At 37.6% G+C, this 72,089-nt stretch overlaps 4 protein-coding genes across 6 annotated transcripts in view; 3 read left to right on the top strand and 1 right to left on the bottom strand.

The window, feature by feature from the left end:
• The window catches only part of LOC145769312 (solute carrier family 28 member 3-like), a 17,010-nt gene extending 6,378 nt beyond the window's left edge, over positions 1-10,632 (top strand). For both annotated transcript variants that reach the window (XM_082580906.1, XM_082580907.1), the window contains 9 exons: positions 296-437; positions 749-894; positions 1,059-1,189; positions 1,783-1,951; positions 2,732-2,800; positions 4,180-4,399; positions 6,102-6,200; positions 6,613-6,727; positions 7,067-10,632. In XM_082580906.1, the coding sequence (XP_082437032.1) occupies positions 296-437; positions 749-894; positions 1,059-1,189; positions 1,783-1,951; positions 2,732-2,800; positions 4,180-4,399; positions 6,102-6,200; positions 6,613-6,727; positions 7,067-7,151 (1,176 nt within the window). In that variant the 3' untranslated portion in view covers positions 7,152-10,632. The remainder of the gene's footprint in view (positions 1-295; positions 438-748; positions 895-1,058; positions 1,190-1,782; positions 1,952-2,731; positions 2,801-4,179; positions 4,400-6,101; positions 6,201-6,612; positions 6,728-7,066) is intronic.
• A 21,389-nt stretch (positions 10,633-32,021) lies between these two features.
• On the bottom strand, positions 32,022-36,971 carry LOC145769187 (uncharacterized). Its single transcript, XM_082580777.1, has 2 exons — positions 33,506-36,971; positions 32,022-33,244 (listed from the first exon to the last, which is right to left on the bottom strand). The coding sequence occupies exons 1-2, from the start codon at positions 36,969-36,971 to the stop codon at positions 32,022-32,024; spliced, it is 4,689 nt and encodes a 1,562-aa protein (XP_082436903.1).
• A 4,432-nt stretch (positions 36,972-41,403) lies between these two features.
• On the top strand, positions 41,404-52,744 carry LOC145769186 (collagen alpha-1(XII) chain-like). The gene is made up of 11 exons (XM_082580776.1): positions 41,404-41,502; positions 42,523-42,618; positions 43,014-43,086; positions 43,514-43,675; positions 44,670-44,765; positions 45,454-45,636; positions 46,318-46,420; positions 50,848-50,999; positions 51,678-51,847; positions 52,062-52,233; positions 52,386-52,744. Exons 1-11 carry the CDS (start codon positions 41,404-41,406, stop codon positions 52,397-52,399), a joined length of 1,320 nt encoding a protein of 439 aa, XP_082436902.1. The 3' UTR covers positions 52,400-52,744.
• Positions 52,745-61,484: 8,740 nt separating this feature from the next.
• Positions 61,485-66,221, top strand: LOC145769659 (matrilin-1-like). 2 transcript variants are annotated; one of them, XM_082581327.1, is made up of 7 exons: positions 61,485-61,570; positions 62,063-62,242; positions 62,960-63,038; positions 64,099-64,250; positions 64,855-65,024; positions 65,235-65,406; positions 65,854-66,221. In XM_082581327.1, the coding sequence occupies exons 1-7, from the start codon at positions 61,516-61,518 to the stop codon at positions 65,865-65,867; spliced, it is 822 nt and encodes a 273-aa protein (XP_082437453.1). In that variant the 5' UTR covers positions 61,485-61,515; the 3' UTR covers positions 65,868-66,221. The 2 variants fall into 2 exon arrangements, with proteins under 2 accessions (XP_082437453.1, XP_082437452.1); XM_082581326.1 differs by having other exon boundaries at positions 62,936-63,038.
• Positions 66,222-72,089: the final 5,868 nt, after the last annotated feature.

Below are 72,089 nucleotides of genomic sequence, written 5' to 3'. Positions count from 1 at the left end.
CGCCCTACCATACTCCAGCTCAACATGTACCATTTTCAAGCCACAAGCCACCTATTTTAGCCTGGTGCAGCGAGTTCGCTGTGCGCAGCGCTTTGCACTAGGTTACGGAACGCAGTTCCCTACTCATGTGCTATGACGAGAAAACAGTGTTCCGAAAGTTAGTGCAAATCGCTATTGTAGAAGCGAACTCGCAGCATCAGGCTAAAACAGGTGGTTAATATCTACATTGTGAAGTAAGCAACGATCATGCTGCTAAAAGCGAAACTTAATCTATTACATTTTCTTTCTACTTTAGGTCTTACCAAGTGTAATATATTTTGGTTCATTCATTTCGATTATGTATTTCCTTGGCGTCATACAGTGGCTGATACTCAAAATGTCCTGGCTCATGCAATGCTCTTTGAACACGTCAGCAACAGAATCCATGGTGGCGGCCGGTAAGGTATTTTACACTGAGCGAAAATTGACTTAATGCTGTAACAAAAAACAAATAGCATTAAGCGTTCCTGTAGGCTATGGGCTAAAATTGGATGCTATGTTTTATGTTCCGGTATCTGATTTTTTTTCTAACCCAAATCATCTTTGCCATAAATTCATTCAACACTTTGAAGGTGGGTTATGCTTTGGCTTGACAAACAAGTAAGTTTACGTTTCGATAAATTGGATATATATATATCAGATGTCTAGCCTACTATTACTTGATAATTTACCTAACAGATGCAATCATGCAATTGTCTTTCCTAAACAGGAAACATATTTCTCGGATTAGCTGAAGCTCCGCTTTTAATTCGACCTTATATTCATGACTTGACCACTTCTGAACTTCATGTTGTGATGACTGCAGGGTTTGGTACCATTGCTGCAAGCGTTTTGGGTGCTTACTTGGGCTTTGGGGTATGTTCCAAGTTGTATTACGTGTATCAACGTTAGCACTTTGTCCTGTAGCCTATGGTTAAGCAACTTAAAATTATTATGAGTGATTTTACCACTGATTTATTTGAGGAATCGAAACGTTGTTGGACTAATATTTAAGCAATTTTAACTTTTCGTTGTGGCAGATTCAAGCTGTTTACTTGATAACAGCTTCTGTAATGGCTGCACCTTGTGCCTTGGCTGTTTCAAAGTTGGTTTATCCAGAAACAAAAAAGTCAAAGTTTGCAACATCTGAAGGTCTTGTGTTAGAGAAAACGTGAGTATCCGATGATTGAATGTCAATGCTCTAAAGGTTTGACATTACGCCAGAAAAGAGAGAATGTTTCCTGTGTTTAAACTAGTCAATAATTTTCAAACTTTTTTTTATTGCCTCACAATGTAGATATTAACGACCTGTTTTATTCTCTTGATCGACAGTACATAGCTACAATATTGATCTCAAAGTGGTTTTCCTTCTTTTGGAATTAGAAAAATATTTTCTATTGCTAGAAAAATCTTATAATTTTAATTTTACTATCTTAACTGCAGCGACGTTGCAGCTAGTAACTTCCTCAATAATTTGACTACCATCAAATAAATATTTGAATGAACTCGGTTGTCAGGAAAATGTGCTTTGATTCGTTCGGCTTGACTTTTTTTGATATTGAGCATTCTTTTTATCGTGTAAATTATACTTATTGTAAAACGTCGTTTTGATATTTTTCATTAAAATGTGGCAAACGATTTTGTAGCTTGATCTGCATCCAGTGTGAGTTGTTGAAAGAGTAATTTGATTTACTTATATTATTAAGCCAAAGCCAAGCAGACGTAATTTCTGTCTCCAAGCGAGTAATGTGCTTTAAATTATAGAGACCACAGAAACATTATCGAAGCTGCATTTGTTGGTGCCTCTCAGGCTATTCCTATGGTTGTGAACATCGCAGGAAATGTTATAGCTTTTCTGTCACTTCTAGCAGCAGTGAATGGTTTGCTTAGCTGGTTTGGTGGCCTTCTTGACTTTCCTGAACTATCGTTTGAGGTATGTATCGTGCAGTGCGCAATTTTTCAATCACGTCTGCCCATTAAATCAAGCACGACGTCCGCAATGTTAGTTATTTTGTTTTGGGTCAACTCATCTAAGGCCTAACGAGATACCGCTCCGTCAAGGTCAGTTTCTGATGATGATTGTATATGATCCAACTGTCTAAGCAACTTCAAACATTTTCAAATATTTAGCAAATAATAGAAGTTTTTATTTGTTGGCTGCGTGGACGAGTGGTGTAAACGTCTGCGCGACGTTCGAAAGGACGTGGGTTCGACACTGCTCCAGAGCACGCGGCTGTGTCTCGGCAACGATACTTATTGACACGTCAAAGTAAGAGGAGCAGCTGACTCGAAGACTATATGTCACTTCGCTGCTTCCTGTTATCGTATTTCATCTGTAATTGCAGTGTACTTTATGTTGTCGCAATGGGCTCAAAGTGAAACCTGCTTACGGTATTATTGTTTCAAAAACTCAGTTGTTTTGTTTATGTTAATTTTCAGCTATGATAAGTGAGTGTGTAAAATAGATCGATAGGTGTCGCCGTTGGTACTATAGCACGACATCGAATGAAGCTAATTAATGCTTGTTTTCAATTCTCGATAGCATTCCATCGATAAAGTCGCGTTTCGGTTATTTGTGCAAAAAAGTCATTTCTTGAGAATCCTACTTTGATGAACTGTTGAATGACGATTGTGCTCTTAGACCTGTGTGTTTAACTTACAACTTTATCTGTTTTATTTTGAAAAATAATCTAATATACTTGTTTTTATTTAGGTGATTTCTTCCTATGTGTTTATGCCTATCACATTGCTAATGGGAATAGATTGGAAGGATTGTTTTAAAGTAAGACGATTGCATGCAATGCATTTAACAATGTATGCTACCAAAGATTGGTCATGGTATAAAAATAAAGCTGGGGCAATGTGTTTTACGACTCAAATTCACTTTCTCCATACCTTCAAATCACCCTGCTGCGCTGGGCGTTGATCACCCGCCCACCATCACCCACCTTTTTAATCACCCACCCACCATCACCCACCTTTTTGATCACCCACCCACCATCACCCACATTTTTGATCACTCACTCACCATCACCCACATTTTTGATCACCCACCCACCATCACCCACCTTTTTGATCACCTACCCACCATCACCCACCTTTTTGATCACCCACCCACCATCACCCACCTTTTTGATCACCCACCCACCATCACCCACATTTTTGATCACCCACCCACCATCACCCACCTTTTTGATCACGTACCCACCATCACCCACCTTTTTGATCACTCACTCACCATCACCCACATTTTTGATCACCCACCCACCATCACCCACCTTTTTGATCACCTACCCACCATCACCCACCTTTTTGATCACCCACCCACCATCACCCACCTTTTTGATCACCCACCCACCATCACCCACATTTTTGATCACCCACCCACCATCATCCACCTTTTTGATCACCCACCCACCATCACCCACCTTTACACACCCAACCCGGATGACAATTTAAGGCGACTTTGCAAATTGATTGCATGAGTCAAACTAAATATATGTATACGCTGTAGGGTAGGCTAAGTTTTGTAATCTTTTAATCGGCAGTACTTTTTTGTAACTTTAAGGAATGATTCAAATAAAGTTTCCTTTGGCCACGTGACCTTGTTGTTGACGTTGTGCTTTGGCCAGATATCTGCCGGACATTATGTTGTTGTCCATGTCGTTTTGAATTGTAAACATCCCTATTTGTGATAAATATTTATTTGCATCAGAAAAGAATGTCCATATTCAAATACTGTAAATAAAAAAATACACAAAAATCAGGCATGTAGTTGTACACAAACAGTAGCGGCGCAAAAGTAGCCAGAAAACATTTCAGCACAATCACAAATCGATTCAGCACAAACACATTGCGATCCGCTCATGGGCTCAGTGAAACTTCACAGACTCTTCTTATACGTAGGCTACTGTATTAGAACTTAGAAAGAAGGAAACTAATGAATGAAGCACAAACAATTCGAAGCAATCTATTTTAATAAAATCTACATCTTTCAAAATGAAGTGTCTGTTTGTGTTGTTCTTTTATCATGTAAACGTTTGTTGGCTGAGCAACAACAATGATGACATATGGAGTTCTTTTCGTCAGATGCGAATGCACATACGTGCAAATCAGCAAATACTTCAGTGAACTTCATCATACGTTGTTAATTCCTTTCAGGCTGCCGAGCTGCTTGGGATTAAGATATTTCTGAACGAATTTATTGCTTACGAAGAACTCGGCAAATTGATAAAGCTACGGGACAATGGGACAATTCCACATACTGACCCTAGCACGGGCGCTGTTAATTGGATCGATGAAAGATCGGAAACTATTATCACATACGCTTTGTGCGGCTTTGCAAACTTCGGTTCTGTGGGCATAATGCTTGGCGCATTGGGTAATGTTTGGTTGCATAATTTGTGTTAAATCAACCATGACGAGACTAGATGTAGCCTAACATTACGAAAATTGTTAAGGAAGCTTCTAGTCGCTTTGACGACAGGTTTTGGAAAAAATGTTGCCACTCAAAACTTTTTGCAATTATTCAACCCTGTTTAACGTGTACATCAAAAGTTTTGAATTGATGTCATAGGCTAATCTTTACATACCGTACTCAAAGCATTTTGTTCATTTTCGAATTCTTCTTAACAGTTTTATGTAAAAAAACAAAAACTAGGCTGACATTTCGTTATTCTGTTCGAGATATGGGCCTTGAAAAGTCATGGTATGATCGAAAACTGCTGTTTTTTTGGATATAGAATGACCCGATCACAAAAGTTAGCATCAACTGAAAAACTTGCAGTTGCCTTCTCTAGCAAATTAGACACATCCGCGTTCTCACAGAACTACCATCTTGACATCTATCCCGTTCGCCCCGTTAGCTTAGTGGTTACGCTCCCGGCTCAAGATCACATGGCGCTGGTTCGATTCTTGGGGTGTGCGCTTGAGTAACGCATTCAGGACTGCTCTCCATTCAGCGGCACCTAGAGAATGAAATAATTCCCCAGCAGCAACACTTCAACAATCGCGAAACTTCACTCTGTCAATCTTGGTAACCGGCCCTGTGTCAAGAGCCTCTACGAGTATGCAAAACTACCAGGAATCCCCTATCAAGGCTTTATCAGTCCGAGGATAAAGATTTAAAACCAACCAACATCGAAGTCACATTTCATCAAGATTCACAATTATTGCATACCTATTCAAAATAAAAGTAATCCCAGCAGTGTAAAAATTTGCTTTTGAAGTGTAATTGATTAATTGCATTGTTTGAATTAACTTTTGCGAATCCCTGAAAACGCTTTACGAACTCCAAAGGTCTCTTTGAGAACACTGTTTTAAATTTGGGTTGTCATATTCTCCTACATGACCTAGTTTTTAACGTACCGTAGTGTAATGGCCTTTGCTGTTACTTCTATGTATTTTCGTTTTTTTTTTTTTTTACTGTACCGGTATATTTTCCCATTTGAGAATGTGTAGCTAAGGAGAAATTTTCTTCTCCTAGGAGAAGTGTTTGCTGCTTTCTGCTTTCTGATTGGTCAATTTCGCCTTATGGTGCCGCCCAACAGTAGGTTTTACAAATACGCGGTACGGTACCGTACTTGAAACATCAATCAACATCATTGCTCGAATGTGACGAGCTTCGCTTCGCATATCTCTGTTTTGTCTTGAGGATATGGTACTGACCGGAGAGACCACGAGAAGGTGCTTGTTCTTCCCTCCCATCAATAAAGCAAAGAGACGATTTAGCATAGCGCAGGAAATCCTATAATCATGTTATAAAAATTGGTTTGGTTCAGTCCACTCTAAAATTAACTCTACATCTTGTTCAAGTTAAGTAGGTATCTTGACTGTCTCAAAAAGCACGCTACTGCTTAGTAAATCCATGGATATGAAATCTAGTTTGCATTGAAACGAAATTTTTATTATGTAAGATTTTTATATATGGTATGTACCGCTTATTAAGTCCGGGATGGTTTAGCATCGAGGTGGATTTATTAAGCGGATCCCACTGCAATTGTACTGTACTGTATAGCAACAATAACCACCAGACATTACCAGATATCGGGTTCTCACACCAACGTAGGCCATTGCATTTTCAGGTACGTTGGCACCGAATCGTCAAAGTGAATTGGTGATGATTGTTCTGAGCGGTTTGATATGTGGAGCTTTTGTAAGCATTCTGAACGCTTGTGTGGCTGGTGAGAGTTAGTTTTTAAATCAGACTTTTCGTAAATCTTAAAGTTATAAAGTCATTTTTGTAAAGCTTCATTGGATGATATAGCTTTGGTAGAGAGATAATTCTTGAAATCCATAAACAGATAATTGATAGCAACTTGATAGGATTGAATTGCCTACTTCAAAAACAATACATGGAATAAAAAGATAACTACATCAATTCGAACGTTTTCGGCAAAACTTTGACTTCATTGGATGATAGACAGATATGATTCTGCCGTAAGTTTAATCACACACAACTTGATGGAGCATTGTTAAATCCTCAAAACGTTTTTTATTATCCGACTAACTTAGTAAATAAACAATAATCGAATTTTGTGTTTTGTCATTATACCGTGTGGTCATAGAGAGCATAAAATTAACTTTTGTCATCAGGTTTTTTGTATGTTCCTCGACCGATCGTATGCACCAACATGCTTGCTGACACCAACTGGACGTACACTGACCCTTCCCGGCTATTTGAGTGCTGTTCTACTGCATTGCTGACTACGTGAGTTGCCACAGAATGCATTAGCTGTCCGCAGATTCGGTTAGATAGTTCCTGTTTTTCACACTGTGGTATTGGCTTACCTGTTCAAGGTCCAACGAGAATTTCGTGACACAGTTGAAATCTTAATGACAATGACAGTGCAACAATCTTAATGACAGTGTTTGCAAACTAGCTTGCAATATTTTCCACGTCATCGTCATAGACACGTCCTTTCCAACTTTTCCGTAACCTCATGAAAAGTAGCTTGTTTGGGCTTTTGAGCTTGGCTCTTTCCTTTTGAGGCATTTTGAAGATTTAATTCTTATAATATCAGTTAAGCTTCGGGTTTTTCTTGATTAGATTACCGAATACAACAGAAGTACAGTCATGCTGTGCCTACAACTGGAACCTGACAAGTCTGCGGCTCGACTGCTCCAGCTTGTGATGACAAAGGAAAAAGATTTGGTTGAGATCACGCCAAGTTGCCGTCTTTAAGTAGGATTTTTTCCTGAAGAAATTTCATACCATTCTTAATCAATTAAGCAATTGATTGAGTTTCGCTTTTAGCAGCATGATCGTAGCTTACTTCACAAGGTAGATTTAAACGATCTGTCTTAGCCTGATGCTGCGAGTTTGCTGTGGCAATAGTTAGTTGCGCAAGCTTTCGGAACACAGTTCCCTAGTCATGGGAACTGTAAACATGGGTACATGACTAGGGAACATGGGAACTGACTAGGGAACTGTGTTCCGAAAGCTTGCGCAACTTACTATTGCCACAGCAAACTCGCAGCATCAGGCTAAGACAGATCGTTTAAATCTACCTTGTGAAGTTAATCAAATAAGCTTATCGCAAATCTCAATCATGTTTATGTATAATCAGATGCGCTCATATAAGTTTGTCTTCGCATCAGCTTGTTTTACATTGTAAAAGAGGTTGCTGCACGTTTGCACGAGACTAAACATAAACATGGCAGTTTCAAGAACAAAAGGCAGAGATAAAAGATGGTGATATTAATTTTGAAAATTTATTGACTGAAAACTTGCAGAACCACAGCTTTGAAGTTCTGAACGGTAATTCATATAATTTTCGTATCAAAATGTTTGAATTTGTGTTGAATTTGACGCTTGGTGCACTAATTAAAGTGTAATTTGCAAGTGTATAACTGTATAGTGTATATAAAAGACAAAAGCGACGCTTTGACATTTATTTAGTTTGTTTCCATCTTTGGCATTTTTTGAATTTTCTTCAAGTGAATGTTTTGTTATCACAATGTGACTAACTGGTGCTTTTAGCTGTTCTTGGCATGAGCATGGTGCTCATCAACCTACAATTTTTGCTATACCTGTGTCTGATTAGACAGAAACTTTTGACCGTACACAACTGCTCACATATTTCTTGGAAAAGAGTTCAATTATATTTACAGTCAAAGTATTTGAAACGACAGCATGAACATTTTGTAAGATTTGTACATTTTGTAGGTTTTGTACACTTGTGTAAAGTTAATAAGCGGTTTTTCAGCTTAACAACGTTAAAATTTCTCGTTATTCCGATTACTACTTGTGTTAGCCTAATTAATCCTGATGTCAATTTGTGACTGTTCATTTTATGTTGCTTGTGCTTTTTCTGATAGTAAACATTCTGTTCTTTAAAATCATCGCTAGTATTAATTTGTCTTTGAAATGCAATTGAAATGTTTATGCAAACATGCCGCAGCCTGTATCTTCAAGTATTGCAGTAACGATATGCTATTGTTTCATACGTTGACGTTTTGTTTTCACTTCATCTAACTTTGCTAAGGAACATGGGCGCCGATCGCTCTCTAAGATTGGTGGAGACATTTACTAGGAAAGAAAGGGCAGACGAGCGAAGCGAGCTGAAAGATTGAGGTCTGTTCAACAAACAAACAAATAGGCCTACAGTAGATAGGCTACAAGTCTAATGCGATGTATTTTAATTGTCAGTGTCAGCATTGGACAGCAGAAGTCCAAACACTGCAACTCGGCAACGAGTCTCCGGCGAATTAAAAACGAAGTCCTTGGTTGATCCTTGGCTTGTAATGAAGGTTGATCGAATTCAAAACTTTATTGTGCACATAGCAGACCATTGCATGATTTGGCCGTTTCTGTGTCATGGTAGATCGTAACAAAGTTTTGATACGTCGCAAAGTTGAAAATGAGCGTTCAGCTGAACACGAGCGGGCTGGTGATATGAGCAAAAGTTCCACTTGCGGAAACATTTGCCGAACAGCGGATGGTATCTTCTTGAATATCATTCGAAAATCTTGTGCAAGGGACTCTGTGTCAAAGAACTGAAGATAATCGTCTACCAAATGTGATTGTAGCTTTCCACTAAAGAGTGATTCTTGTAGAATTTTGTAGTGCTCAAGATCGGTCGACTTTAAATAGTCAGTAAGATTTTGCTGCGAGCTGTCAATGACTGCAAAATACTCTGACCGATCGATCTTGAAGTTTAGGAGGTTGACCATGGCCATGTCCATACTGAAGACGATTTGGAACGTGACAAGTCTTTTAAAAATTTTATAGGGTAAGAGTTTTTTCAATTGAAAAAAAGCTGCCTGCCAGCCTTCCAACTGCTGATTTTTCTATATACAATGTTTTGCCAAACCGGTAAAGACATTTCAGCAGCTCTTAACCTCAATTTAATAATAACTGAAAAAATAGCTTTTTTCTTATACAAAAGTAACACAAGCTACACTTACTGCACTGCATGCTTGTACGACTCTTTCAAAGTAATTCTAAAATTCTGCACTGTGTGGCCCTGGCGTAACCAAATTAAATACAATTTGCGAGTAACACCAGGGTTTCTCTGCCTAATAAAACATTTCTACTACGGTTGGGGCTTCCTCGCATAAAACAAAAATGTTGTCCCCTCCTTTCAATATATTTTAAACGTTTGACTGGTAAAATTGTGACATTCGGGTAATATTTTCCCTTTTACGTTACAAAAATAATGTAAAAAGATGATGGGGACATGTAAAAAGATGATGGGGACATCTAAAAAGATGGTGGGGACATGTCCCCACTGTCCTATAGGGATCGGCGCCCGTGCTAAGGAACCTGCCAAGCATCACACGACGCTAATTGTGACGTTTTCTTCAACCTGTATGATGTAATATAAAATGTCTAACGCTCTTTACATGGTGATTGACTGTTCCCATAGCATTGATATAACAAAAAGTTTAATTTCTCATTTGGCGATCAGCAATGATTTCTTGAGTGTTTATCATTTACCATTCACACATTATTCTGTAAGTATAGCGTGTACCAGTGTGTATCACTCTATCAACATCCTCAATTGAAACACGTCATGATATGTGTTCGCTGTTAACATTTGGTTGATTTTGGTGTCCTATGGAGAAATGGACTTTCTCTCACTGATAAACCTGTTTAGTGGTGTAGGCCTAAAGGTAATGCCAACAATTTGAAAGGAGAGTTATCAAAATGCATAGATAAAATAAATACATTCTCTATGGTTCAACAAAGCAAACTCTCTACCATAGCTTTATTATTAAAATGCGTGCAACACCAGCTTGTATTAAATTTGTGTTTATTGATTTGATATTGTGGATTTTGTTTTGTTTAGGCTATACCATTTTTATATAGATTTTAATATTGCTTTAACGTTGGCAAACAGGTGGGCTACTTGTTTATCTTTTTGACTTGAGTCCACAGCGTTGTTTTACATATTGTTTGAACAGATAAACAGGTAACAATTTTTAGTACTTTTTATTAAAGTTGCCAAACCTGATCTGTGAATCATGTGGCTTTGTTTCCGTTCAATGTCGAAAGTACATTCTGTATATCTATCAATCATGCCTATTATTCCAACATCGTTTAAAGATGTTTGAATGTAACTGCCCTGTGCGTTTTCCTTCGCTGCTTAACATACTACAACATCTGCCTTTTTTACGCGTGGTTGATCTAGCCTACTGTAGGCCTATTTCTAGATTTCAGTATAGTGTCCAAGAAAAGGAGAGAATAACTCCTCTGTCACGCAGCGTAATTAAACCTGTGTCTATTAGCCGAGTACGTCATACCATGGCCATCTAAAGATATGGCCTGATTTGTCACATTTTGCAGGAATTTCAAGGTTTTTCTAACTTTGGACAAACGTTTAAATAAATTTGTCTAAAAATTAGATTTTTACGCTTTCTTTATTCTTTTCTCCAGACGACACAATAGGTTTTAACATCCTCACATGTTGATAAACAAAGAAAATTTGATTTCGAAGATTTTAGTCAGACTGTTAATTTTCAATAACAGTCTGATTTTGCGTTTTTCAACTTACTTTTTCTCATTTGCTACTGCTTCCCCAAGGCAACAAAAAAGTTTTATGTCATTAGGAAACCATAAAAAGTAAAAACATCTCAAAAAATGTCAGTCAAGCACTAGCAGTAGCTGTAATCAAAATCTGCAAAATGTGACAAATCAGGCCGCATCTCCAGGTGGCCATGGTCATACAATAGCCTACCATTAATTAAAAACGTCCCAAGCATATTTTTTATTAGGTAACGGTAAGGTTTTGTAAAAGAGCCTATTTCATCACTCAGAGTAGGAAAAATGCGTTGATTAAGAGGACAACGTAGAATTAAGCTTAAGTGAATGTTCCGTAAAGTCGAGGAGTGTTCATCACCTGGATTCTGCTGAAGTAACGGCAAAAAAAAAACAGTGAAAGTTCGAGCATACGCACAATGTGAAAAACTTAAAGACGAACAATGTTATTTTCGGCCAATCTTAATAACATTTATAACTCAACTCCGATGATATTCTCTGGATCCCCACCCTTTTCAGCACTACCGCACACAACAACGTTGCCCTTGCGTGCATTCGTTTACTGTAGCCTATTCCTATTTTACAGCAATGAGTTGTTGGGATAAATCTTTTTCCTCCAACGGAAAAAGCTTACGTGGGTGCTTAATTCTAGCTCCTTGGCAAACTTGTAAAAACTTTTAATCTCTGAGGCAGGACCGGTCACCGATTTTACGCTTCTTCAAATGTTGTTTCTGGTAAGTGATTTCACCACTAGGTGTCACTAAATATATAGTTGTTTTTGCGCGTTCAACAAAGGAAATTTTTTTTTTCATTGATGGCTTTTCGTTTGCAAAGTTCGTTTCGTTCATTTATCACAGTGATTCTCAACGGGGGCGGTACCGCCCCCCAGAAGCGTTTTGTTTTTTTGGGGGGCGGTATGACTACCTTGGCTTAAGGGGGCGTTTTGATTATTAGGAGGCATTCTTTAACCCATCTACTGCCCACCCCAGCATAAAGGTTTCGTCAAAGAGCTCGTATCTTCGTGGTAGCATTTCCTATCTCATACCTGGTGGAAAAATGATTCAGCTGTGTTGTTCTGCTACATACCAAATTGAGCCAAAAAAGGTTGAGAAGCACTGATTTATCACATAAAACAAAGAGCTTCATATTTAGTCGATGAATGTTGTGCGCTGAAACTGGATTGAACCAGTTGAAACAGCTTCTTGGCTGAAATTGCTACCGATCATCACATGTAGGCCTATAGGTTCAGCAAAAACGAAACGCAGAGATCAAACAACAACGGCTCGACTCTCAAAGTGTGCAGAGAAACACACTTAAGCTATAGCTCTTCATTCATTGACACCCAATGAAGGAATGTCGTTGAAAACGTTTTTACAACAAGAGGAAATTTTAGCTTATTGACGTCGGCGACCTAAACAGTGTGAATGGTCAGGTTCAACTTACATTAGAGACTTTTTTCTGTCTTATAATCAAGATTTTTACAATCAAACAACAAGATTGTTCATCAAAGCTTGCAGGCTCTGAGTGGGATAGTTGTTGAAGAATAATGCGTTTGAATATGAGCTTATTTTGCTCATAAAGCAATACTAGATAAATTTGAGGCATATAAAATTAGCCTAGTGCAGCAACTTTTTGTAGTTGTCGAAATGTTAAATTGTGGTGATTTTTGGTAATTGCAATCAGGGGCGTCGGAAGCGGGGGGCAGGGGGAGGCGGATTCCCCCCTTGCCCTCACTTTTTCTGTAGATGAGAGGGGCAATGGTGCCTTTTTGAGGTCATGTAAGCTACTGCATATTTTACAATATAACAATTTCTGTTATTCGATTTTAGCCTAATCATAATCTTTCATTTTGCCTCAAAATAATATTCACGACACAAAATTCTATATCAAAGAAACATAGCATGATGTCCTTCCGTGTCATTGTTCTTTGTATACCGGACGGCGGACACCTATATTATTACTCGATAATGAGCTGATAGATGAACATTATCGCTATATCTTAAAACTTAAAAAAAATTGGCCTTTCCGCCACAAAAGTGCCCTTTTTTCATAATCCTGCCCCCCCCCCAGTCAAAAATCGTTCCGGCGCCCCTGGTTGCAATAGTTAAAAAGTGTTTAGGGGAGAGTGGGGTAAGTTGGAAGGCGGGGTTAGTTGAAAAATAATAATTTTTTTAAATCTCGATGACTTTTTTAAATATTTACTGCCACCATGTGAAGTAGTTTATAAAAACACATAATCCATGTTAGTTTCGATTTGTTGAGTCAAGTTATGCCTGTTTGGCAGACAATTTTGTATTTTCTTACTTTCGAAGTAAAATTTTTGCGTTTTAAGAAACATCTTTTGCGTCGATGTCGTTAAAGATAGGCAGAAGTATTTTGGTGTGTGTCAGCTGTCGGTGTTCTACAACACCAAGAAATAAACAAATTTTAGTCAAATGCATCATGCTTGAATATTTTAGGAAAATAGTTTGTCATGTGCTAATGGGGCTAGTTGGAAAATAGTGGGTGGGGTTAGTTGGAAAATGTTTCGATACCAGTATGACGATGTAATATGATGCGAGTATATCGTCGTGGTATGATAGTACTTAGTATAAGCTCCAATGTACTTGTTTTAAGCAGATATACTGGTAAAATTTTAATTTGAATAGCTTGGAAAGTGCAATATATACGGTATCACAAGTTTTAAGAATGAGTTTATTAAAAAATGTTTTTCCGATGATTAGATGTAGAATTCATTGCATTTTGATTTCAAAGCAAGTAAACATATTTGCTTACAACCCCATGTAAATGTTTGTTGGTTGAAAAAAGAGTACCCAGTTAATTAGTGTGCAGTAAACTGACGTTTAATTGGAAAATCAATTTTAAAAATCAAATTGGAAAATCAATTTTATGTTTGTTTATTTTAAATTTGCATTAAAATTTAAATTGACTGAATACTTATTTTTAGTTGTATGACAGGGGACAACATAGGCGATAATTTAAGCCGCTTCAAGTTGTCAGGTTATGCACCAATTGCTTTAAATTCCACTTTAAAAAAAAAACTTTCCAACTAATCCCAGTCTCCCCTATCATGACAAAGAGATTGTTGGTTTTCATTGCAAGGGCCCACTGAGGTTAATTTTTTTGAAATTTCAACCAATTACTTTGGTTGGCCAATTAGCCTACCTGTTTCCCACAAAAGCCATAGATTCACTTCCCGCTGGAGACACATGTGGTTTCAATGTTGAAAGCCATGCGAAATGATGTCCTTTATTATGACTTTTTATTATTTCAGTACCAACTTATTCTATTGTTTGTAGATTTTCAAAAGATGTTAAGAATTATTCGCTATAATTTTATTTTTAAAAATAAATCTCCAACAAGTTAAAACAAGTTTTCCTACATTCAATTGTGATAGAGTTAAACATAATGAAACACAAAAAAAGCAGCGTCGGATTATCCCACAAAGAATGCAACCTCTTCAAAGAATCACCATAAAGTCACAAAATAAAGTAGGCTAATTGTGAGAAAAACAAGCGGTTCAGCCAATTTAGCCTGCTTAGCCGAGTGGTGCAAGCCTTGGTACGACCCTCTAGTCTAAAGAGACGCGGTTCGATACCGCTCAGTAGAACGCGGCTGTCTTTACAAAAAAAAAAATTATCATTCGTTTGCAAGCAAGGGCGTTTCAATAATTTGCCCACCATAGTTGCCTCATTTCTTTGGTTCAATTTGCCACTTTTATCAAAGACGATGCTTTCTTAGATGTTGTCAACATTGGTGTGTATAAACAGTTCGCTTTTTCATTACGAGTAGTCTGCACGTCTCTGTGTTGGCATGACTCTTAGTCTATTAGCGATATGCCTGAAAGTGGAAATGAAAAATTGAACAATTCCTCATTTGCCGATCCATCTAATCAAACTTGTCTTCTTCCAAGCATTGACTTTGGTGCGATACACAAAATCTATTCTACTTTTACAGGGAGGTGTCGACAATCAGAAGAGCTAGGGTATTTCAAACCACAAAAAGCATTAAACATCAAGAGAATATTGTTGCATTGTTTAGTTGGCTACAAACTACGTATATTGCAAAGCTCATTTTTAACATTTTTATAATGTTGGCTACTTGCAAAGTCGCTACACTGGCACAACAGTTTAAATCCATCACTTAAGAAAGGCGGTTGGTTTAATCTGCAAACTACCTATAACAGGATTATGTCGCACCAGTGAATCAATTTTTCCAATTTCAATACAATACACCCTAGTTCACCATTGTAAGTTTTTGTTGTTGTTTAAACAGGCCTACTGAATGGCAAGACTGTATTTAATAGTCGCCTAACTCGCGTAAAATAAGAAAATCCTTCGTCAATACCGAAAAAGATTTCCTGTTTCACATTATCGTCGAAACAAGTGCAACCCTGGTGCACTAAATCGGTTTGTTTGCTGAAATAAGAACTTTAATTGTTCAAAAGACGAAGAATTGTAATCGTGAATTATGTCATGGCCTGCAGTGCGCTGTAGGCTATTGCTTTCATCTGACAAAGAATGAACTGACACCAGAAGGGACCTTCGAAAAACTGTAACAGCAATTTCACTAAATATCGCACTAAAGCTGGATTCTACCTGTAGTTTAAAAAAGAGACTTTATAACAGATACCACTATAACCAAATTCTACTTGCTTTACACATAGGCTACCCTAATAGCCTACCAATATCAATACAAAATTGGGCATCATGAAGTCTTGTTTTTTCGTGTACGACAGGATTGTTCAGATTTCAAGGCATGTGATGGAAAGCCAGGGGAGTGTAGCTTCATCTAGTTCTGCTATGCCATGCATTCCATTAATTTTGGCGCTTTGTAAATGGGACATCCAAGAACCGAAGAACGACATAGTTTGCAGTTTGTTTCTTCGCAAATCATGAAACACAAAGAAATAACTTACTTCAATGTAGCTACAGTTTAAATTTATTTGTAAGAATAAATAATGGATACAGGTGCATGTAGCCTACTGTAAGATGATTGAATATGACAATTATTAAAATATACATCAATAGCTCATCAATTCTCGGGGTGTGCGCTTGAGCAACACATTTCAGGATTGCTCTCCATTCAGCGGAAACTTATGGATAAAATAATTTTTTTGGCAGCAACACTTCAACAACAATCGGAATACTTCACTCTGCTAATTTTGGTAACCGGCCTGCGTCAAGAGCCTCTACAAGTATGCGAAACTACCAGGAATATAATCAATCAAGGCTTTGTCAGTCCGAGGATAAAGATTCAAAACCAACCAACCAATAGCTGATAAAAAATCACTTTTGAACTTGTGTTATTCGCTACACACCAAACATACAAAACTGTCATCAACATACAAAAACGTCGCACGAAAAATGGCGCATGTTTGTTTCTTTTTACCATTCAATGTTCGGTGTGAATCTCGCCTTAGAACATACTAGGCTACTACGAAATAACAAAGCTCTTTCTATTATTTTAACAGTTGATTGCTGTGTTGCAAATGAACAAGTGAATATTGCAAACACTACTTTAATGAAATATTTTGGCTTTGTGTAATCCGAGACAACTTTATTTCCTTTTAATCCTGTAGTAGGCCATTTTATTACCAACACCTGTCATTAGGCGCCTCGTGTTTATGCAAATTACTTTTGGCATGTCACTAACAAAGGTGTCAACCTTTGATCTATACACACTAGTCGAGCTGCAGCCAATATGTTAAAGTATTTTTAAAGCCAAATATTAATCACCTTTATGCAGAATAAAAGCATGTGCCAACTGTTGGTAATCTTCTTAACAGTTGCAAATGGTTATTAGATTTTTGATTTTTAGCTCATGGAAAGCTAATATAGCTTTAAAATGCAATTGTGTTAATGTTTTAAAACTTTACAGCGTAAGTGGGTTTAGACTCATTGCTTACTCATAATAGGCAGACAAAGTTAATGAGACCGCTTGTGCTACACCAAAAATGTACTGTATTCTTTTGGAATCCAAAATTATATAAAAAAAAAACTGTGACAGCAGGATTTGAACCTGTTCTTTCGTTAAAATTAACGCAGTGATCATCTTTTCATGACTCGTAGACTTTTAAAGATTTTTAATTAGTATCATCATTTTGTTTCCAGAAAGAAAAGAAAGCTATGTTTTCACTGAATAGTTTTACAAAACCAATCTGTTGTATTAGCAATTGGATTTCAAAAGTAGATTAATTCTCAACACCCCGCTATGCCCTTTGAGACACTTCTCGCCGTATCACTGACTTATCCGTTTCATTATCACACGAATCATTAGAGATTAGCCGCAAATGATTGCATCAAATTCCGGAATTAAGTCAAGACACTTCCTATATCGAAAGTTCAAACAATTTAGATTTAAATTGAAAGTTTGTCTCAAGTGTTTGATTGCGACGAGAGAGAAACAAATCTTGCTTTATTGCACCACTGTAACTTTTTGTGTAGTGGCTAACAACCGATTGCAAGTCGGGTCCCTTGTCCGCATAGAAGATGTTAGTCAGTGGTGCCATTATATTAGTTTGTGTAGTTTTGCTTTCCACAAAGATAAATAATGAAATACATCAATTTCAATTGATTAGACACATTATAAAGATAGTAGCAGATACTCAAATAAATTTAATGACAAAAAATAACGTCAATTAATTATCAACCTAAGTAAAAGATATTATAAAAAATAAATTAAGAAATATGTCACTTATATTGTTAAATCATAATTTTATACCATGTGCTTTTTTTCCTTTCAAGAATTCAAAACAGAAGTTAAAAAATTAAAGTAGCCTAACTTACTGTAACTATTTATTATCAATAATGCATAATTCATAAAAGAACGGAAGGATATCCCAATTAGTTACTTAAAACATTATTTGCTCTTGATTAACGCTACAAGTGAACGTTGAAGTTGCATAGATAGGCGTGTGAACGGATGGCGTTTTATTGCTTGACAAAGCAATGAAAAAGAGGTATACTTGACAAATACTTTAATCCGCAAATTGGATCTTTAAATCAAAGAACAAAAGTGATCCAGAGTTTATCTTTAAAACTGCAATTACGATGTTGTAAAACACACAATCTGAATGAATGCTGTTTGGAATCCTTTAAACAGATAAATCCTTTTTTAAACAAGAGTTATCAAAGCGATGATCGTGGGGTTGTAACATGCTCGGAATCTGTAGCATATGGCTCTGGAAAGTTACAAATCATTTCGTTCCAGTTATAATGAAAGAGACATCTGAAAAGTTTTGATGAAACAAACATCGTATGTGTGCTCTTAATTTCAATGTCTTCTTCATGAAGTCCTCTTGGGATCTTCAATGTCTGTAGTTTGATATCCTATCATGCAAGTGAAAATTCTTTCAAACAGCCTTACATTGAAATGGCGTAAAAATGATATCGTTTATTGTTTAGTGCTTAGGCATATATAGATAAGTTCTTCAGATGGTTCAATAATCTTATTTATGTATGTAACAGGAACTCAGAAATAAAAACAATAAAAACGAAAACTATTACAATTATTGTATAGAGAACACTTATAGCACTAGGAAGATCTGGCACAAAGGCACTTTCTACGACATGGGCGATCACTTTAAGATAAGTTGTCATCATTACTGTAAATGAAAGAGGTGCTAAAGTTATTTCATCTTCGTCAAACTTTCAAGGCAACTAAATATCGGTATCACGCATGCATGAATTTATTTAAATGTCTTTAAAATTCATGCAAAAGGCTTCATGAGTGATATCGCTATTTAGTTGCCTTGAAGGTTTGACAAAGATGAAATAACTTCAATCTCATTTATTTAATGATAACAACTTAGCTTACAGTGAACACCCATTTTGTAGAAAGTGCCTTTGTGTCAGATCTTCCTAGTGTTAATGTTCTCTATACAATTGTAATGGTTTTGTTTTTATTGTTTTTATTTATGAGTTTCTCTTACATGCATAAATAAGATTATTGAACTATCTGAAGAACTTACCTATGCCTAAGCAGTAAACAATATCATCTTTACACCACTTCAACGTATAACAAGGCTGTTTGAAAGAATTTTCACTTGCATGATGGGATATCAAATTGCAGAGATTCAAGATGCCCAGAGGACTTCATGAAGAAGACATTGAAATCAAGAGCTCACATACGATGTTGGGACGTCATGATTGATAGGCCTCTGTGATTGATATTCCTTTTTTATTGCTGTATTTATTGTATTATATTTACCTACAACAAAATAAAATCAATCAATCAATCAATCAATCCTCTGACTGGCCTTTCAACGTAAAAGGCTAAACACGTTGATCAACGCTCTCTGCTCCTGTAGTAGGCTAATGCAGACAGTATTGGAAGGCGGCTTGTTTGGTTAACAATTTTAAATTCAAGTTTAGCCAAGATTTTCGGATGCAATAGGGTATTCTAAGACCACTGGTATAGCTTTTTAAAATTTCCACCAACAAACCTCTCCTACCCCAAAAAATACTTATTGAGAAAGATTTCTGCAGTAATGTAGGGAATAAAACATTTTCTTTCAGCTTACAAGACTACGTCAAAAACAATATAGAATTTCGGGGAGTTTAGTAAATTCTTGGTTGTTTGTACCAAGTTACTGGATGTACTGTAGGTTGGTAAAAACCTCAAATGATTTTTTTAATACTAGCATAATAATAACTTTGGTGGCCTGCGTTAAAATCTCACCATACTGTTGCAGTTGACATTTCAGAAAGCAAAGTTCTGCCTTCACGAATAAAACGAGTGTATTACGTATAAGTAAATCTGGTCAGCGAAAAAGCAAAAGTACCAGTTTAACTTTTTATCTCAAGTATAGCAGCCATATTGGAAAGAGACTTTCGATACAGCCATTGTTGACTCGAGGGAAAAAAGTAAGGAAGTTTAGAAATTTGAAGGTCGGTGGTGATAACATCACTCTTGTGAGCATCACGGATGTAAAAGATGCAGAGCTGTTTTCTGGTTGAAAAACAAGATTGATCAGAAAAAGACCATTGTGAATGTGTTTTATTGAATTAGGATTTGTTTAAAAATAAATTATTGGAACTGTAAAAGTTATAAATATGGTTGTTACATTGAAACGCAAAATTCTAATTCTTATTTTTATGTGTTGAAAAATCAACAAAATATAATTTATCTGGCTTGACAGTTTAACCAAAAAGAAATTTGTATTCTATCAAACAATTCAGTTTACAATATTTGAAAGCAAGTATTTGATGACGTTAATGTGCAAAATAAATAGTGCAAGACATTAATTATTATTATTATACCTTTCTTTTCGGTTATTGCCGAGCTGTTTAAAATGAAGAAAATGAATTTAGGCCTACTGTAATTTTTAATACGTAACCAAAGAATTAAACTTAGCACATACTGAGAACAGCTTACCTAAGAAAATCAAGTCCACAACCAATTATTGTAGAATTTATTTTTATTTTTAGTATTATTTAAAACAACAAAGGCAAGTTTTCTGAACAAATGAATCAAAATCCTAAAAGTCTTTTGCAATCAAGACGGAATGACGGAAAAGACGATTGGCCATTTACAAGTGCAACAACAAAAATGTTTTCGTCTAAAAAAAGTATTATTTTTCTTTATTTTGTTTGTGCATTTTAAAGATAATATTTCAATCATATGATCAAAGTTTTTCGGATTGTTTAAAGTTTTATATTCAAGTTTGTGATAAGACTTACTGTAAATTTGAAAAGTTTAATTACGGCTTGGGTTCTTATTTTTCACAATACGTAAAGCATAACTTCAAGTAGCACACATCTTTTACAACTGTCATAAAGCAGACTCTAATCGGCCACGGCTGCTTTGTTTTGCACCGTGTTTTAGCCATTGTGTTTTGAATGCTTAAATGCTAGGATATTGCCATGTTTGCATGACTCATGTTTTATTATCTGTAGACTATCACTAGTTTTACATTTCCGTAATAATGAGAGTAACCAAAACTATCGAAATCAGTTCATATTTTAACGGATGAATCAATAAGTCTATTATTGAAAGTTTGAGGAAATACGGATGTTGCTAAAATCAGATTTTTTGTAAAAAGCATATTTTCTTTCAAAACGTGAACCACTGAAAATATTCTGTTTAAATTTATATAAGCTATAGCTAGTTATATGTGGTGTAATTCACACAACTAAAAAAATATATTTAAAAAGTTATCATTTACTGCAAAAAGCTTGCGAAGCTTTTGATTCCAACATCTCTCATTTCTAAGTCACGCTTAGAGTACCGGTAACCATAAAAAAACAACTTTGCTTGTTTTATTCAGATCGAATTCTTGATATTTTGTGCCAAGTTTGTGGAGACAGAAGCTCTGGAAAACATTATGGAGTTTTTGCATGTGATGGCTGCAGTGGATTTTTTAAAAGAAGCATCAGAAGAAACCGAAAATATATTTGCAAGGTTAATTTTCTGCGCAATTTTATATTTTATAAGAGCATTGTGACATTTTCTGTTGTATCCAGTCGTATTCCGGTTGAAAATTCAGGATGGGTTAATGGGAAGGCAAGGACGCCAATCTTTTTGTAGCCTAAACTTTTGCGCATACCTAGTGCCTGTAAGACACAGTCATTTGCTTTTGAGCGGTGTTGAACTGGGGCTCTTTCTACGGTTGCATCAGGACTCTCACAACTAAGCTATGCAATCAACAATGCGTTTCACTTAAGCATTGATATAATTAGTTTTTAACTTTAAGTTAGCTTGAAGATTAATTTTTTGTAGGCTTAAATTAAATGCATTTTTGCAATCTGCTGCCTAAAACAATACAGCAGTATTTGTTGTTGAATCATTTGTGGTTCATTCCAGCTCAGTGACCGAGTGGTTTCGCCTTCGGCTCTTGTGCTGGTAGGTCTGAGATCGATTCCTGTTTGGGTCAAACCAGACTTTAAAAACGGTACCGATTGTGTTCTTTCTTGCATAACGCAGTGAGGATTAGTCGGATAAAAATGTGATAACATCATAAACCTGATTTAAGTTTACAAATGAGCCTTGACTAAGACCATAGCACTTGTAGAGCGATAATAAATAAAACCATAACGTTTTTATCATTTGTGGTTCAATTGCTTTTTTAGTATCTTGTGAAAGGAAAGTAATAACTAGAGTAGTCTTAATACCTGGCTTAGAGTTGAGTTTTGACTTTAGTCCAAAACATAATCAGAGCAAAAATAGTACTGCGAGCCGGAATTTACATCTCAACTCTCACCCGCCTTATAACTATCACCTCTTTTCTTTCCATATACATTTCATGGAAATTCAATGTTCAAAATTGACTGCAATGTTTAGGGAGACAACTGTTGTACAATCGACAAAGTAAGTAGAAATCAATGCCGGGCGTGTCGACTGAAGAAATGTTTGGAAGCGACTATGAACAGAGAAGCAGTTCAGGTATTTTAAAAATGAAACATTTTTTAACTTTGCAACTTTGGCATTGTTGCATCAAAATACAAATGCATAGTTAGTGAACTTTACTCTAAGTGAAAAATGTTCTTGCTTGTATTGACTACATCAAAATTTTACGATAATTTTTGATTTGAAGGGTCAAAAAATCTCACTGAATACAAATATTTGTATGAAAAAAAAAAGCACATTGCTTTTGGCCTACTGTATCTGTCAAGGTATTTGAAAAAAAAACAAACCGATAGTTGGTTTCACAATCGGAAATAGCTTAGAACTTTATCAACGCAGTTTTGTTTAAAACTTAAGTTTAAAGGAAAAAGGTGGGTCCCATACTTAATCCAAGCATCAGGGGATAAAAAGCTAAGGTTCTTATTATACTATGCCTGCCTTCGACACTAACTAGAGTAGAGTGGCCAGCTCCTTTCTCTCGGCCGCCTTTCTTTCAACAACTATGTCCACCCAATTTATTACACCCTGGGTAGAGGTGAGCGGGTTTTTCAATAGCCAGCTGAAGACGGGTGTCGAACCAGGATTGCATGATTGGAAAGCGAGCGACTTATCCGCTGCGCTATCCCACCGTGAACTGAAGTGGAGGCTGCAATAATACCCTACTACAGGAAAAGTATCTGTAACATATCAAGATGTTGGCTCTTGTAGTTATGTGAACTCAAATCAACACGCGTTTGCCATCGTTTCATAATGTTCTTGCTGCGTTGCTTTTTATTGCTGAAATTAAAGACGAGTCCACATCTACTTATGAAACTGACATTTTCAGCACGAACGTGGCCCGAGAAGCTCGAATGTCCATGAACGATTAGCGAAGATAACGGCCTTAAATTCCGGCAAAAGTATTGCAGAGCCTCCGACGTTGAAACAACACCCACAGAGCTTTTCAATACGTATGGACAACAATAGCGGTACGACTATTGCTATACTTGAAGAAGTTTGAAGTAATGTATTTGTTAAACAAATGCAATGTGTTAATTTTCAACACTTTGCACTAAATTTTACAGTATTTTTACATATACAGTGGTTTTTACATTCTTCTTCTTGCGTATGAATAATTGCTGTCTCGATTTGTTGTCATTCGCTTGCTTGCAAGAATCAATTACCAGGGCTCACCACCAGAAAGTTGCCAACTTGAACCTCAATCGTTGATGCAGATTGTCCCACGTTTAGCTGTTTGACATTTATCACTGTCACATAGCCTACAGTATTACTGTTCAGTGTTCATTAATATTTTAAGGGTAACGAAGACATATTATCAGAATAAAGTATATCTTATTGAAATTGTGAGATAGGAGACATAGCTCTTGGCCTTCCTGTCCACTTCCAAGCTATCACGCCTGAACTTGGAAAAATGGCAAAAAATTGCCTAGTAGCTTAGAGCAGCAAATTTGGAGAATTGGGAAGCATGTTATCATAAACGGAAGACACATGCATACACATTTAAAATACTATGCAGAAGCATGTGTGTTGAAGTACTTTGTGATTCAGATAGTAGGTGTGCATCACCGGATACTACAACGGAGTTCCCTACAAGACAATTTCAATTATTTGGAACTACCTCTGACAACGAGAGAAATCAATTTTGCCGATCCAACATTTGGACTCAAGCGGAACAGAAACATATTCATCCAGATGTCCCCAAAACACCAAAGGATTCTTCCAAACGTAAGTCATAGTGTGCACCTAATACTGTACACTTGTACAGTGCAATATCTAAATACAGCAACTACCTTCATATTTACTGGATCTATTCTTTCAGAACTTCCAACATTCTGCCCAAGTGAACCGAGTTCGTTTCCTTTAAATTTCAATCCATATTTTGCTTCATCAAACTCTGCAACTTGTATCGCCGACTTTGAGAACGTTTGTCGTCCCAACCCATTTGGTTTGACCACCCCTGTGATGTCACTACCCCACCTAATACCACATTTGTCTTTATTTGACCATCTGAAGTAAATATTTTAGTTTTTGTTCAGTTTCTCTAGTTATCTTTTGTGAAAGATGCGGATTGACATATCTCCATGAGCCATTTCTATTGTAAGATTGTTGACTGCTTTTTTATGTACTTTTGTGCAAACCTGATATACAATACAAAGACCAAAGCTTATAACCAAATGATTTTGTAATTTAGTAGCACACTAAAATATCTAGTATATAATTACAAGTCTAAGTACTGTAACCAGATTGCTAAACGTGTTTTTTGTTTCAATTGCTATAGGAAGGAAACAAAAGATGACTCTAGAATTGAAGTTGCAAGAAATCTAAATCTTGCACCAAACCTGTTTGTTGGTGCTTACTTTGGAGCTACAGTGTGTGAGGTTGCAAGCAGATGTCTTTATAACGTTACGCACTGGATGTGTATCACTTTGCCTTTCAAAGCGCTACCAGCAAATCAACAGGTCACAAGTTTTCTTTCTGCAAGCTTTTTCTTTCCGTTTGGGGATAGAAAGCTTACTCTTTGTTAGTGAGATTAAAAAACCTGCAAAATTCCAGTTTACAAAAGTCGTGCCTGGGAAAGCAAAGCAAAAGATCCGTACCAGCATAAACTTATAATATTGCAGACATGGTTTTCGCTTTATATTTGTTTACATTTTCTTACTCAAACTACAATATATGTTATGTTTTTAAAGCAATAACAAAATCAAAACTTTATTTGCATTACATGTTCTGGGATAATCTTTTGATAAGCAACACAAATTTTTGCTTAGATAAGTGACTTATTGTGTTCCTTTCATGAAAACTGTCACTGAAATTTAATATGAATATTCTGTTACTGCATCAGTTCCTCATTCTTCCGGATCGCCGTTTCACATTTTCTGCCTCTTCACTGGAATATTGTCTTTACCTTTTAATGTCTTGTGTTTTGTGAATATAAACTTATTGGTCTACTTCAAATAAAGAATAGGCCTATATCAATTAGTACCGCCCCGATAGCTCGGTTGGTTAGCGCGTGACTTCGTAAACGAAGAAGCTTCACGATCAAGCGACTCTGGTTCGACTCTCGGGGTGTGGACTTGAGCAACGCATTTTAAGGACTGCTCTCCATTCAGCGGAACCTTATAGATGGAATAATTCCTTGGCAACAACACTTCAACAATAAGAAAACTTCACTCTGTCGATCGCAGTAACCGACCCCTGCGTCAAGAGCCTCTACAAGTATGCGAAACTACCAGGAATAACCTATCAAGGCTTTGTCAGTCTGAGGATAAAGATTCAAAACCAACCAACTAACCATTACAGTGTAAGGTTGCTTACAGATCTTTCAACACGGTAACTAACATTGACATTTTGTAGGTTGCCTTGTTACAATCGGCGTGGCCTTGTTTGTTTATTCTTGAATTCAGTCGACACCCGATTTCTTTGGACTATGGAATGCTGCTCCAAGCCGCTATTTTAAACAATAAAGCATTCTCCGATTCCACAAGTAAAGAAAAGAGACCTGATTCAGGTGCATTGATAGATTGTCTTTGCAAGCCTCTTCAGTTTCTTCCTTGAAACCATTGCATCCATTGAGCTCTCTCTCTCCCTCATTCCATCTCCCTCTCACTCTCTCCCTCCCTCTCTCTCTCTTTATCACCGTTGTGTAGAATTTGTAGATCATCTAGGTCAGGGCTTCCCAAACTTTTTTGCTCGTGGCCTCTTTTAATCTCCTAAAATGTTTCACGGCCCTTTACGATTAAAACGACGAATAGTGCGTGATATACATTTGTAATATTTATTGAAAAGTTTTAATCTAACGAAAACCAAAAACAATTTACCGTTCTCACTTCAGTTTGTTTTTATTTATTTCTGACCATAAAAACAAAGCCTATGGGCACTGGGCAGCCTACTGGAAACAAAACAAAAAAGCAAAAACACATTTATTCAGTGCGAAGGGTGTGACTGCCTTCTGCTACAAAGCAAGTCCACCCATGGCTTAATGTTAGTTAAAGCCGGTCTCAAAACGGTTTCAACGTTGCTTACACTGGAACGGAAGGCGAAGTGAGAACATTTCATATAGGCTATATCATTTTGAAATTTTTGTTTTCAGATGTTTAATTTTTTGATGAACGCATCAATTTTAGATTTCAATGCAAAATATTGATATTTTCTCCTAGGAGGGACAAATTAAATTCGTTTGGTTTTTCTAGCAAATTTGACATAATTTCAAAAGCTATAGATGTTATTGCAAAAATGGTGGACGAAGACTGAGTTTTATTTTGTTGGAAAAATCACGATTTCGGTTTTCAACGTTAATTGGCTACTGGCTAGCCTTCCTAAACCTTTGACTTTTGAAAGCCACCTCACTTCACGATGCAGTAAAAGAGTTTCTCCGATTCCATTTCACCTCAAAAATTTTCAAAAATATGGGCAGCCTATTGACTATTGAGTGCGTGACCCTTTATAAAGTTAATTACTCTCACAGCATCTCTCACAGAAGTGTTAATATGCAGCATAGCCGTACGAGACCAAACCATTTTGGGGGGGCAGAACGTAAACTTGCCCAAATCTGTACGCTTTTATAGAAATTGCCCAAATATAATGTATGCGGTGCATGATAACAGTGAAAAACTAACATAACAAGATCACCAGCTAGATAGGCTAGAATTTCTTACCAAAGTAATCAAGATAGAACAACTGAATTCATGTTTGAATATACCTTGTTTGTGCAATGTGCATTGCTCGATGCTTCTGCACTTTGGCATGGTAGGTAGGAATAACATTTAGGAGTATTATATATTTTAAGCAACCCCACAACATTAACATTCTATTTAACAGGTACAGTAGCCTATAACATTTTTTTGTTAAATGTTGTGGTGTTGCTTAGCTATGTCCGTTTATGGTTGAAAAAGTACTGTAACCTCTCCACCCAAATTGTTTTATAAAAGTATTCACCAGATTTATATAAATTCATATTTTGTAGTTGCCCAAATCAAGATGATGCATTTATGGATATTATGAAAAAAAATTAAAGACTTTGTAAATTTTGATGCCGAGGCAACTGCATCATGCCAATTTGGGCAGTTTTATAAATATAGACTATGATCAGATAATTTCATATTTTTTTGTTGCCCAAATCTAAACGATACAGTTATGTAAATGGGAAAAATTAATAAATTTGTTCATTTTGGGGAAACTGCCTCACGCTAATTTGGGCAGTTGCATAAACAGACTAATCAGTTTCATCAGATAATGTTATGTTTTCAGGTGCCCAAATCAACACCATGCATTTGTGAAAATTAATAAAATTGGCTATAGGCCTATAGCAAATTTTGTGTTTTGATTTGGGCAGTTTCACAAAAGCATTAAAGACATATTTTGGTGGCTGCCCAAATTGGCATGATGCAGTTGGTTAAATGCATTTCGTATTACAGTTTGATCACCATACAATAAATCAATAAGGGTGTGCCAAATGAAAATTTGCGGCACATTTCTTGTGCAAATAAGAGGCTGTACCGTACTTAGTTTGATAGGTAAAAGATAGTAATTTGTAGTTTTTCTTAATTCATGCAATTTTGAAGCTTTTCATATAGCAATTTTTGCCTTAATAATTGCAAGATTTTGCCCGAATTCGCGACGTTTTGAAACAACAGGGGGCAGCTGGCCCCCTGCCCCCCTGGCTCGTACGGCTATGATATGCAGGACCTTGTGCAAATTGATACACTTTCTGCGACCCCTGAAGTTCGCTACGCGACTCCTAGTTTGGGAAGCCCTGATCTAGGTAATTAGGAGGTTTTCTAACTATCAATCAATCGGAATGGGATCTCCTTCCTTTTAATTGTAGTATATGAATGAGTTATATTATAAACGTCGACATTTTGTTTTCAAAAAAGGATTCAATTTTTTAAGCCCATTTCAGAAAAAAAATTTAAGTTAGTGCTTGTTTACCCGGAATTCTATAATGCATAAGGGCGAAGTGCTGCATGCCCGAATACTATGCATGATGGCGTCTGACGCGACTTTAAAAACAACTTTCTCTAATCTCTTGTGGTTAAATGACTCGTTGAAACAGGGTTCTGGTCTGGTATACTTACAGTAGTTTGCAATACAAATTGCTACATCGTGTTGCAATCAAACAAATTTAACAACTTCAAAACCGTAGTAACTTACGTAAATATATAAATAAACAATGAAAACTATGAATACTACAAAAATTGCTCAACGCCAAGCAAAAAGCAAAGCAGAGCGAATTAAATCAAATATAGTTATTACTATCTAAAGTAAACCCTTGACAGCCTGTTTCACCTAAAAGGATGATCATTAGAAGTTCTATTTGAATAAGGACCTTCTTATGATCCTCCTTTTAGGTGAAACAGGCTGTCAAGGGTTTAGATAATAATAACTATATTTGATTTAAATATATAAATAAATACGCAAACGTAAAAAGGAAAGACGCAAGTTCACAAACAAAATATCAAGTAGAAAACTGATAGCCACACAAAAGCATTAAACTGTAGCAGAACGTAAATAACTAAAATACAATTGTTCAGGTGTACTGCGTGAGGTGGTGGGCTCAAGCACTGAATGCAACACTTTGGAAAATTGCACAAGACTCGGTGATTCTGTTTGGAAAGTATGGGGTCTAATATATCAGTGCTGTGCATTGAATTTATCAGAAGCAGAAAGAGACCTTGCTTTAAGTCTTACATTGATTGGTAAGCGCAGTAGCCTACATATTTGTTCATTAATAAGATGCATCACTGTCTTAAGCATTATTTGAAATACATGGGACAAAGTTTGAAAGAAGCCAAGTCCGCTATGCAGTTTCAAACAAGCAGTGTTTAATTACCTCTATACTGTACAGTGTACAGGTACACTGTGTAATTCACAGGAATTTTTAATTTGAGTTTTTTTGTGGTAGTTGGTTGTTACTAAAGCGTACTTTTGTGCGAAGATGACTTGTAATAACATATGCTAAAGTTATATTGTCGAAACATTCTACCAATGTAAAAGTACCTTTGATGCAGGGCAAAGGCAAGATTTCCATGAGCAAGCACAAAAGAAGCTAGACATTTATTTATGTTCTCCAAGCCGAAGCAGTGGTGACTTCATCCTCAGGTAAAAGATCTCTTTACGTTGCCTTCGTGCTTATTGCAAATTTGGTTTGACTGGCCAACTAATTTCATGAGCTGATTTTTACATTTAATATTGGGAGTTATGTTTTATGTTAATGTAAATTTGTTTAGTGTCTGTGCAACAGCAGCTTCTAATTTATTGTCTTATCTAATTGTTATCATGGGCCGTTATGCAGCCTCATTATAACGATAGTTGGTTTTTCTTGTGCTGTTGTCTTCTGGAAAAACAAACATTGCTGGTAAAGCCTTCAACTCTTGGTTTCGGGTGTAAGAGGTGATTGCATCTTTATCGAAAAGCTTTTCATAACTTGCAGAAAAGAAAACATTTTAAAGATGATTGGAACAATTGAAACGGCTGGAACGGATGTAGAAAAAGTATTTTTCCATCGGTTACTATCGAAGTCTACCATGCACGAAATCATCATTAATCTTTATAAAAAAGTTAGCAGTGAAGTTGAATGCAAATAAAACTTTGTTTGATTGTGACGTGTCTCCAAGGCTAAAATAAAACAATAAAACAAGTTTTTGTCGTGATTTTCGTGTAAAACGTCGCTTGATTGGCTCCTGTGGTGGATCCAAGGGTAGCGGGGGATTGGGGTGATCAACTGATCATCGTCTCCCCTCCCCATGAAAATTAGCTTCAATCACGGTGTATTTGCAAGGTCGAATTAATGTAAAAGAAAACATTAATGTGTTTTATTAAAATCGCCCCCTTGCGGTTACTTACTGGGTCCCCTCTTGATTGGTTCTGATAAACAGAGGTCGTCAAGCAAAAATTCCATGAACAATTATAGAAGCAATTAATAACAATTAATTGCTCTTGCTGAAGTTATGAAATATTTTATGACGTATCATTCCACCATATATTAGTATAATACAGGTATAGCCTACCCTAACTTAGGGGTCACGCTTTTATGCATGCGGGCCACTTTGGCACTAAGGAGAGCTGTGGTGGCCGCACTAATAAAATTTTAGGTAGGTTGACTCTTATGCTAGAAAAGAACGCATTTAGTTCCCAGTATCCAGCGTTACATGTTGTTAATATTTATCTGAGAATACCGCAGCAACAAAATTAGTCGAACAGCGCTACTGCCAGGCCAAGCTCCTTAATAACACTTTTGACTTCTTTAACAATGCCTAGTAAACGAGGTCACTTGTTTTGCGCACTTGTAGCGAGGCGAGGGGTTTCATGAGAATATTCATCGCCAAGCAAGAGTGGTGTTGTCACTTAGCTTCACAAAAGATATCTTGCAATTAACAGTTTCAGTAAACAAGGAGTTGTTTGAAACATCGCAACACAGGCAACAATAGTGACCTGCAAACATATCAGTGAAAAATAGGCTCCAATAACTGTCTAAAACGTTTTTTGCCTAGACTGGATAAAGTGCAGGCCTTACTTATTAGAAGAAATGGTGTATTGAAAACGACAATAATAAAACGAAACAAACAGTTGCTTACCGAATTCTTACATATTCCCTAGTCACTCCAAATCTCCAGTTCTCCAGATTTATAAAACAATGACCACTCCAGTCCATGCCAAAACGTAAAAAGAAAGATCAACTAGCAAAAATTGTTAATGCATGGCCGGGTCACTCAAGCATGAAAAAATAGGATGGAGCAGAGATACAGCAATAATATTAAATGGGCGGGGAATCGTTTCTAACATACCCACCCCCAAAACCAGAGTTTAACAAATGAGGGTTTTACCACTGTAAAACGATTACAACGAAGCAAAATACAAACCAACTAATTGCCACAAGGTGGCCAAATAAACGACAATGAACATGAATTATGCAAATATCGACCAGAATCAAAAATATTCGCGGTTAGCAAGGATCACAATTGCAACACAAAGGCTGGCTTGCATTACACACAAACTTAATAGAACATGCATAACAGTAGCCTACAGACACGCCCAAGAAGAGTTAATAAACCCTTTTGACCAACATGCTTAGCGATTGCTAAAATTAAGCACAAAAACATAAGTCTACCGACAACTGGAAGTCAGCATAAACGGATACACGAAAAACAAATGATAGCATACATGGTACCAGTGGCAGAAGTGGGGATATGGCATAAACAAAAGCACACATACAACCTAATACTGCACAATGCTATGACCAGCGCAAGTGACATTAACGTCAGAGCAAAAGTAGGCTACCAGAAAAAACACGCGACTGTTAAGTCGAGTCGTGATAATTAAGCAATGAATTGACAAAACACGAAAAATAATATCGCACATAGCAAAAGCATTAGTAGTGAGACAGGTGTGTGAAATAGTCAGACCAAAAACAGAGCTAGACTGCTACAGTGTAAATAACTGCAGGATGCAAATAGAAACAACACTATTAATGGGAGTCAATAACACAGTTATGGCAGAACTGCTGGATGCAAATGCATCGACGACGCCGCGCTAGCTGCGGTAGTGAGGAGCACAAGAATAATAATAGTAAAATAAACACAAACACGCAATACAATTCAAATATGAAACCTAAGCAGCATGAGCAATGTCAGTTGTGCAATCGTGCCAACCAGCCAGCCTAGAAAACAAAATTGTCATTTTAAAAGTCCATACTGCCCTCTAGCAGGCAGATCTTTCTGATGTCGCGAACAAACTCTGTACCGTCAGCAACCTTTACTCGCACGCGTCTGACAAGTTTATTAGTGTCCGGCATAACTTCCTTTACAATAGCCTTGGGCCAGTGCCCACGTTTAGTTGCCTCGTCCGTTACCAGTACCAAATCGCCTGGTTTCAAGCTTGGAGATGTGCCAAACCACTTTTGTCGGGGCTGCAACAGAGGGAGATATTGCAACAGCCATTGTTCCCAAAACTTGTTTGTGAGGTATTGGGTCTTTCTCCAAGAGCGTCGATAACCGTCAGCCTTCATAAAAACATCTGGCGGTAGGGTGTCACAAGCTGATCCGGTGAGTATCATACTTGGAGTCAGGGCTTGCAGATCATCTGGTGACGATGGGAGCGAAGTGATGGGACGATCGTTTAAAATTCTTTCAATCTCTGCTACCAGCGTGAGAAGGTCGAATTCATCCAACGTAGCGTTTCCCACCAGCGACCGCATCAATTTTCTTAATAAACGAAAAAATGTTTCGTAGAAGCCGCCTTGGTGTGAGGCACGCGGAGGGTTGAAGTGCCAGTTCGTTTCATGCCGAAGTAAGACATCTGCGACTTTCTTTGGATGGAGGTTCTTGAGTCCTTGCCGAAGTTCGCGGTCTGCAGCAACAAAGTTTCCTCCGTTGTCACTGTACAGATCAGTAGGACAAACGTTTCTACGGCTGCAGAATCTTCGGTAGGCTTGAATGAATGCGCTTGCCTCCAGGGATTGCACGACCTCAAAGTGCACAGCACGGGTCGCCAAACAATTAAAAATACAAACATCCGTTCTTTGTAGATCGTGGAAGTTCGAGTAGCGGGTAAACAACCGACAGAGAGAGTCCGAGTCCGTAATCGCGTGTTGTTGGGCTGAGCAATGTTCAATGTTTTTAACCTCTGGATCGTCTGACGAAATTCCGCCAACAAAGTCGGACTGGTTTGGCCAATTGCTCGTGACATCATGCAAAAACTTAGGACCATTGAACCAAAGCTTAGCGGTATTAACTTTATCAGGCCAAACTCCCCGAGACGCGAGGTCAGCGGGGTTTAAAGTAGTCGGTACATAATGCCATTGATTGACACTGGTAAGCATGTGAATAGTGCTCAGCCTATTAGCCACAAAGGTGTGGAAACGAGTCGAAGTATTATTAATGTAACGCAGCACAACAGTTGAGTCTGTCCATAAGACAACACAATTGAATTTAAAATCACACTCCGTCAGGATAAAATTGCAGACTTTGGCAGCGAGCACAGCAGCAGTGAGCTCCAGGCGAGGTACGCTAACAGGCTTTAATGGAGCCACTCGAGCCTTGCCAAATAGAAAATTACAAATTACTACAGAATCATCATAAAACACTTTAACATAAAACACGACCCCATAGCCACTGGTACTGGCATCACAAAAACCATGCAATTCAAAGCGGATAGCACATTTACCAAAAAGAGTCAGGCTTCTAGCGATGGAAACACATTCAAGCTCTGGAAGGGCCTTTAACCAAGCTTCCCAATTAATGTTTACTGGCCCAAGGCCATTAAGGGGTTCATCCCAATCAAGTTGAGCGTCACATGCCTGCTGCAGGAGTTGCCTAGCAGGTAAAATGAAGGGTTGTATTAGACCTAGTGGGTCGTATGTTTGCGAAATCATGGAGAGAACGCCTCTCCGGGTGTTAGGCTTTTGTTGGATACTCACCCTCACCTCCATGCAATCGCTCGCAGCATTCCACACAACACCAAGGATTTTCTGCGTTGGAAGCTGGCACTGCGGCAGATCGACTTTCGACGCCAAGTCTTCCTGCAACACAGAACTCAAGACCTTTGCACTGTTAGACAGGAATTTAGTTAAATGGAAGCCGCCACTTTGTAATAGTTCACGCAGTTGTTGTATTAGTTCGATAGCCTGGTCCGGCGATTCACATGAATGACAAATATCGTCAACATAAACATTTTTTAAAACTGAGTTAACAGTGTTTTGATCGGCACCTGCTTCATTGTCTTTGGCAGTCATCCGAAGCGCGAAGGCAGCACAGCATGGCGACGACTTTGCTCCAAACACATGTGTTTGCATGCGGTAGTCGATAGGTTCCCGCTTGAGATCGTCGTCCGGATACCATAAGAATCGAAAGGCATCCCTGTCCCCTTCGTCTACGCGTACTTGGGAAAACATGGCCTTAATATCGCCCACAACAGCGATCGGATGTTGCCTGAAGCGAAACAATGTTCCTACAAGGTTATTGGTGAGATCTGGGCCATGAAGCAGCTTGTCATTTAATGACACGCCTTTAAACTTCGCGCTGCAGTCGAAAACGACTCTAAACTTGGCCGCATTGGTCGTGCAGTGATGGGGCACATAGCACGTCTTCCCTGGTGTGTCTACCACACCAGTTTCAAGTGGCACAGCATAGCCACATTTAACATATTCCTGCATTTTACCACGATACTTATTGAATAACTCCGGGTCAGCAATAAATCGCCGCTTCATTCCCTCTAAGCGCTTGAGTGCCATAGAGCGATTATTGCACAAGTCCGGGTCTTCATCCTTCCACAACAGCCCTACAGAATAGTGTCCATCCACCTTCTTCACCGTGTCCTGCATGATCTGCAGCGCACGTTTATCCTCAATTGAAGGACAGGGGGCCTGTGGCTCATCGATGTCATTAAAATCCTGCAACAATACATTTAACATTCTATCGCAAGACTCCTTTACGCTAAGAAAGTTTACCATTACTGGTGAGTTGAGCTGCCTATCGCCACCATCTTTCCCATATATGGTCCAACCCAGAAGGGTGTGCAGTCCGCATGGTTCTCCTGGTGCGCCAGTACGAACTTCCTGCAAAAGATAGGCCTGGTGAAGATCGCTACCCAATAACAACTCAACCTTCCTATCTTTTAGTTCAGGGAACTTTAAGTCCTCCAAATGACTATATGCACTACTAAGTGCTTCGGTGGGGATACTGTGGCTGACATCCACAATCTGGTCCATCACCAGAGCATCTGCAACGGAAAACACAGCTTGCTCTTCCATTCCCTGCACAGCCAAAAAATCAATTTTCTTGTCATGAAAGGAGACAGCATTGGTGGTCAGCAACTCTACATTGCTTTTCGTCGCAGCAACTCCTAAGCGAGATACGAGGCTTGAGGAGCATAGACTGACGCTGGACCCTTCATCGATAAAAGCATAAGTATAGGTATAGTTGGAGGGGTCCCCAGCCCATACCTTAACTGGTAAAACCTTAAAAATTGTTGTCCCAGATGTAGCTGGCACAGTTGCGGACGTTGTTGCTGAGATGCTCTTCCTCGGGGAAGAGGGACTTTCCACTTCCACACGGTTTACATGCAGAAGTGAGTTATGCCTCGATCCACACGTTGCACAAGATTTCTTAAATCTGCAATCAACCACTCTGTGGCCTGCTCTCAAGCAACAAAAACACAGTCTATGCTTTTGCACCAGGGTTCTTCTTTCTGCAACAGGTTTTTGTTTAAACATCTCACACTTCCATAGGGCATGCGACTCTGCACACAAACAACAGGACTCTTGTTTATGGTTAGCAGATTGGGAAATCTGCTCTTGGATTGTGCAAACCGAAGCACGCTTGTAGCCACCTTGCGGATTAGATCGAGCCAGCGATGGTTGTGGAGCTCTCTTAACATCTTTGCCTGGTTGCATAAGATGGCCATATTGGCTGTCGGCTCGAGAGGCTGCATCCTCGACCAAGACTCTTAAATCGCCAAACGTGGCACAGTCCGATCCCAAGTGATTAACATTAACAAACTGCTCCTTTAACTTATAAGGAAGTCGCAGGAACAGCCGTTGAAGCACCTCATCACTGTTTAAAAGATGGGACTTACCCCAGCCATCGAAACTGACTTCACACTTATACATCTTGTCGCAAAGCTTTGTGAGGCCCGGCGCATCCCACTCTGAAATAGGGGGTCCTTGCAGCAAATCTTCCTTCACTTTGGCCATGAGTTTTCCAGGGTTGCCAAACCTTTTTCTCAATCTATCCCATGCCATTCCATATGCTCTTTCACTATTTTGCAAGCAACTCAGGCCAGAAATTACTTCCAAGGCCTGGCCTACACAATTGTCCTCCAAAAAGGCGATGCGATCTTCAAAGCTTAGATAGTTTGACTCAATGTATCGTTCAAAACGCCTTTTAAAGTTAAAGAACTTTAACACATTGCCGTCAAACTTCTCCAGCGACAACCGAGGACCATGAACATTTTGAAACCCTGCACTGAGCTGGGGTTGAGGCACGACGATGGGAAATTCACTACTATTATTAGCTTCAGTGCGAAAGGGAGATGTGTAAGGATTAAGAATATTACTAGCACTACTGCTGCCCTGAAGGATACCCTGTTCTGCTTTTACAGGTGGTATCTTTACACCACTCTCACGGGGTGTCACGTGACTGCTAGACTCAGCAGCTTTGCCTGTGTCACTGCCTGCATCCATAACTACCGATGATGTTTGATGTGACACTCGCTTGGATTGCTCTCGACAGCTTCGAATGAGGGTAGAGCATGCTTCAAGCAAACCATAAATGCTTTCCCCCATACGGTTCATCCTAGATTCTATTGAGCCTGATTGCTGTGGTTTGCATTTGAGTAAATCTAAACGTTTAAGGGAGAGCTTCCTTTGAAGTTCAAGGCATCTTTTCTTTACCTCCAAAACTTCAGAAGAGCTCAGGAAATCATCACTTGAGCATAGCTCCATGTCGATGGAAGTTATGCCAAGCTCGATTTCAACCAGCTCTTGTTCTAACACAACAAGACCTGGCAGCTCTTCGCTACTGTCATGTTGACCACTAATATTAGAGGCGGCCTCATGCTGCTCTGTTGAGCCACTAGCATAACCATTTGGCTTACTCCGTCTTGGAGTTTGCTTGGGCTTTTTACGAGCCATAATTAACACACAGCAATATACAAGCTACAAAAAACAAAATCTGTACGGTACTTACCTTAGGTGAGGTGACAATTGACCTTCACGATGTTACAGAGAATGTCAGTAAGCAACCTACTAAAATTATAGGGTTTAACGGTAACCAGTTCTACCTGACTAGAACAATGGCCTGACAGAGTACAGGCTTAGAAGCTTCAATCTTTGGCGGACCTGACAAGACTGCCCAAAGTGAAGATCTATTTACAAAATTTAAACCAAGTTTACAACGTGGCGGGCTCAAAGGCACAAACCAAAAAATGAATCCTTGGCAGACCTGAAAAGACTACCCTAGGATAACAAACAACTAGTTACAAAGTTCAAAGAAACTTTACAGCATGGCAGGCTCAAAGGCACAAACCAAAAAATGAATCCTTGGCAGACCTGAAAAGACTACCCTAGGATAACAAACAACTAGTTACAAAGTTCAAAGAAACTTTACAGCATGGCAGGCTCAAAGGCACAAACCAACAAAATGAATCCTAGGCAGACCTGAAAAGACTACCCTAGGATAACAAACAAATTACAAAATTCAAACAAACTTTACAGCATGGCAGGCTCAAAGGCACAAACCAATAGTGAATCCTTGGCAGACCTGACAAGACTACCCTAGGATAACAAAACAAATTACACAACTAGCTAAAGTGAGCTAGACAAAGGCACATACCATAAATGAATCCTTGGCAGACCTGAAAAGACTACCCTAGGATAACAAACAAATTACACAACTAGCTAGAGTTAACTAGACAGGCATAACCTTGCACCAAGCAAAGGTATGTTTTATAAATGATGTCTAAAACGTTTTTTGCCTAGACTGGATAAAGTGCAGGCCTTACTTATTAGAAGAAATGGTGTATTGAAAACGACAATAATAAAACGAAACCAACAGTTGCTTACCGAATTCTTACATATTCCCTAGTCACTCCAAATCTCCAGTTCTCCAGATTTATAAAACAATGACCACTCCAGTCCATGCCAAAACGTAAAAAGAAAGATCAACTAGCAAAAATTGTTAATGCATGGCCGGGTCACTCAAGCATGAAAAAATAGGATGGAGCAGAGATACAGCAATAATATTAAATGGGCGGGGAATCGTTTCTAACAATAACAGGGAGAAAGAAACCAGGCACCATGAAACAAACGCTTGTGGAAATCACCGAAAAAACGTTTCTATTGGACTCATGGACAATGGACAATGTCCATGTAACTCATAGACAATGTTCCTTCTAAAAAAGCAATGAAAAGGTTTTTCATCCTTTTAGTGAGAGTCTTTAAAACCGTTTTTCTTTGATTATTGGACAACTTTCACTTGCGGTGCTTATCAGCATGGCAAGAATTGTTGATTAACAACATTTTGCAGTACTAAGCTAAATATTTTCTTATTACAACCAGAAAAAGTCTTTCAATTTATGAATAATATTTTTCCAATTTATTATAAATTGAGTTGGTATACCGACCTATTTTGCCAACAAAAACTTGCATAAAGGGCACACTGCCCGTGAAACACAATAACGGTGAAACGCACACTAGTGTTTCCATGAAATTTACAAAATTAAAATAAGCAACCCTATGCTCACAGACAATTTCGAAATTCGAACACAGACGTTTTAATCATCCACTGGGACAGTGTGGCTGGACATCGCATTGGAATAACTTGAAGTGACCCCCACTTAGAACGACAATCTGATTAGTCGGTTGGTGGAATCGTATGCAAAACGAAAATGTGCTTCCCGCAAAGTATTTTTTGCCTTCATGCTCTTGAACTCCTCAAGAAAAGTATTTTTGGTTATACTTGTACGCTGATACCTTCCCCCGCACACAACAGCGTGGCTGGCCGCATACGGCCTTCGGGCCGCCAGTTGGTGACCCCTGCCCTAAATCATGGAGGCCGTGCCTAGCTTTGTTTTTGATTTTCATTTGCAAAACTCATAAAAAAAAGAACGAAACAATCACCCACTCAAACTCTTAGTTATTATGAAGCCATATATTGAAATTGATATCAGACTCGTAATGTTGATAGTGGTGAGTTCGTTTACTGCATGACTTGCAATACTTGAAGCTTTGTTTGAAAAAATAAAATGCCTCAAGATACTAATAAACAAACAGCAGTGTTTCTCGGCACGTTACAAACGGAATAAGCTTACTATGCACAGTGCACACTATGGAAGATATCGAACATAGCAATACGTTTAGTTCACGTTAGCAATTTTAGCGTAACTATTTCACTTGGATGATACTTACCTGAACAGCCACTTCATCTGGTCTAGTTCTTTACCAGATCTGGTACGGATCTGATTAGATTTTTACCAAATTTCGATCAGATAAAGTGGCTGTCTTGGTAGGTGGTAGTAATGGGTATTGGATGGGCACACCATTCAAACTACTGTACTTACTAGACTCTCCCGTTTTAAAAATTTAATTAAAAGAGTAGCCTAAATAGTATTTAGTTTCAGTTTTATTTTTTTGTTCGCGATCACCTTTTCCACAGCGATGAAAAATCTTGTCTTAATTCCAGAAACAAGCTCAACGCCCAAAAAAAAGCCACTTGAGAATGGTCTGATCAAATTCATAAACTTATTCTTCATCATCTTTTAATAAAAACAAGAAATGATAAAAATGTTTGTCATAGCATGAAAAAGATTTGAGCGATGAGGAAGTGATGAGGAAGCATGATGTTATGGGACGAAGCCACGTGGACGAATCGACGAAGACGTGCCGGATGTGCCATTTACGTATCTTATAACTCACACACCGGTAGACTGTAACATCCTCTTCGTAAAGCTGATGAAAAAAAACAGATAAAATTTCAAATACCGTAAGCTTCCGGAAATTTTTTTTTGAAGCGTTGTTCGAGAAATCCCTGCACAAGTAAGCTCTGTTTGATTTGGTCAAAAAACCTGTATCTTTGGATTTGCTGGAAGAAAAAGATGAAGTTGTATTACAATATTGTGGTGCTCATTTCGTTTGTGGTGAAAGCTAAAGGTATATATTATGCGTTGATTACAACAATATAACTTGAGGCTACTTTTGTAAGCACGTAAATGAATGCAACATAATTTAATCTACAAAGTTTACTCAATATGTCAAGTCATACTCTCTGAAGGTATTTTAACTCAGGCTATCGTGCCGGACTGTCAGATTACACTTGGTATTTTAAACCTTTTTATTAAGACTTAAAGCTTTAAAAACAATCTTGTTTGTTTTACCCCTTACTCCACTGCAGATACGTTTTTTTTTAATACAAATAAGTTAGTTTTTTGTTAGTATTGCATTCTGTAAAAGCACGTAAAAGCTTGTAGCCGACATATTGGCTATAAATATATTTTTTTCATTTGGTCATTAGGTATAAATTTAAAACAGGTTTTTGGTGTTTTAGTGTAAAACCATTGAACACCAAAACACTCGATAGGTTTATACAGTGAGGTAATATTATGCATGGTTATGTTAAAATAAGACAAAAAACTTACAAACTATTTTCAGATTATAAATTCAAAACTAGTCTACACGTATAGTTTAAACAACATAACAATAAGAATGCTCAAAAATGACGGTTTTCAATAAATTTTTCTGTCCATATTTTGTACAGGCTATAGCTTACCCTTTAAATTTGTCATTTTTTTTGTGTATAGTTATTTTATTTACCTATTTATATCAAAAAAACTAAAAAATAAAAGAATTCATAACTTGCTTAATAACAATCTATTTTATTTAATACTAAAGTATTATTTTATTACCGTCGTCGTTGTGTGCAGCTTGCAAGGGCATGGTTTAAACTTTGGATGTAACATTGTGTAAATGATATTACTATTATTTTTAACATATTCTGTCATACAATAGTCCGGCTACATGTGATGTTGGTTAGCGCGTGACTTCCTGAACGAAGAAGCTTCAAGATCAAGCGGCGCTGGTTCAACTCTCGGGGTGTGCGCTTGATCAACGCCTTTTAAAGATGGCTCTCCATTCAGTAGAACCTTATGGATGGAATAATTCCCCGGCAACACCACTTTAACAATAGGAAACTCCGTCAATCTCGGTAACCAGCCCTGCGTCAAATACCTCTGCAAGTATGCGAAACTACCAGGAATAACCTGCTTTGTCAGTCTGAAGATAAGGATTCAAAACCAACCAACCAACCAATGGTCCAGCCACGTGTGATGTTGCGACTTGAGCTTCAGCTGTTTTAGCCCGTGAACAATACACTCGCTAGATGACGCTAAATTCACAGTTAATGGTCCAGCCACGTGTGATGTTGCGACTTGAGCTTCAGCTGTTTTAGTCCGTAAACAATACACTCGCTAGATGACGCTAAATTCACAGTTATTGTTTGTTTATCTACTAAACAATTGGAGTGGAAAAACTAGTCTTTACAAAACACATTATAATAAAACATTATATTGAAATGACAGCTCTTATTTGCTTTGAATGTACAAATGCCCCAAGCAATAGAGCATGCAATTCTGGATTCAACGGAGGGTTAAGAAACTGTCCTTTGAATGCGGTAAGTAATTTTGTCAGCAAAACTGACATTACAGCTGTGGTGCTTAGCTTTTTGAGCGAATAACTACGTCATAAGATGGTGAAGCTAATTTATGGCTTTGTAAACCTTTTATCTAAACCAGGGGTAGTCTAAAGTGAGACCAGTACAATATTTCCCCGTCCCGCCTTGGCTTGCATTTTGTATTTAATCGCTTTTGGTGAAGAAAGCGCCAGGCAGCAGAGGAAAGATGCTTTAAAATCAACTAACAGAAAAATATCATGTTTCTCGGCAGCCGATTTGTAACAAGAATTGACAGCGATACACACACGTGTTTCGCCCATGAGGCTGGGCTTATCAGTGTGTCGATGTAACAGAAGCAAGAAGATTTCTTCGCATTAGTCGCCCCTCACTATAATCTCAAAATCGATAGTGAAATTTAGTAAACCTAGCCCACGCTAAAAAAAACTTTGGAAAACCCTGCTCAAAATTGCATCTATCCAAACTTAATTCGAATTGATAATGTTCTTTTTTTACTAGCTAAATTTTTTTGGGGCATGCGTTGTCGCTTACGAAGCGTAATCTTTTGCTTAATGTGGCTACAACTTACTATTGTACCAGAAAATATTGTAATTGATTTTTGGTGCGGTTTTTAAATATTTATCCTTGAACTGACAAAGCCTTGATGGGTTGGGTCCTGGTAGTTTTACGTACTTGTAGAGACTTTATACCACTGACGCAGGGCCGCTTACCGAGATTGGCAAAGTGAAGTTTCCTCTTGTTGTTGGCTGAGAGTTATTCCATCTACTGGGTGCCCTTAAATGGGATCAGTCCTGAAATGCGTTGCTCAAGTACACACCCCGAGATTTGAACCAGCGTCGCTTAATCTTGAGTCAAGCGCTTAAGCACTTGAGCTAGCGGGCAAAAAAAAAAGAACAATTAATGGTAAAATGTTTTTGTATACGCTTTGAAAAATTTGATGACAGCAATCTTAAGAACAGTGGGATTTTGTTATTGTATTGTAATGGCACAACGTGATTTCAGCTGGCTTGTGAAAACTTGGTACGAACACGCAATGGACGAACCTTGTACACCAAACGCTGCAAGCAGCCTGAGGCTTGCAGAAACAATATAAAACGGGTGAGAGTTTGACTTTAACTTCAAAGCTTGCAGGACTCGATTGTAAAGTTGAGTGTGGGTTATTTGGTCATAGATTAGTCATGAAACATTTGCGTATATCGTCATAAATGAAGTTATGAAGAAACGTAATCAATTGTTATCCATCAATCATCACTATTTCAGTAAAAACTTCGTGACGCACTCCAAGGTAGATGTGAACCAAGGGTGTACCTCTTTTTTTCTTCTACTTCAGTCTAACCTTCAAGCACCGGTCATGAACCTGAATACTGCAAAAATTCAGATGAACAAACGATAAAAACTTAAAGTAGAACAAAAAGTTGTGAAATTATATATAACCTTTAGCTATAGCTAAAGCTAATGTTTGCTTTTAAAATTTCCAACATGTCTTCTGTTAGAACAACAACGGTGGTCGGTGTTGCTGTTCAGGTGAAGATCTTTGCAACAGAGCAGCTCTTCCCTGCTTATCAAGTGAGGATTTTTTGTTGTGACAAAGGAAATATTTTAGGAGAGTCTATGTTTTCGTCAAAAATCTTTTTCTTTTAAATAATATGAGAAGCTTTAATTAACTTACTTCGGCAAGAATCACTGAGTTAGTTAAATTTTATAGCTAGATTAAAAGTTTGACAGTAAGATAATCATTATTAATCTGGTCGAAATGTAAGGTTCATCGCTTTTGGAAAGAGAATACGCTGGTAACTACAATTTGAGGGGGCTACCTGAATTTCTGCATTATCTGTAAAAACAAAAATTATTTTTGATTTTTTTTTTCTTTTTAAAAGTAATCATTTCCGGCGTGTGTCTAAAGGCAAGATTAGTAGTTGACAAAGTTCAATTAATTTCAACATTTTAATAAATTGAACCGATATGTTTCATTTCTTCCTTGTTGCTACTTCAGGTCAGCGATTACGGAAGAGGCAAAATCCGAAAACTTCACGAAGACCCCTTACTTGCCTTCCCCCTAAAAATCCGAGCAATGGAGGAACAACATGTGAGAGCGAACCCCTTCTGAATGGTAGATACCTACTTCAGTCGACATGTCGCTACTTCTGCAATGAAGGTAAATGCCGTTGAAACATTTCTGGTAAGTTATGAATGTATTGTTTTTCTCAAGGTTTTACTGTTAGATGCGGCAAGGTGCTTAGGCTATTGAATAATATTAATAACTGGAGTCGCAACCAAAAAAAATTGAGGCAACTTACAGTCATGTGCAACATTAGAAGATAATTTATGGTTTCCACAGGTGCACTTTAATAATTCGTGACTATGTTTCCTGTTTTTACAACCTTGTCTTTAGTAATCTGTAGTCAAGGACTGGCTAGGTGATTTAAGCCACTTCAAGCATGGAAATTGTGGTCTTGGAGATCTTGAATTTAATAAGCAGAAAAGAATTTGCTATGCAACATCAACATGCTCATATTAATTAATCAATAAAGTTGAAACATAGACCATTTAGTAATATGTAAAATACCAGGCTAGTAAACAAATAAAGATTTTTTTTGTAATCCAAATTCAAAAAAAGTGTTTCTAGAATTAGGTAAACATGTCCATGTGGTAAACGAAAGCCTTCATTTAAAATGTCTCCGCAATCAGTTTGAAAGCCACTAATACTCCCAATCACGTTTTCCCAATGTTGAGTTGAGTTTTAGTTTCAGAGATGAGTTTGAAAGACATTTCTACAAGATGTTTAGAACAGTTGTTTTACAAACTTGCAAATTGCAGGACGGTCTGGACTTTTAAGTCATTTTTATTGTGCTATCTATAGACAAAAGGATTACTGGAGCCATCCAATCAATATCGATATTTAAAATTTTGTGCTAAACAGTGGTTTAGAAGCAACCTCAAATTGACACTAACTAGGAAAAGAACACAAAACATTCCTACCTTGTGATTTTTTTGGATAATAACTCATGGGACGTTGTTTGATATCCAAAGAAATCAATAGCTTGTTAAACCAATGCACCCATAATGGTATTCGTCAAACATAGCCTGCTCCAACGCCGTAGCTACACAGCCCCTTATTATAACATCTAATCATCAGTATCTCATCACAGGTTACACTCGCGTCGGTCAGGCAATCACAACTTGCAAATATGTGGATGGAAATACTAGAGCTGCAAAATTTTCCCCTCTTCCTGCTGGTTGTCGCCGTAAGACTATTCTCAGTGTTTCAGAAGGCTATGCTGTTCAGGCCCGGATTTAGGGGGGGGGGCAGAGGGGGCAGTTGCCCCGGGCCCCCCGACTTTTAAAGGGCCTTTTGGCCTTTAAAGTTTTTTTCCTTTGCATTTTTTTTTCTTTTGGCCTTTAAAATTTCTGCAAAATGCTGTGCAGTGCTGGACTGATGCTACTGTAGACGTAGAGATGGTTTTTCGCGCCGTAGGCGCGTAAAAATGTTTTGCACTGGGGCCCCCCGATCTAAAAGTGCCCCGGGCCCCCCATTAGCTAAATCCGGCCCTGATGCTGTTGCTGATATTTGATAAATTTTCAGCATGAAATCATTATGTAGTGCCATATTTGATGTTCAACTTTGATTGTTGTTGCTAGAATTGAAATCGATTGTCATATTGTTACGCAAATAAACAAATAAATTAAAAAGATTTTTGTACGTAAAGTGAAGTAGTTATCAATTGGACAACTATCAGATGAGTTAACCAACAACCATTGCATCTGGGCAATACCAAACTTCTGGTACTTTGTGTTACTGCATTTGCATAAAGAATATGACCAACGAAAGTCTCTTATTGTTGTTGACACAAACCAACTTCCGGCGATGTCACACTGCTTGTAACTCATTGAACCAATGGTTCCAGCTATTTAAGAGTGCAAATACATTTTTAGGTCGTGCATGTCAAAGGATCAATACGATCGAGAATGGAAATGTCATTTGTTCAAAAGATAACAGGTTGGGTTCTAGCTGTGAATTTTCCTGTGAAGGTGGATACAGCCTTTATCCTTCAGATGTTGTTCAAACAGAATGCTTAAGCAACAAAAAGTGGAGCGAACCGATCCCCTGCTGTTTGGGTGAGAACAAGTGTCATAGCAAACTGATTTTTAATCTTAAACTCGTTGCTGACCTACTTTGGGGTTTGTTATGGACTATTATTAGTTGTGTTCTGGTTTGGCATGGATCTGACTAACTGAGATATTTGGATAAAAAGAGTAATCAAAAGTATTTAAATTGCTTGCGCTTTAATTGTTTGTACAAAAAACGCTTTCCAACGCTTTTGAAAATGAGATGTTAAAGCATTCTTCGCTGTTTTACAGTAGCTTACAGTGCCGCATATCCATCTTCCAAACTAAGAAGACATTGCACTAGCTAATTTAAAAATATAACACTTAGCAACACTTTGATTGACCAATGATAAAGTCAATGCCTGATACCGGTACTGAAATAGAAAATATAGTTTTGGGTGATAATTAGCTTTTTGTATCAAAGACAGGTAAGACACAATAATACAACAGATTGAGCATTATAACAATATATTTGCATATTTACAAACAGTTTTAACAGTTAAACGTTTTCAGCTGAAATTAAGCCCTGATCAGGAATCTGAAAATAATTTTGAAAATGCAACAAATTTCAAAGATTAATGAGTTACTTTAGCCTTGTTGCTTACCTAGCCAGCAAATCAGCCCGTTTTCGTATTGTAATAAGAGGTTTATGCAATATTACATGTTAATTTATGTAATATGTTTCCTCAGAAATTTGCAAACCCAATCCGATAGATTTGCTCCTTATTTTGGATTCGTCTATGAAAGAAAAAAACTGGAAATTAGTAAAGCAATTCATCATACGTTTTATCAGGTATTCATCATTCAAAAAACGGCTACTACTCTATTAAGATCGACAAAGTAAAAGTTGAAGCCTAAAAATAAAAAAAAACGGTAAGGAGTCTTGACCCCAGAAAATTTTAATAAATCGATTGAATGATTTGGTCTTTATCCTCGGGCTGGGAAAGCTTCTTGTAGAGCTTAATCCTGGCTGTTTCACATACTTGTAGAGGCTTTGAACCACTGATGCAGGCCCAGCCACCGAGATTGACAAAATGATGTTTCAGTGTGTGGTGTGTTGTGGTATAGGGGAATTAATTCATCCACTAGGTGCCGCTGAATGATGAGCAGTCCTGAAATGAGTGGTTGCTCAAGCGCACATAGAGCCGAACGTGTCGCTTAACCACTGAACTAACCGGGCGAAAAATCTAAAATTGCTTTGCTCGCTTGCTTGTGTAGGCCTACTTTTAGGTCCAACAATATTTTTTTGTTACCAAGATGCACACTTTGTATAGCCCATGACTGAATTCACAAAAACAGCACTTTTGTAAAAACAGTAGCAGAGCACTTGGTCACGTGTCCCTCAAAATGGAAAGAAAGAACATGAGATTTATTTTTTTTCGAAATTGACTCTTTCGCTTAGTCGCTTCTCTCATTCTATAGTATTTTATTAACCTAACTGAAGACCTTAAAGTGCCTCTGACAGGTAAATAAATTCGCTAAATTTACCTAAGATACCAAAAAGACGACACTAACAAACTTCCTTGACCAACAAATCGTAAAAATATCAACAGGCTACTAAGTTACACGCTTGCAAACTTTTGTTGACATCGGCGAATCTGGCACTCATTCAATTGCGAAAATAAAAACGGCAACACTGCTGTGACGTCACAGTAAGCGGGAAGGATACATTCTTTCTCTGTGATCACTTGGTAAAGTATGGTACGGCTACTGCAAAACGTGAATGTGTGGGGCTCTGCTGGTCTAAGACTCTAAAGCAGAGGTCGGCAACCTGCGGCTCCGGAGCCACATGCGGCTCTTTCAGCCCTCTGCTCTGGCTCCCGTGACTTTAAACACTGCGAGCTTGGGCAATACAAAAAAATTTTGTTGTAAATTAATAACTGCTCTAGGCTATAGTTTAAACTAGTTTTGTTGAAAATTATGACTTACAAATCCGTTTAGTATGTTTTTTTTTCACCAAGATTTAATGCTTTTATCTTGCTAAGGAAGAAACCATTTAGGACTGTTAGGAATAATGGCGGGTCCTCACGGCTTACAATGCATGTATTGTATGCGGACAGATTCTGATTTGCCCGCCCCGTCTGTGAAACGATAAAGAGCATATTGTTACGTGATTTACCGCACAATTAATGTTAGCATTATCTTATACCTGGCAGTGTCAATTCTACTGGATTAAAGGAAGAATTGATTGAAATAATACCACTAAAAGGCCAGACGCGAGGTGAAGACGTCTGTGGGGCAGTTTTAGACTGTCTCAAAACAAAAGAAATAAACACAACTCACTTGGTTTCGGTCGCTACTGATGGAGCACCAAATATGATAGGAACGCAGAAGGGGTTTGTGAGTTTACTTCGGAAGTCACTGGATAGAAAGCTGTTGACGTTTCACTGTATGTTACATCAGGAGGCATTGTGCGCTCTAATATTTCCCCGAGAGTGCAATGAAATGATGAATCTCGTCATTCGAGTATTAAACAAAATAATTGCACAAGGATTAAACCACCGACAGTTTCGTTCATTATTAGATGAACTTGATAGCACATATCCAAATCTGCGGCTACACAACAATGTCCGATGGCTGTCCCAAGGGGAGGTACTGAAAAGATTTGCTGTGAGTTTGGAACACGTAAAAACGTTTTTAAAAATCAAAGGGCTCTCTTTTCCTGAATTGGATCAGCCAGATTGGGTAGAAAAGTTGCATTTCATGGTGGATATGACATCGCACCTCAACACGTTGAACAAATGCTTGCGAGGAAAAGGTAGCACAACCCTGCAGATGCTGGAGGAGGTTTTGGCTTTTGAGCGCAAGATGACAGTGTTTGCCAGAGATTTACAAAGAGGTACACTACTTCACTTTCCCTTTCTAAAAGAGTTCAAAGAAGCACACAACCAGTTAAATTTTGTTTACTTTCAGCAAGCTGTCATCGATATGCAAACTGTGTTTCAACAACGATTCTGTGATTTTAGGAAGGAAAAAGACACGTTATCCTTTCCTATTACCCCTCTGGAAATCGATCCATTACTGCTGAATATGACTGCATTCACAGCTGTAAGTCAATCTAGTCTTGAACTTGATCTGGCCGACATAGCTGACAAGGATGTGTGGGTATCTAAGTTCCGAAGCTCAAGAGCTGACCTTGAAGATCTTGCTCGCCAGAAGGCCACACTTCGTCACAACCACAAATGGAGTGACCTTGAAAAGCTTCAAAAACCAGACAAGCTCGTGTTCGATACGTGGAATACCATACCTGACTCTTACATGAACATGAAAAAATATGCATTTGGAGTTCTGTCGATATTTGGATCAACATATTTATGCGAACAAAGTTTTTCGGTCATGAATTACTTAAAAAATGAACAACGCTCACGCCTAACAGATGAGAGCTTGCAGTCCCAGATGAAACTCAAAGTGTCATCAAGCTAATGTAGATGTGCTGTGCAGTGAAATTCAGGAGCAAATATCGCATTAGCTGGGTGAAATAAATGATTATTTGAAAATGTATGTTTTTACCCAATAATGTGCCCGTAGGTAGCCTACTAAAAAGTGTTGTGTTTAATAGTCAGGCTTTGTTTGTTGAAATTCTAGAATATTCGCATGTACAAAGCAAAAATTGAAAGAAATTCTACATGAAGTGTAGGCTATAATTACTTTTGGTTTTAGTGGCCAACTCGACAGTTACATGTTATGGCTCCGAATATGTCTTAATTTGAAGAAACTTGAGAACATTGGCTCTTTTAAGGCTAAAGGTTGCCGACCTCTGCTCTAAAGCATGTGCAAATTAAGAATTACCGAAATGAAAAAGTGAACTTATATAGGCTACTATCAGGTTTCGATCAAATAGGTTGAGTTTACTTTTATCAAACAGCATCTCAATTCAATTGAAATTGCAGTTTCATAGGGCTACAATTTTCATCCTTTTTTTTTTGTTTGTCCTAATCTGGCTATAGTCATTTGCAGCGTAACAACAGTATCTCACAAACAGTACCTTTAATTTATGGTTGAGGCAATGCCTACAAATTGCTGTTTATGTGACATTGTCAGTGACAAACACCGTGTGCTTTCTTTTCCCACTTTCCCACAAAACAAGGTAGGCTACTGAGAAGAAAATGGGCAAAGTTTTCTTCAAGTGTTCGAAAGTGGGATGGGCCACACAAAACTAGTCGTATATGTTCACTTCACTGAAGATGATTTTGTTAATACCACTCAAGTAAAAATGCCTACAGGCATGTGTTGGAGTGTATACTACAAGGTGATGCTCTCGGAAGCAACAATCGGATTGTGATGCCGTCATGCATTGTTTGGCCAATCCGAAACAATTTTCCAGATGGCCGTTACACAGGATTTCAATGGCCAACTGAAGGCACATTATGAGAGAGAGAGAGAACTTTTATTTGTTTTTGAATAGTGATGATGAATTAAATATGAATGATGATTCGTACGATTTCTTCATTTTTTACTTCAAGTATATTTTAGGTTTTGTAGGAACGTATCCAGTACAGTTTTATTAAACTGCAAAAAACAATAAATCTTCGAAAAAAGCAACCGCTTGTACCAACTCCGACCAAACTGTGAACCACCAATTACATCTAAGAAGCGTTTGTTTCATCCGTTGCTAACGACGTCCACTTAGAATGACGTAATACCACCAAAGTCGTCCCAGAGCAGTGAAATATGGAGTTTCGCCTGTGGTGGCGCTGCGGAGCAGTCGTTTAATTAAATTACGCCCTAACCAGTCGAGCTACGAGGTTAAGATTAAAAAGTTCGCTAAGTATAATTCTGCGCTAGGAAATGCTTTAAAAAGTCGCTATACTTGGGTCCAACCTGTCAGGGGCACTTTAAGCCTGTATGTTTCAACAGTAGCGTTGACAGGGTGGCCCAAAGATACTTTTAGATTCGGACCCGAGATGAGTTTAGTGGCCCGTAACCATTTCAAGGGGCATAAGAACTTAAAAAATGTATTCTTTGGATGGTTCGTTTTTCTTAAAAGATTCTTGATTTGGGACCCAAAGATCTCATTGATGCAGGTTCCAAACTATTCTCTCAACGGGCCTGTGTTTTAGCAGTGGTTTCTAGAGAAACAAATTAATTTGTTCTTTCCAAACTAAAAAATTAACCAATTTTTGAAGTACACAAATTGCTTACTTAACCACTACACTTTGAGATACAATTGCAGTATTTGTTTAAGTTGTTTTGTCAAAACTCTTTTATGTTTGTTTTCAGTAACTTGAACATCCAGCGAGATGCAGTGAACGTTGGCGTGTTTCGGTACAACTCCAAAGTGGATAAACGTTCTCAAATCTTCCTCAATGACTTTGCAAATGACAAGGACGGTTTGATGGATGCCGTTGAAAAGATGCCTCACAACGGAGAAGGTAACTAGTTTTCTACGTTAGCTGCCAATCACAAGATATCCACCCTTTAAGTTATAATGCGCTAGAGCGGCTTACTATGCTGCCAATTTTGAGATCTGTCAGCATCTTTGAAAAAAAATTGTCAACGGGACTTTAACCAGGCCCGGATTTATAGTGGGGGGCAGAGGGTGTAGTTGCTCCGGGCCCCCCATCAACTAAACCTACCCCTGACTTAAACAGCACTTTTTTGACCTTAGAAACAAGAGAAAAAGAATATTTAGAGAAAATAGCTCAAAAAGCTGGCTGGGAAAATGTTTAAAAAACGGTATTGTTTCTCATCTTGTATTGGAATCTTTGCAAACATAGCTAGATTTCAGTAAAACTGTCAAGGTCAAACTCCGGATATACTTTCTTAGTTGAAGGTTTAAGATTACCAGAATCGTTTAATTACTGAACGGTGTTGTTGTCAGCTGCACAAAACAAGTCAACTTTATTTTTCTTTTTTTTAAATCTTTTGTAGAAAAATAAAATTTTCATATTGTTTTATCATAAAGCAATTATTGTACATTGATGTTATGAAAATACAATTTTGTAATGTGCCTAAAGATTGAGAATGTTTATTTTTTTCTAACATTAAATTGGACAATATAAATTACTTTCAAAGTTTCTGTGTCAAGCTTGGACAATTATTATTTAAAGGAACTCGGACAGGCAATGCACTCAGATACGCTCGAACCACCATGTTCAATACGAGGAATGGGGATCGACCGAATGCACCAAATGTCATTTTGCTTGTCACCGAGGGAAAAGGTGAAGATGGTTCTGTTGTATTTTCCGAATCCAAAGCTTTGTGGAACCAAGGTGTTATTGTAAGATGTTATTGTATTTTCAAGATAAATTATTCGGAAACAATAGCCTAAGATGGGCTAGGTGTTTGGTTTCAAAGTTTTTGGAAAGGATTAGGCTGCCCTTTACCCAATGTCTGAAAATCAAATTGATTTCCCAAACTGTGTTGAAGCTTTATACGAAATTAAGCAATTGGTTCAGATGCCATTAACATATTGTAACATTGATGTTTTACAGTCATATGCCATTGCAGTCATGACTGGTGAAAAAAGTTTGGATTGGCTACAGCTTTCTGCAATTGCTGGCTCTGTAGACCAGATTATATTTCTTGAAAGAGGCTATGAAGAACTTCTTGAAACTTTGGCTTCTTCATTAGGCCAACCAGACTGCAAGCCTAAATCATGCCCAGGTACAGCTGCCACATTTCAATGTAGGCTATATTTTAGTAAACACACGATGCTGTAAAATCATGGCTGACTTAAAAGTTAATTTGTAAAAAAAGTGTTAAATTGCGGAAATAATTGCATTGGACGTAAAAGTAAACGATTTATTTCTTTTCAGGCACATTTCTATAAAATGGAAAGGATATTTAACTAACACATGTTTTCATCGATGACATGCATTTGCGTCGCATATTTCAAGTAATCAATACTCGGAAAGGTCACCCACAAAGTTTTTATTTAAAAAGGGAACAAATGATATTCAGTGCCTGAAGCAAAAGTATACTTACATGATGGATTGGTTAAAGAACAAGCACTCTCACACATTCGTTCCTGAAATCCATCTCGTAATGAATTTAAGGGGACACTTGGTCATGTTTCCCAAAACAAACTGATAAAGATTGCAACTTCTACTGTGGAAAATCTTGCACGTTTTCTTTGATCTATCAGTTACATTATTGAATAATCTCATACCAGTGATATAGAGTGGTTGAAACTGTGTGGGCACAGCCAAGAGGTTGCTGGCATAGCTGAATAATGTGATCCATGTTTGTACGATGCTCGAAAGGGCACCGATTCGAAACTGTTTAGAACAGGGGTGTCCAACTTTTTGGCCAAAGGGCCGCATGTGGTTTACGAATGATTGCGCCGGCCACATGAGTGTTTACTGCTAGTTTAAAATCTTGTAAACTTCTGGTTTAAAACAATATAGTTCTTAATCTTTTTTTTCATTGGGACCACTTTGATACCACCTGTAGTGTCTGTGCCTTTACATAATCTGTATTGGAAACCTGTAACGTGCTAATATATAATGACTCGTGTCTCGCTGTCGAGTATTCTTTGTTCCGTCACGCAAATACAAGTGCTATCGGAGGCAAGTTAAATCTGAACTATAAAATTGCATAAAGCAGGCTAGGCAGACATTAAATTCAGATCTCGTACTTTCTTCTAGAACAACTGAAACATAATCGTCCCCTACAATTCAGAATATTGTGTAAAAGCCCGCTAAAAAGCATGTTTCTAATTTTATTTGATAACAAATCCTAAGAATTCAGCATCCACAAACTCCCTGGGAACAGGTCGCGCCGCCAGTGGTAGTTGGTGATGGCAAATTAATATCAACCCTAACCCTAACCTAATTTAGGATGGCAAATTGATAATCCCCAGTTAAGAATTCCTAGCTTAGAAACACGTGGCTCTGTGTTTGAAATTTAGTGACACGCCTGAAGTGGGCATAATCGTTGGCTTTCTTGCCTTCCATCTACTTGAACTACTCGTTTAACGCATCAGTCTATTTACGGCATAAAAATAGCTACAGGATGTTGAGATGCTTTACGTACATTATTTGCAATACAGGTGAGAGAAACTTAATAGCATAGTACTATTTCTTATGTAACTACTGTTGCTTTGGCAAGTGACAAAGCGACCCCAAACAATTTCTGTAAATTCTGTAACTGAATGTTGTTTACGATACAGTACCCGCTATTTGTTCAGCGGCGAGATCGCAAAACCGTAAGAAAATATCGTTTTCTGAGTTATGAAACTTTTTTGCATCTTTGTGTTTTTTGCTTTTTAAGCATCCGGTAGAGAACTGCACCGATACAGGCCTCAGAATCCCCGATGTAAGAACTTTCGTGATTACCTATTTTTTGCCTGCGAGCTGTAACTGATTGCCTCCGAGTCCGACCAACTGACTGTTTGTCGGTCCTTGCAGACATTGAGTCAGCTGCACTACGACGGCAGCATGCTGTCCTTTTCCCAAGCTTTAAAGCCCGGCCATCTGCTACATGCAACCACACTGGAAAAACCTCCAAGCAACGGTTAAAATCAAGAAAGCCATTTGTACGCGCTGCATATACGACCTTCTGGTAGCCTCGAGTGGACAGAGAAGTAAACAATGCTAGCATGAGGCGTATAGTGTGAACAATGGTCAAGTAGCATATCTTCACTGCATCAAGTGTTCGAACCTTTGTCTAAAAACCAGCTGGGTCATGGCGTCTCTGAACTTACGTCATCAAGGTTCCATCATAAATACCATAACCGCTTGCTCACTGTTGTTGAAACATATGGTGGAGACACCTTGCGTTGGTGCTTGGCAGAGAGTGCTGCCTCTGAGTGTGGTGAAATGCAGACGGCAGCCCACATAATAATCAAAGATTGCCTGCTGTACGGACCATCTCATGGTATGGAAAGCCTAATCTCCATTGACGATGATACCAGGCAGTGGCTAACCGACGGATGATATTAGCGACAACACGAGAGAAGAAGACCTAAGCTTTTGGCTGTAGCGGTGTAGCCTACATATATACATTATGTATACTTGTTATTATATGTATACTATATTAATTCTTGCTACGAAAGCTTACGTGTTCTGATCTGTGGAGTGAGTCGTGCTAAAACTGAACGCTACCCTGCATTGAACGCGGTTAATTTAACTTGCGGCTAACGAACGGTTCCACCGGTAAAGCTATGTGTTGTGTAACCTGCAGATCGCTGGAGCAGATCAAGTTTAATAACAAATCAAAAGGCAAGATTTAAATCAGCTGATTGCAGTCATTAAGTAAATAACCTTAGAATTATCATAATTGACTGGTAGGGCATTTGTTTTTTGCGATATTTTCCGAAAATGATCATGTATTCGGCTCATACTACGGCTAATCCTCGAGTTAGGTATGAACTACCTGTTCTGTGAAATAAACAATTATAAATATACCCAGAACTACCACACCGGTCAATTAACCGGTAAGTGGAAATATTGGATCAAATATCCTTGTACATATCGAATAATCAAACTTATTTGACAAAAGCTCTGGCATAAGAATGGTTTTCAATCGCAATCAAATAATTTGTTTCGGAAACACATGCAAGTAACGTTTTCCTTATCTGCTTATCTACCGGTCAATTGACCGATGTGGTTTTTGTAAATATCACGTTTCAGTAGTTTTGGTGTTTTAGTTTTTGTTAACTCATACTACTATATTTGATAAAACTACCATTCAACGTTTTATAGGCAGAGAAAACTTTTTCTCGAACCGTTGAAAATTTCATAATCAGATCACCGCTTCAAATCTACAGGTAAATCTGCATCAGGTATTGCAGAATGCAAAAAATACAGTGTTGCAGAACGCGTTCTCGAATATTAAATTCTCATCAGTGCAACTTATACGTTTGTGGACGTAAGATTTCCATTAGATTTCCATCACTCATTGAAGCGGTGATCTGATCATGACATTTTCAACGGTTCGAGAAAAAGTTTCCTCTGCCTATAAAACGTTGAATGGTAGTTTTATCAAATATTTCCTGAAACTTCCTTGGTTTCGTATTATACTACTATATCGAATAACCAAACTCATTTGATATCAGCTCTATCATTAGCACTGTTACCAATTACAAACGGAATAATTTGTCTCGGGTACATTTGCAAATAGAGCTATCCTTATCTATCTACATATCAATTGACCGGTGTGGTCGTTCAGCTGGTTCATAGGTAAAACTGTACTTTGTTAAAGTGTCTACAAGTCAAAACATCTCATCTGCTGCAGAGACCTGCAGATTAAAGATTTGCCACCGGTAAGCGGTACTTTTTTCAATCGAAAGTTTTATTAGAGGTCGATTGCGTAATCATCTGGTAGCAAGGCACTGGCTCATTGCATGCACAACCAGTGACGTAGGCTACACAAGAGTGGCGTTGTTTGGTTTAGACCAGTGGTTCCCAACCTTTTTGTCTTGGTGACCCCTTTAAAAATTTTCGTAGATACCGCGACTCCCACTTATATTCTTTCTAAAATGCAAGTATACTATTAACAAATAATACAACAAAAGGCAGCACTAAAAATGTTTTACTTGCATTTAATGACAAATCAATGCATAGGACGCCTGAATTACAGCCACATTTGCCTGATGAAAGTTTCCAGTAGCGTCAAGCCGTTGCCGCTTGAGACCAGCTTCATGGCGTTTAAAAATTAATGCATCATTTTTAGCATGTTGAGGTTGTTTGGTTTCTAATTGGCGTTTCAATTTTGATGGTTTCAATGATTCTGCGCTAAGAACAACGTTGCAGAGAACACACTGTGGCTTCTCAACACCACTGGTCAATAAAGAAGTAAAGCCAAGATTAATGTACGGTACTCTTCAACATATTTTCGTTTTTTCTTTATCGAACGATGCTTTCTTTAACTATTTTTTAGCAATCTCGAGTATTGACTGATCTCTGTCGTCTAATATACAAGGGTACTTCGTTAATAGAGTTTCAATTTACACTTTTACAGCGAATAGTCCTACACAGCAGTATGCGTCCAGTGTGATGTAATAAACGTGACTGCAGGACCGACAGTCACGCTTATTACATCACAGTGGAGCATACTGATGCAATAATGTGTGCTACAAGCAATCCGAATGAAGTGACTAGCGGATCTCGTCCTACTTACATTCACTTTTGTTGTTGCATAAGCAACAGCTCTGCGACCCCCAGGTTGGGAACCACTGGTTTAGACCCTATCTAATGTGCAGGATATATTATTTTTAATATCTCAATATTGATTACAGTATATTTATCATGGCTGCTTTGAATAGGTTGTATCATGGCCACCTAAAGATACGGCCTGATTTGTCACATTTTGCAGAAATTTCCAGGTTTTTCTAACTTTGAGCGAACGTTAAAATAATTTTTTCTAAAAAATAGATTTTTACGCTTTCTTTATTCTTTTTCCCAGATGACACATTAGGTTTTAACATCCTCACATGTTGAAAAACAAAGAAAATTTGATTTTGTAGATTTTAGTCAGACTGTTAATTTTCAAAAACAGTCTGATTTTGCGTTTTTCAACTTACTTTTTCACATTTGCTACTGCTTCCCCAAGGCAACAAAAAAGTTTTATGTCATTAGGAAACTGCAAAAAGTAAAAATATCTCAAAAAATGTCAGTTAAGCACTAGTAGTAGCTGTAATCAAAATCTGCAAAATGTGACAAATCAGGCCGCATCTCCAGGTGGCCATGGTATGTTGGTATTACGAATGTATTTTAGTGGTGATGTTGCTAAAATGTATGATGGAACAAAAATGTAAAAACGTAACCTAGCTTGGCTGGAACATAAATTTTTAAATGTTTGGAACACAGTAGCAATCTAGAGGAGTTGTTGGAAATAAAACTAGGTTGCTGTCAACCCATGTGGGTAAACTGTGTGTTTAATCAGACTGTTGGTTGATGACAAATGCAGTTACTTGAAATGAACCCAAAGACCAGCGTGCTTAGTCATTACAGAACCTCCAGCAAGAACCCTTGGAGCAGTTACCTGTTTTAATTATTGTAGTTTAAAATTGCAGTGCATTTGGTTTGAAACCGAAGCACCACAATCACTTCGAGGTTTTGATGCATGATGCAACGAATTGGTGGCACAATTTTCCCTCGCAGGAAGGTCCCTTGTTGGCGTTTAAATAAAAAATACGGTGGAAATCATCTTTCGATTGATGACAAAATAAATTGAAAAAAAAAACTGTTGTGAAAATATTTTGAATTAATTCTTCATAAATAACACTGGTCAACACACATTTTGGTGCCAAACAAGTTTTAACGGTTTTGGAGTATTTTGATGCCGTTGAATCCGAAAATGACCTTGGTTTTTACGAGTTGGCTCTAATTTCTGAGATATTTCATGGTTTTGTTCCAAAAAAGTGGGTCATTCCATATCTAAACAGAAAATATAATATGATACCTCTCAGATGTTGCTGAAAATTTGTCATACTATGCCTTAGGCTACCAAACGAAAGAATCCTAAGTTTTAGATCAATATCTTAAACGGATTTGTCATGGAGGCCATTTAAACTTCAGGCGCTACCCTCGTTTTTGACTTGGGGTGGGGGTAGCGAATAGCAATTTCAGCCATTTTCAGAGCCCCATAACTTTTATTGTAATTGTGGTAAAAGACTCAAAATTGCTGTGCTAGTTCATTATAAACTATACTACAGAAATCAATAACAAAAAAACAACACCTCGTGATGGATAGGTGTTAGGTGGGTCATCAAAATCCTGTTTTTTGGCCTGTCTAAGTGTTTTTTTTTTAATTTTCAAATGCTTCTACTACCCAAACCAATCAAAATATTTCTCTAAAACCTAATTATTTGTAATATTTGGAAACTTTTCTTCTGCCAACTTGAATTTGGGAGTTGTGGTGCCATTAACAGAGATCTTATGGGGGTCTGAAAACTCTATCAGGCAGAAATTTATACCAGACAAACACATACATTTATTCTTTCATTTCATGAAATAAAATCTTTGTTGATCAACGTTCACTATAAATTTTATATCTTTAAAATGTAACATTTTGGTAATTTTTAGTAAATAATCTCAAGTCCGTAATGTAGGTCAATTCAACAATGATTTATTATTAATACAGTGAAAATAAGTAGGTACTATGCTTAGTGATCATTAACATGGGAATGCTGACACTGTTGACCATTAATTTATGTTCAAAATGATGCTTTCACCTCTTCACCTCAGATCACCTTACAGGGGTTTCGTTGTCATCCTGTTGTGCTGATAGACACTCAATTTGTATTACGTTTATTTTCAATTATGTTTATTTTAAATTATTTTCAATTATCGTTTATTTTCAATTATCGACACTCAATTAGCTTACGTTTATTTTATGTTATGTTGCCGCTCACTATTTTGTCTCATGACCACACTCCCGCAGAATTATGACAGATTGCTACCACCTTTTGTGTTTGTTCGTCAGTTGTTGCTTGTACGCAGGTCAGTGCAGTTTTATTGAATTTCAGTCAGTTATTATTAACATTTCACGAATAATTTTGTTTTGTTTAGATGAATTAAGATATTTTCCTGAAGAGGGCAGAAAGTTTTGCCGAAAACGTTTGAAATTATGTATCTATTTCATTTCTGTATTAATTTTGAATTATGCAATTCAATGTTATTAAGTTGTTATCGATTGTCTGTCTATGGTTTTTAAAAAGTACCTCTCTACCAAAGCTATACAATTTGTATGTACTTTTTGTTTGTTTATAGCCAGCAAAACAATAAACTGAACTGAACTCACCCATGAAAAAGTACCCACCTGCAATCAATGAGCTATGGTGTGGAAACAAAATTGTAGGAAAATGATCAAGTCGTGTTCTAAAATTAAATTGTTTTCAGTTTGCACTATAATTCTGCATTATGTAAAATGCATAGCTCAAATCAGCTTATCTATCATCTATTGACTAAGAAACTGTGGAAGTAGTGTTAGAACATTTTCATAATCTTTTTGGTTAAGTTTGTATTTTCTAGCGCTCAATCCGTAGGTTTTAGAGAAATATTTTGATTGGTTTGGGTGGTAGAAGCATTTGAAAATTGAAAAAATCACTTATACGGGGCAAAAAAACAGGATTTTGATGACCCACCTATCACTTATGCATCAAGAGATGTTGTGTGTTACTATTGAATTGTGTAGTATAGTTTATGATGAACTAGCACAGCAATTTTTAGTCTTCTACCACAATTACAATAAAAGTTATGGGGCTCTGAAAATGGCTGAAATTGCTATTCGCTACACTCCCCTCCCCAAGTCAAAAACGAGGGTAGCGCCAGAAATTCGAATGGCCGCCATGGAAAAGCCGTTTAAGATATTGATCTGAAACTTAGGATTCTTTCGTTTGGTAGCCTAAGGCAGGGCTTTCCAAACTTTTTTGCTCGTGACCCCTTTTAATCTCCAAAAAATTTTTCGCGACCCCTTAAGATTAAAATGACGAACAGTGCAAAATATACATTTGTGATATTTATTGAAAGGCTTAGATCAAACCAAAACCAATTTACAGGCACTCAATTCACTTTGTTTTTATTTATTTCTGACCATCACAACAAAGCCTATGGGTACTGGGTAGCCTACTAGAAACAAAACAAAAAAGCAGACACATTTATTCAGTGTGATGGATGTGACTGCCTTTTGCTACAAAGCAAGTCCACCCGTGGCTCAATGTTAGAGCTGGTCTCAAGACGGTTTCAATGTTGCGTAGGTTGGAACGGTAGGCGAAGTGAGAACATTTCAGATAAATGATTTTGAAATTTTGATTTCCAGATGTTCAATTTTTTTTTATGAACGCATCAATTTTAGATTTCAACACAAAATAGCTTACTGATGTTTTCTCCTAGGAGGGACAAATTAAATTCGTTTAGTTTTTCAAGCAAATCTGACGTTTGACATAATTTCAAAAGCTAGAATCTAGAAAACTTTACAGCATAGCACGCACTGCGGCTTTTCTTCTCCAACTTCTCCTCCCGCTAATATATCTTTTAAGTTTGGTTTGGAAAATAAGTTGCCTGAAAATTTTTACTTTCCACAATCTTTTTTTCTTCGGCATCGTGTTAATTTTTTTGAAAGATGCTTCGCGGTCCCAGAAAATTGTCTCGCGGACCCCAAAAGGACCCCGGACCCCAGTTTGAGAACCACTCTATTGCGAAAATTGTGGACCAAGACTGAATTTTATTCTGTTGGAAAAGTCACGATTTCGGTTTTCAACGTTAATTGGCTAGCCATTTTAAAGCTTCGACTATTGAAAGCCACCTCACTTCACGATGTGGTAAAGGAGTTTTTAACTCCGATTCAATTTCACCTCCTAAATTTTCAAAAATACGGGCAGCCTATTGAGTGCACGACTCTCAATAAAGTTAATAACTGTCACTGCATCTCGCACAGAAGTGTTAATATGCAGTACCTTGTGCAAATTGGTATACTTTCTGCGACCCCTGAAGTTCGTTACGCGACCCCTTGGGGGTTGCGACCCCCCAGTTTGGGAAGCTCTGGCCTAAGGGATAGTATGACAACTTTTCAGCAAAATCTGAGAGGTGCCATATACAAGATATCTTCATATTGTCTGTCTTGATATGGAATGACCCACCTTTTAGAGCAAAACCATAAAATATGTCAAAAATTAGAGCCAATTCAAAGAAACCGATGTTATTTTCGGATTCAGTGGCCAAAAATCTCCCAGAAACCGTTAAAATATCTTCGGCACTCGGAAAAAAGTTTTTTTTTTTTTTTTTTGGCCAGTGTAATACTTCAAGTTTATGGCAACTATGGCTTCTTACAAACATCCTATTCGTGATATTGTGAAAGTACCGATAGTTTATAGAAAATCGTAAACACAAACATCCTGGTTAAATTTCATGGCTTAAATAGAGGGCCGTGAAATGCATTTCATCACAAATTTTTTCAACTGAGTAAACAGATCTCTTACTTCTAATCAGAAGAAACTACAAAATGAAGGTGGTTTTATGCGTAACCTTGGTCGCCTTTTTCTTCATGACAACTGAAGGTATTTAATCTACTTACTGTAGGCCAACACTAAATATTATTAGAGTATTTCAAATGAAGTATGTTATTATTGGCATATCTTTAATTTTTAACTGCAAAGATTAAAGTACCTTGGCATTGTCATATTGTTACGAATATAAACCATATTGTTACGAAAACATCATATTAAATAACAGCCTCATTCAATTTTCAAAACATCATATTGTTACGAAAATAAACAAATCAAATAAGAAGATTTTTGTACGTAAAGTGGAGTAGTTATCAAGAGAGATCGGACAACTGTCAGATGAGCTAACCAATAACCATTGCATCTGGACCACACCAAACTTTTTGTGGTTTTTGTTACTGCATTTGCATAAAGAATGTGACCAACGAAGGTCTCTTATTGTTGTTGGCACAAACCCAGTACAAACCAACTTCCGGCGATGTCACACTGCTTGCAACTCATTGAAGCAGTGGTTCCAGCTGCTTAAGAGTGCAAATACATTTTTAGGTAGTTCATGTCAAAGTATCAAGATCGAGAATGGATTTATCACTTGCTCAAAAGATGACAGGTTGGGTTCTAACTGTGAATTTTCCTGTGAAGATGGATACAGCCTTTATCCTTCAGATGTTGTTCAAACAGAATGCTTAAGCAACAGAAAGTGGAGCGAACCGATCCCCTGCTGTTTGGGTGAGAACAAATTTTATAGCAAATTGATTTTTAATCTTAAGCTCGTTGTTGGCCTCTGGGGCTTGTTATGGACAATTAGTTGTGTTCTGGTTTGGCATGGATCTGACTAACTGAGATATTTGGATAAAAAGAGTCATCAAAAGTATTTAAATTGCTTGCGATTTAATTGTTGGTACAAAAAACACTTTCCACACTTTTGAAAATGAGATGTTAAAGCATTCTTTGCTGTTTTACAGTAGCTTACAGTGTCGCATATCCATCTTCCAAACTAAGAAGACATTGCACTAGCTAATTTAAAAATATAAAACTTAGCAACACTTTGATTGACAAATGATAAAGTCAATGCCTGATACGGAAATAGAAAATATAGTTTTATGAGAGAGTTTGCTTTTTGTATCAAATACAGGCAAGACACAACAATACAACAAGGTTGAGCATTATAACAATATATTTTACATATTTACAAACAGTTTTAACAATCGAACGCTTTCGGCTGAAAGTAAGCCCTTATCAGGAATATAAAAATATTTTTGAAAATGCAATAAATTTCAAATGTTAATGAGTTACTTTAGCTTTGTTGCTTACCTAGCCAGCAAATCATCCCCTTTTCGTATTGTAAAAAGAGGTTTATTTTCTGACTAGGTAATCTACCGTGCAATATTACATGTTAATTTATATAATAAGTTTCCTCAGAAATTTGCAAACCCAATCCAATAGATTTGCTCCTTATTTTGGATTCGTCTATGAAAGAAAAAAACTGGAAATTAGTAAAGCAGTTCAGCACAAGGCTTATCAGGTACATATTCAAAAACGGCTACTACTCAGTTAAGATCGACAACGTAAATATTAAAGTCCAAAAATAAAGCAGTGTGGCAAGGAGTCTTGCCCCCAGAAAATTTTAATAAATTGATTGAATGATTTGGTCTTTATCTTCGGGCTGGGAAAGCTTCTTGCAGAGCTTAATCCTGGCTGTTTCACATACTTGTAGAAGCTTTGAACCACTGATGCAGGCCCAGCCACCGAGATTGACAAAATGAAGTTTCAGCTTGTATTGAAGTGTTGTGATATAGGAGAATTATTTCTTTCACCATGTGCCGCTGAATAGAGAGTAGTCCTGAAATGAGTTGCTCAAGCGCACATCCCGAGAGCCGAACGTGTCGCTTGATCTTAAGCAGTGCGCTTAACCACTGAGCTAACCAAATCTAAACTTGCTTTGCTCGCTTTTTTGTGTACTTTTAAGTCCAACAATATTTTTTGTTACCAAGATGCACACTTTGTATAGCCAATGATTGAATTCATCAAAACAGAACTTTTGTATAAACAGTAGCAGAGCACTTGGACGCGTGTCCCTCAAAATGGAAAGAACATGAAATTTCCTTTTTTTTTTGAAATTGTCTCTTTCGCTGAGTCGCTTCTCTCCTTCAATAGTATTTCATTAACCTAACTGATGACCTTAAGCCTGTATGTTTCAAAGGTAGCGTTGACGGGGGGTCCAAAGGTGACAGGAGGTTCAAAGGTACTTTTAGATTCGGCCCGGGATGACTTTAGGGGTCCGTGACCATTTCAAGGGGCCTACGAACTTAAAAAAATGTATTCTTTGGATAGTGCGTTTTTCTTAAAAGTTTCTTGATTTGGGACCCAAAGATCTCATTGATACAGATCCCAAACTATTGTCTCAACGGGCCTGTGTTTTAGCAGTGATTTCTAGAGAAAAAAAATAATTTGTTCTTTCCAAACTAAAAAATTGACCAATTTTTTGAAGTAAATAAATTGCTTACTCAACCACTATACTTTGAGATACAGTTGCAGTAATTGTTTAAGTTGTTTTGTCAAACCTCTTTTATGTTTGTTTTTAGTAACTTGAACATCCAGCGAGATGCAGTGAACGTTGGCGTGTTTCGGTATAACTCCAAAGTGGACAAACGTTCTCGAATCTTCCTCAATGACTTTGCGGATGACAAGGAGGGTTTGATGGATGCTGTTGAAAAGATGCCTCACAACGGAGAAGGTGATCAATTTTCCACATTAACTTCCAATCACAAGATATTCATCCCTTCTCAGATTGCTTCAGAATGGCTTACTACGCCGCCAGTTTTGGGGTCTGTCAAGTTGCTTTATGTTTGAAACAAAAAAATCTGTCAACGGTACTTTAACAGCACTTTGTTGACCATGGAAACAAAAGTAAAAGAAAGCTAAGAAAAAATAGCTCAAAACGCTAGCTAGGAATATGTAACAGCAGCATTGTTTCTCATTTTGAATTGGAGTCTCTGCAAACAGAGCTAGATTTCAGCAAAACTTTCAAGATTATGCTCCCAATCACTTATACTTTCTTAGTTCAAGGTTTAAGATTACCGGAATCGTTTAATTATTAAACAGCGTTAAGTTGTCAGCTGCACAAAACAAGTCAACTTTATTTTTTGAAAAATCTTTTGTGCAAAAATAAACTTTCTATTTTGTTTTAGCATAAAACAAATATTGTACATTGATGTTATGAAAATATAATTTTGTAATGTGTCTAAAAATTAAGAATGTTTATTTTTTCTAACATTGAATCGGACAATATAAATTACTTTCAAAGTTTTTGGTCAAGCTTGGACAATTATTATTTGAAGGAACTCGGACAGGCAATGCACTCAGATACGCTCGAACCACCATGTTCAATACGAGGAATGGGGATCGACCGTATGCACCAAATGTCATTTTGCTTGTCACCGAGGGAAAAGCTGAAGATGGTCCTGTTGTATTTTCCGAATCCAAAGCTTTGTGGAGTCAAGGTTTTATTGTAAGATGTTATTGTATTTTCAAGATAAATTATTCGGAAACAATAGTCTAAGATGGGCTAAATTTTTGCTTTCAAAGTTTTAGGAAGGGATTAGGCTACCCATTACCCAATGTCTGAAAATCAAGTTGATTTCCCAAACTTTGTTGAAGCTTTATACGAAAGCAATTGGTTCAGATGTCATTAGCATATTGTAACATTGATGTTTTGCAGTCTTATGCCATTGCAGTCAGGACTGGTGAAAAAAGTTTGGATTGGCTACAGCTTTCTGCAATTGCTGGTTCTGTAGACCAGATTATAATTCTTGAAAGAGGTTATGAAGAACTTCCTGAAACTTTGGCTTCTTCATTAGGCCAACCAGACTGCAAGCCTAAATCATGCCCAGGTAGGCTACAGCTACCACACTTCAATGATTACTTTAGTACAGGCACGATGCTGTAAAATCATGGCTGACTTAAAAGTTAGCTCAGTGGTTACGCGCTCAGCTCAAGATCACGCGGCGCAAGTTCGACTCTTGGGGTTTGCGCTTGAGCAACGCATTTCAGGACTGTTCTCCATTCAGCGGCACCTAGTGAATGGAATAATTCCCTGGCAACAATATTTCAACAAACGGAAAACTTCACTCTGCCAATCTCGGTAACCGGCCATGCGTCAAAAACCTTTACAAGTATGCGAAACTACCAGGAATAACCAATCAAGGCTTTGTCAGTCCGAGGATAAAGATTCAAAACCAACCAAACCAACCAACCAACCAAAGTTAATTTGTAAAAAAAGTGTTAAATAGCAGAAATAATTGCATTGGACGTAAAGTAAACTATTTATTTCTTTTCAGGAACATTTCTATAAAATGGAAAGGATATTTAACGAACACATGTTTTCATCGATGACATGCATTTGCGTGGCATATTTCAAGTAATCAATACTTGGAAAGGTCACCCACAAACCTTTTTATTTAAAAAAGGGACAAATGATATTCAGTGCCTGAAGCAAAAGTATACTTACATAATGAATTGGTTAAAGAACAAGCACTCTCACGCTTAGAAAACTTTGGAAGTTCGTTCCTGAAATCCATTTCGTAATGAATTTAAGGGGACACTTGGTCATGTTCCTCAAACAAACTGATAAAGATTGCAATTTCTACTGTGGAAAATCTTACACGTTTTCTTTGATCTATCAGCTACATTATTAAATCATCTTATACCAGTGATATAGAGTGGTTATAACTGTGTGGGCACAGCCAAAAGATTGGTGGCATAGCCGTAGAATGAGATCCATGTTTGTACGATGCTCGAAAGTGCACCGATTCGATACCGTTTAGAACAGAGGTGTCCAACTTTTTCTTCCAAAGCGCCACATGCGGTTTACGAATAATTGCGTGGGGCACACGAGTGTTTACTGCTAATTTAAAATCTTGTAAACTTCTGGTTTAGAAGAATAATTCTTAACATTTTCCTCATTGGCACCACTTTGATACCACTTGTAGTGTCTCTGTGTCTGTGCATTTACATAATCTGTATTGGAGACCCGTAACGTGCTAGTATTTGATGACTCGTGTCTCGCTGTCGAGAAGTCTTTGTCCGCCGTTCAAAAACAAGTGCTATGGAAAGCCAGTTAAATCTGAACTAAGTTATAAAATTGTGTAAAGCAGGCTAAATGCAGACACAAAAACCAGATCTTGCACCTTCTAGAAATCTAGAACAACTGAAACATAATTGTCGCTTACAATTCATAATATTGTGTAAAAGCCCACTAAAAAAGCATAGTTTCTAATTTTATTTGATAACAAATTCTAAGGGTTCAGCATCCACAAACTCCTTGTGAACAGGTCGCGCACCCCGTGTGCAGTGGCGTAGGAGCATATGCTGCCGACCCTGGCTTTCGTTCAAAATGCCGCCCTAAGTAGGCTGCAGCAAACTTTGAAATAGTTTCATGTACAAGCAATCTTTTCAATAAAAATAATCACAAATAATGTGCCGCGTCTCAGAAGTTCTAAATTGCTTGAGAAAGAAGCCTCACTGTCTCAGTGTTAAGGCCAAAAATAAAAGACAATAAATGTATTAGGCAAATAAAAGATTAATAGCCGCTTTAAAATTGAACTTTTCGAGCTTTCGCTGAAACGAAATCAGCAACATTATCTTCAAAATTAAGTTTTTGAACGTAGTCTCCTACCTATAGAAAGAATCGATAGAGCTGATAGCCGATCATCATTCATGGTAGAACGTAAATACGACTTTATCATTTTGAGCTTTGAGAAACTCCTCTCACAGCTCGTAATTGAAACACCAATGGTGGGATAAAGTTTCAGACACGAGCATAAATATGGTGTCGAATCAAGTAGGTGTGATTTAGCTAACCACTGTAAAACACTGCTGAGATAGAGAAAATGAATCGTGATTATAACAACGGATTTATGACGTAATAAATGTTACTGAGAATTGAACAACAGACCGAGTAGGCTTACAGGCTACAGCTATCCAGCATCACGCAAGAAGCAACTCCAGCTTTTTAGCTGATGTTCTATCCTTAAATATTTTAAGGTGTGCTAGCTGTCTCTTCGTAAATCATTTTCTTGTTTTACTTTTTATTTATCTTTTGCATTACTTCATTTCTCGTGCTGTGCAGCCTCATTTTTCCGCCCCCTTGTAGCCTGCCGCCCCTGGCGCAGAGCCAGAACCGCCAAGTGGCTGCTACGCCACTGCCCCGGTGATACGTAATCTCCAATTAAGAACTCCTAGTTTATAAGCACATGGCTCTGTGTTTGAAACTTAGTGACACACCTGAAGTGGGCACATTCGCTGGCTTTCTTGCCTTTCCATTTACTTGAACTAATCGTTCAACGCATCAGTCTATTTACGCATAAAAATAGCTACAGAATGTTGAGATGCTTCACATTATTTGGAATACAGGTGATAGAAATGGTGGGTTAGCTACTACCGTTTCTATCAACGAAAGGAATTAGAAACTTAATAGCGTAGTTACCATTTCTTATGTAGCTACTGTTGCTTCGGTAAGTGACAAAGCGATCCCATACAATTTTTGCAGATCCTCTAACTGAAACTTGTTTATGAAACCCGCTACTTGTTCAGCGGCGAGATCCCAAAATCGTAAGAGAATATCGTTTCCTGAGTTATGAAACTATTTTGCCATGTGAATTTTTGCACGTGGCAATTTTAAGCATCCGGTGTAGAACTGTATCGAAAGAAGTCTCAGAATCCCCGATGTCGCCGCTGAACCAGAATCCCAGGCGGAAAATAATCGAAGATTGCCTGCTACGGACCACCTCATGGTATGGAAAGCATAATCTCCCTTGACGATGACGCCAGGCAGTGGCTAACCGACGGGTGCCCTGATATTCGCTACCCTACATTGAACGAGGTTAATTTAACTTGCGGCTTACCAGCGGTTCCACCGGTAAGCGTATTTGTAACCTGCAGGTCGCTGCAGCAGATAACGTTTATTAACTAATCAGAAGGCAAGATTTAAATCAGCTGATTGCAGTCATGAAATAAATTAAACCTAGAATTACTACACCTGTCAATTGCCCAGAAAGGCATTTTTTTGCGATATTTTTCGCAAATGAGCATATCTTCGGTTCAAATCACGGCTAATCTTCGAGTTACGTATGAACTATGTGCTCTGTAAAATACAAAATCACAAATATATCCAGAACTACCACACCGGTTGATTAACCGGTAAGTGGAAGTATTGGATAAAGTTATCCTTGTAGATATCGAATAATCAACTTATTTGACAAAAGCTCTGGCATAAGAATGGTTTTCCATCGCAATCAAATAATTTGTTTCTGAAACATATGCAAGTAACATTTTGCTTATCAGCTTATCTACAGGTCAATTGACCGATGTGGTTTTTCTAAATATCATGTTCCAGTAGTTTTGGTGTTTTGGTTTTTGTTAACTTTTTTCTGATACTAGCCTACTATAGTACTATATCGAATAACCAAACTCATTTGGTGTCAGCTCTATCATTTACTTTGTTACCAATTACAAACGGAATGATTTGTCTCTGGTACATTTGAAATTAGAGCTATCTTTATCTGTCTATATAAATTGACCAGGTATGGTCGTTCAAGGTATAACGATTTTCCGGTAGTCCTAGGGTTAAGTGAACGTTTTGCCGTCGGCAGCGCGGCCAAGCGGTTTGTGAGTTAGGTTTAGGAAACTACAGTAATCATTTTAATGAAGTGAGTTTGACTCTCACGCCTGCCATTTATCTGCTTCTTTTCTAATCACTGAATGAAGTTCAAAGCAAGACTCAACTCTCTGGTTGAGTGATAGAAAGGTCGCAATGACTGCAGTCAGCTGGTTCATAGGTAAAACTGTACTTTGTTAAGTGTCTACCAGTTAAAACATCTCATCTGCTGCAAAGACCTGCACATTAAAGATTTGCCACCGGTAAGCGGTAGTTTTTTCAATCGAAAGTTTTATCAGAGGTCGATTGCGTAATCATGTCATAGCAAGGCACTGCTCAATGCATGCACAATTGTATAACCAGTGACGTAGGCTAAACAAGAGTGGCGTCGTTGGGTTTAGACCCCACCTAATGTGCAGGATATATTATTTTGAATATCTCAATATTTATTACAGTATATTTATCATGGCTGCTTTGAATTGGTTATATTGTGATTTATATTATTTTTTTGGTTCGCATTTGTATATCAGTCTATGTCTGTGTCCATATCGATGTTGGTACTACGAATGTATGTTAGTGGTGGTGTGGCTAAAATATACGATGGAACAAAAGGATAAAAACGTGACTTAGCTTGGCTGATACATAGATTTCTAAATGTTTAGACCACTGTAGCAATCTAGTGGTTGTTTGAAATAAAACTAAGTTGCTTGCTGTTGGCCCAGGTGAGCAAACCCCGTGTTTAACCAGACTGTTGGTTGATGACAAACCCAGTTACATGAAATGAACCCCAAGACAACTGTGCTTAGTCATTACAGAACCTCCAGCAAGAACCCTTGTAGCAGTTATCTGTTTTAATTATTGAAGTTTAAAATTGCAGTGCATTTGGTTTGAAACGTTCAGAAGCACCACAATCACATCGAGGTTTTGATGCATGATGCCACGACCTGGTGGCACGATTTTCCCTCGCAGGAAGGTCCCTTGTTGGCGTTTAAATGAAAAATACGGGGGAAATCATCTTTCGGTTGATGACAAAACAAATTGTAAAAAAAGCTGTTGTGAAAATATTTTGAATTAATTCTTCATAAATAATACTTCAAGTTTATGGCAACTATGGCTTCTTACAAACATCCTATTCGTGACATTGTGGAAGGAACGATATTTTATAGAAAATGGTAAACACAAACATCCTGGATAAATTTCATGGCTTAAATAGAGGGCCGTGAAATGCATTTGATCACAAATTTTTTCAACTGAGTAAACGGATCTCTTACTTCTAATCAGAAGAAACTACAAAATGAAGATGGTTTTATGTGTAACCTTGGTCGCCTTTTTCTTCATGACAACTGAAGGTATTTAATCTACTTCCTATTGGCCTACACTAAATATTATTAAAGTATTTCAAATGAGGTTTGATATTATCGGCGTATCTTTAATTTTCAACTGCAAACTCGTCGATATTGTTAACGCAAGTTTCTCCACGTGTTAATTTTATTCGTAGGCTTTTATCCATTGTTCGTTCAACCGTTTCGCCACTGTCCAAATTGTTTGCTCTACGTTGGCAGTGATTGACGTTGGTTTTGCAATGCCATCGCTGTCAACGTGGAACCTTTTTCGCTATAAATACCAGTTCATTTGTAGTGTTATTCATTCGCAATTCAAAAGTTGTACTAAAGAGAGCTAAATGCTCGAAATCCGGATATACAACAAATTCATGTTGTGTATGAATTGGAATTAAAAGCGAATTGAAGTTCATCTGGTCCTTTGTCTCCATTCATAGAATTTGAGCATACGCTGACGACGACGACGAACTGCAAACTGCATTTTCGAATCGGTTATCTTTTTTTTTTACATTTCTGAAAAAATTGTAGAGAAATGTGAAGTGGTTTTACTGCAGAAAAGAGCAGATTTGTTTGTCACATATGTAACGTTTTCAGTGTTTTTGTTTACAACACGTTGAAATCGAATGTATAATAGAGAAAATGAAATCTTTTGAAATATGGAATGGGGTAAGAAGACATAAATTTTGTCATCACCAAGAAAATAGCGACAAGAATTTTTTTTAGTCTTCACTGATGCTTCCTTTGTTCTTTAAAATGTAAATCACCATTTGCGTTAATCCAATAAGTTGAGTTTCGCTTTTAGCAGCATGATCTTTGCTTACTTCACAATGTAGATATTAACGATCTGTCTTATCCTGATGCTGAGACTTCGTTGTGGTAATAGAGAATTACACCTTTTGGAACACAATTCCTTAGTCATGTGCTATGAGTTCCCTCATCATAGCGCATGACTAGGGAACTGTATTCCGAAAGCTAGAGCAATTTGCTATTACCACAGCGAACTCACAGCATCAGGCGAAACAGGTTGTTAATATCTACTTTGCAAAATTTGAATAAATACTTGCAGTAAGAGTACTGTAGCCTATATGTTCAATTTAACCTTGTGTTATATTATGCAGCTCTTATTTGCTACGAATGCGCAAATGCTCTCAGCAACGAGGAGTGCAATGCTGGATTGAACGGAGGGTTGAAAAACTGCCCATCAAATGCTGTAAGTAAAAGCCTTTTTGGTTTTCAGAAAAGATCTCACCGTTTTTTACTATGCTGAGTTAAAAAGTATCATCAGATTAGAATTGAAAACATAAAGTCTAGAAATGTTTAGTTTTAATGACAAACACAAAGGTTATAGAGTTTATTAATATGTTTGAAGTTCTAAATAGCAGAAAATTAAATTTTGAAATGCAAAAGCATATTTGCAGCTGTCTTGTGAAAACTTAGTGAGGACACTGAATGGAGAAACCAGGTACTTCAAAGAATGTAAGCAACCAGAAGCTTGTGAAAACAACTTGGAAGGGGTAAGAGTTTTATCGTAAAAATAGCATGAAATTGAGTTCAAATTTTGGATAAAATGTTTTATAAC

This window comes from Aplidium turbinatum, chromosome 4 (genome assembly GCF_918807975.1).
Source record: "Aplidium turbinatum chromosome 4, kaAplTurb1.1, whole genome shotgun sequence".
NCBI classification, from domain to species: domain Eukaryota; kingdom Metazoa; phylum Chordata; class Ascidiacea; order Aplousobranchia; family Polyclinidae; genus Aplidium; species Aplidium turbinatum.
This window is presented reverse-complemented; position numbering and strand designations above follow the sequence as displayed.

Excerpts from the sequence above, each read along its gene's own strand:
- LOC145769187 (XM_082580777.1), bottom strand. The coding sequence starts at position 36,971 with ATGGCTCGTAAAAAGCCCAAGCAAACTCCAAGACGGAGTAAGCCAAAT. Across the intron at positions 33,245-33,505 it reads TAGAAGCCTGACTCTTTTTG|ACTCAACTGTTGTGCTGCGT; the intron begins GTAAATGTGCTA and ends TCTTATGGACAG.
- LOC145769186 (XM_082580776.1), top strand. The coding sequence starts at position 41,404 with ATGACAGCTCTTATTTGCTTTGAATGTACAAATGCCCCAAGCAATAGA. Across the intron at positions 43,676-44,669 it reads TCGCTACTTCTGCAATGAAG|GTTACACTCGCGTCGGTCAG; the intron begins GTAAATGCCGTT and ends ATCTCATCACAG. Across the intron at positions 44,766-45,453 it reads TCTTCCTGCTGGTTGTCGCC|GTCGTGCATGTCAAAGGATC; the intron begins GTAAGACTATTC and ends ATACATTTTTAG.
- LOC145769659 (XM_082581326.1), top strand. The coding sequence starts at position 61,516 with ATGAAGGTGGTTTTATGCGTAACCTTGGTCGCCTTTTTCTTCATGACA. Across the intron at positions 63,039-64,098 it reads TTCAGCACAAGGCTTATCAG|TAACTTGAACATCCAGCGAG; the intron begins GTACATATTCAA and ends GTTTGTTTTTAG. Across the intron at positions 65,025-65,234 it reads TGTGGAGTCAAGGTTTTATT|TCTTATGCCATTGCAGTCAG; the intron begins GTAAGATGTTAT and ends GATGTTTTGCAG.